This window comes from Coenobita brevimanus, chromosome 27 (genome assembly GCF_032717465.1).
Source record: "Coenobita brevimanus isolate Jiangsu-jjx chromosome 27, ASM3271746v2, whole genome shotgun sequence".
In the NCBI taxonomy this organism is placed as follows: domain Eukaryota; kingdom Metazoa; phylum Arthropoda; class Malacostraca; order Decapoda; family Coenobitidae; genus Coenobita; species Coenobita brevimanus.
The window spans coordinates 10305289-10377377 of record NC_136980.1 but is presented as its reverse complement, the minus strand read 5'-3'; the positions used below and the strand labels follow the sequence as shown (position 1 = coordinate 10377377).

At 43.0% G+C, this 72089-nt stretch overlaps 2 protein-coding genes across 2 annotated transcripts; both read right to left on the bottom strand.

Annotated features, from left to right (window-relative positions):
* Positions 1 to 33095: 33095 nt before the first annotated feature.
* Positions 33096 to 63128, bottom strand: LOC145394437 (alpha-L-fucosidase-like). The gene is made up of 11 exons (XM_080268300.1): positions 63012 to 63128; positions 62063 to 62188; positions 57747 to 57804; positions 52551 to 52709; positions 51942 to 52190; positions 50873 to 51036; positions 45226 to 45427; positions 42026 to 42166; positions 41525 to 41687; positions 41055 to 41187; positions 33096 to 33227 (listed from the first exon to the last, which is right to left on the bottom strand). Exons 1-11 carry the CDS (start codon positions 63126 to 63128, stop codon positions 33096 to 33098), a joined length of 1644 nt encoding a protein of 547 aa, XP_080124426.1.
* Positions 63129 to 70127: 6999 nt separating this feature from the next.
* On the bottom strand, positions 70128 to 70937 carry LOC145394435 (uncharacterized). The gene is made up of 2 exons (XM_080268298.1): positions 70869 to 70937; positions 70128 to 70406 (listed from the first exon to the last, which is right to left on the bottom strand). The coding sequence occupies exons 1-2, from the start codon at positions 70935 to 70937 to the stop codon at positions 70128 to 70130; spliced, it is 348 nt and encodes a 115-aa protein (XP_080124424.1).
* Between the last annotated feature and the right edge of the window lie 1152 nt (positions 70938 to 72089).

Sequence of the window (72089 nt, the reverse complement as noted above, 5' to 3'; positions counted from 1 at the left end):
GTCGGACAGAGAAAGGCTGGGAATGTGCTGCCAGACAGGTGCCTACGCGTTGGCCGTGATGGAGGCATACAGGCAGTTCAGACAAAACAACGACCAGCGACATAGGGATACATACCAATGCAACACATCGAAATGAGAGAGAAGTTGAAGAGAGTCGATGAGAGGAGGAGAGTTAATGAGGCGAAAAGCCTTTGGCTCCACTTTGTTTAGAAAACCTGAATGTGAGGAACCCCCCCAAATATGGGAGTCGTTCTCCACACAGGAGGGAATAAAGCCCCAACACGATATTAACAGCGGTGCAGGGGTAAACAAAACACACAGTCGGCTTAGCACATCCAATCTTGGAAGTGGATTGTGCGGGGCAGGTAATATGATCTTTCCGTCATAGGTCCCTAGAGAAAGAAAGTTCAAGGATATTGAGAGATCATGAAGGTCTGTATTTGTTGCTAAAAATTATGGAATATTCTTGGGAAAGGTTATGACGAGCAAAAAATTGTAGGAACTGAGTTTCTGATGCACTAAAAAAAGAGTAAGCATTGGTCCTGAAGATGACATAATGGGTTGTAATGGGCTACAGGGAGAAAATGGTAATGGGAAGAGACTAAAGGATATGTGTCAGGAGAGTAGGTTGTGCATTTATTTCAAACACAAAGATGCACATAAATATACATGATATAGAGGGAACGGGGATCGTGTTGAAAGAAGCCTGATTGATTACGTGCTCGTAGAGAGGTCGATGCTGGGAATGGTTGCTGATACGATAGCCATGAGAGGACGATGTGGATGTCTGTCAGATCATATGACTGTGGTATGCAGGATCAAGCCGAGAGGAGTGAGGTGGACCAGGAGAGAGAGGAGTAGTCAGGGAGAAAGACTGAAAGTTGAGAAGCTGAGGATCAAAGAAATGGCAGATGATTACAGAACCAAAGTAGAGGAGTTAGAATCAGTGAACTGGAATGAAATGGATCTGGACAGCCTGTGGAATGCATTTAGGGATTGCTTAGTCAGGAATGCTAAAGTGGTGTGTGGTGTGGCAAGAGTAACAACAAAGAAGAAAGGTACGGCATGGTGGGATGAGGAGGTTAAGAGAGCGGTGGAAGAAAAGAAGAAGTGGCTAAAGTGGGTTGAAATAAGAACTGAAAATATTGAGACCAAGAAGCATGTAAAGAGACTAGTGAAGAGGAATAAGAAGGAGGTAAATGATGATCTAGGAAGAAAAATGAATGCGAACTACTCTGAGAACAGGAAGTTATTCTGGAAAGAGGTGCGGAAATGTAGAAGTGAAAGTGGAAAGAAATGTGACGATGTGAAGGATGTAGGTGGTAGATTACTAACCCATGGGGATGAAGTCAGGACCAGATGGAAAGAATATTTTGAAAGCCTGATGAATGGGAATAGAGAGAGCCGAGCGGCTGTAAACATGATTGGTTTGGGGGGTGTGCAGAGAAGGAATGCAGTGCCAGGAGACGTGACACTCACACAGGTGAAGAGTGCTGTGAAGCGGCTGAAAAATGGGAAAGCAGCTGGGGTTGTGGAGGTGTATGCAGAGATGATTAAGTGTAGTGGAGAGAGTGGAATGAAGTGCTTGTTGGAGATATGTAAGAAGGCATGGATGAGTGAAACTGTGCCTGCAGAGTTGAAAAAGGCTGTGATTGTACCCCTGTACAAAAATAAAGGTGGCCGAAGTGAATGCAAGAATTATCGTGGCATAAGTTTATTAAGTGTGGTAGGGGAGGTATATGGTAGAATTATTATGGAGAAAGTAGGAAAGATATCAGAAGTCCTAATGAGTGAAGAACAGGGTGGCTTTAGGAGTGGCAGAGGATGTGTGGATCAAATATGTGCAGTGAGACATAGCAGAGTACTGTAGGCTTGTGAGAAGGGCCATAATGTGTTTATGGCATTCATGGATCTGGAAAAGGCATACGACAAAGTGGACAGGGAAGGATTGTGGAAAGTTTTGCGCATGTACGATGTAGATGGTAAGCTGCTAGGTGCTGTCAAGAATCTTTATTATGGTAGTGAAGCATGTGTCAGGGTTAACGGGCATCTAAGTGAATGGTTCACGATCGGTGTGGGCGTGCGACAAGGTTGTGTGATGTCCCCATGGTTGTTCAATATACATATGGATGGGGTGATAAGAGAAGTAAAAACACGAGTAATGGAGAGAGGGATGGCGTTGGTAATGAATGGTGATGGATAGAATATCTCAAATTTGTTGTATGCTGATGATGCAGAACTGCTTGCAAGTACCGGACAAGAACTTGGTAGGCTAGTGCAGAGTTATGCTGATGTGTGTGAGCGTCGTGCCTTGAAAGTAAATGTAGAACAGAGTAAAGTGATGGTTACTGAGAGAAAAGATGACTCCTAGTGTGACGTTACAATGAATGGAGAAAGACTGGAATTGGTGAGAGAGTTCAAATACGTGGGTACAGTGATAGAAAAGAGAGGAAAATATGCAAAAGAAGTGGTAAGTAGAGTGACCCAAGGAAGAAAAGTAGTTGGTGCAATGAAGGTCTTGATAAGAAACATAGGCTTGAGTGTTGCAGCTGCACAAGGCTTACATGAAAAAGTGTAGTGCCAACTTTAACATATGGATGTGAGACTACGGTGTGGCATGAAAATGAAAAGTCAAGAGTAAAAGCACTGGAGATGGGACTGCTAAGGAATGTATGAGGAGTACAGAGGGTGGACAGGAGTGAGGAAGTCGGTGGACACCAGAATCGAAGGGAGTGTACTGAGATGGTATGGTCATGTGGAGAGTATGGATAACAACAGAGTGGTGAAAAAGGTATATCTGAGCGCATTTGAAGGAGGAAGGAAGCGAGGTAGGCCAAGGAGAAGGCGGAGGGATATGGTGGATGAGTGTGTGAGGAAGAGAGGTTTGGAAGTCAATGAGGCTAGGGAACTGACAAGAGGTCGAGCTGGCTGGATGAATGGTGTGAGGAGAAGTGCATGATCAGGCATTTGGCACCCCTTTTTAACGTAGCAGCGTCCGGATTGACTCAGTCGGATACGTTTATGTGAAGCCACAGAACGCGGTGAATGTTTTTGGCGTATCCGATAGAGCCAGGATTCTGGGGGCTTGAGTGATGAGTACATGGAAGCGTGGCCCATTGGACTGGGTAAATCTGGGCTGTCTGGAAGTTGCTACTCCTCACCTGCTGATGCTGATGATGATGATGATAAAAACAATATTATTTTTTACCCGAATCAGAAATGATGGCCAGATCATAAATTATATGTGCCATAGCCCCATCCTGTGAATGCTTAAGTAACTACTGTGATGGATGCTGAGAGTAGCGGGCGGATATGTGAAGGGTGAAGTCGTCAGCATACGAGTGAATAGGGTTAGGTGTGCAGTTCAGATCATAGACGAATAGAAGGAAGAAGGTTGGTGACAGGACAGAACCCTGAGGACACTGCTGACAGATTTGGAAAAGAAACCGTAGCTGTCTACAACAGCAGCTACAGAACGACCAAAAAGGAAGCTTGAGATTAAGGCGCAGATGGAAGAACAGAAACAGCAAGGGAACAATATGAAAATTAAAAAACTGTGCCAGATGCGGTCGAAAGCTTTTGACGTTACAAGTACAGTGCCAACCGTTTCGCAAGTCCTGAAAGAAGGATAACTAAGAATCAGATGAACAAATAGCTAAGAGAGAGTTCGCCAGTGAAGCGTCCCTGGCGAAACTCGTACTGGCGGTCAGAAAGAAGGTTATGGAAGGAAAACTGCGTCAAAATCTGCCTGTTTAGGATAGATTCAGAGACTTTAGAAACACAAGATATTAAAGCAACTGGAAGAAAGTATGTATGTGCGAGACGGTGCAATGTCCTTCTGCTCCTGACATATCTTTCATTACAAGTTTATTCTGAAACAAATATGAAAATTTATGGGGTATTGTGCTTCCTCTCCTAGAATGTGTAATGAGTGAGGGTTTGCAATGTCCATCTGCTCCTAAAATATATATGGGTGATAGTGTGTCATGTTCAGTTTCTCTTGACATATATTTTGCAGGTTTATTTTTGCACATTAAACTCATATACCCTTTGTGTGCTGTGGATGCAAACTATGTCGATATCAGAAATATTATAAATACCCTACAAGCGAATATGTAGCTGTAAGAAATGTTGAGAAATCTCGTATGTCAACTACAGTATTTTTTATCACGTGGCGGAACTGGACCATGCTTATAACATAAATAGTCGCTGCTGCTGGAAATTCAATGGGCCTTAGGTACGTATGAGTCTCCTTCGTTACTAGTCAAATCAAGACACCAATCTGACGACACCTGACCTTCGAGTTATGGCCTTTTTATCCTTTGTCATTAAGTTATAGATCATAATTTTTTTACTTTAACTAGATTCAGATTTTCGTTCTTTTACAGCCTCTTTCCGGTAGCTCAGTGGCAGAAAAAGACAGTACTACGGCTTGACATCCTTTATATGGCCCTTCTTCGTGACTAGCAGCATATTCTAGTGTTAATCCCTTGTTACAACTTAGCATTCAAGGTGGACAGATGGCAATTTTAGGCCACGTTAGAGTAGAAAGGGTATAGTCGAATCAACCCACCAATCTGACTACATCTGACACGTGACGGTCATTCAATATAGTTATAACCCACGCTATAACAAACACCCCTTAAAGAACTAATAGATCTGTTGCTGTTTGCTTTCCTTTGTGCTCCTTTGTACCGTCGACTCTTAACGTACCTTCCATTGCAGGTACACTCAGAAGGAAGGCACCGTGCACGCTATAGTGCTGACGTGGCCTCCAGGTGATGTGCTGGTGTTGGGATCTGTTCGGCCATCTGCAGTACCCATATTGTTCACGCACATCTCAATGCTGGGATATCAGGGTGCTCTACAGGTATTTGTACTCTCTCTCTCTCTCTCTCTCTCTCTCTCTCTCTCTCTAAAGTCGCTACTGAAGAGGTGTAACGCAATCTTCAGCCACTTGGAATACGACTCTGTGTCCGATTAGGGTTCAGTGTGAAGCCCCAACTCACTGCTTTTATGCGACCTTACCAGAAATGCCTAAAATGAGCAAAATAACCCACTTCCCTTGTGCAGCTTCACCAAAAATGCTTAAAATGAGCTAAGTTACTTGATTTCCTTACATGACTTTACCAAAAAATACCTAAAATAAGCCTAGTTACCCATTTCCCTTATGCGGCCTCACAAAAAATTCTTAAAAATGAGCCGTTCCCTCACTGCCGGGTGACGTCAAGGGATGTGTGGAAGTACTTTTAGGGACACGAATATCAACCCACCTCCTGTCGAAAAACAACGAGGTGAAGAGCAATTACTTTTGAACCTTAATGACTGTACCTTCGAAAAAACAATAAGCTACACGTAATATTGTCTAAGAGTCATAATTGTTCGACCAAAAAGTGGATCGATATTATAGCCCACAGTACCCATGGGCCCAAATGCTGGGTAACGCCGAGAGATGCACGGCATTATTACGTAATGAAACCAGACACCATAGTTTGCTTTTTACTGAGGTTCTTTATTTACCATTCAGTACAAGCCCCAACACTGGGGAACACTGTCGCTGATGGCCAAGCAGGGAGGAGTGAATGAGAGCAAAGTGTTACATTACACATATATGGCAGAAAAGATATAAAAGTAATTAACAGTACAAGCACAGTATTGAACACAGAGATACAATGACACATACATGGTACAAAGTTGTTGTAGTAACTGGCATTACAAGTTTAGGAATGAGCTTTGGGACACAATGACACACACAATTATGTACTCATATTTATGCAGAGAGAGGCACATATGGATACATACATATACGTATATATCTATACAAATATGTATATAATCACGCACATGTAGCCTTAGACATACTGTATGTACAAGATAGGGACGCATGTATAGAGATACGGGTATGTGTACAGATGTGCATACATATACATATGCTACATGCACATATATATGCTATCCATACATACATATACAGGGAGACATATATGTACATATACACTCTAAATGGATACATTCTCGTATACATTGTCACATACACAGGTAGATAGATAAGGAGAAATGATACTCTTTATAAAGTTGCACCTGATGTGTAGGTGTGTGGACAACACACACACACACACACACACACACACACACACACACACACACAGGCTTGCAAATATGTATACCAAAATATACCAGCATTGCCCTAAAGCCAGGGCATTACAATGAAAGGAAGTCGGGGTGAAGGGTGAGAATGTCTTCGAGTACATCGAGGTATGTGATGAAACCAAAAAGCCAGCCAAAAAAAGTTGTGTCTTCGTTCCGAACCCCGTAAATATTCGAACAGATAAGTGGAAGCAGCAGCGGTAGCTTCACAAGTCTGGCAACTGTGTCAGACCAGACGGTGGTGGGGGTGGGTGGACTGGGGGTGGAGGTGGGGTAGTGGAGGGTGTGTGTGCTGTCATGTTTCATATACCATGCATTACCGAAGGGTGGAAAGTGTTGGGAACAACATACTGGGTAATAGGGTTATAGTCAGTTTTTATCACTATTATGTCGCTAAATGTCTACATATGCATAATTCATCGTGAAGTTACATGTAATCAAAATATACTGCAGTTTCATATACATGGGTTTTCATGTCTAATATATCTTTGATATTTGGAATACTTCAGCGGACGGAATAACGGTGGAATACGTGTCATAACGAGTGTTTGGAATTTAATGAAACGTCTTGATTGTGATAATATAAAACAGCGTTTATTAGTGATAACATGAATCTCCCCTCTATTTCCTGTCGCCCAATACAGATAACTGAATGACTGTGAAGATATGACTATGTGCTGGTGGGTGTATATCTTGGTGTCATCACCGTGAGTAACACCTGTGGCTGGGTTTCCCTCACTCCTTTACCAAAATTTTAACCACTTGTGGAAACAAATGCCTTTTGCGTCATTACTGTGAAGGCACCGCATGCCTCTGTGCCACACCACACATAGTATGTAATATATCCTGTCATGCTAAGGTGACCACAGTCACGCTTCTTGGACGTCTGTCCCGCTTTTTTCTTGGTGACAAGAATGTCCAGCTTTTTGAGCAAATTATCTTAAATGTCCCGCTTTTAGAAAACTACTGTTGCATTAGATATTACATGAGCTTCTTCTATGAAATTAGGATGACTTAGAAAAATTATGCATACTTCTAACCAAATGAAACACCGAATTAATATAAAATCTGTAATACTCACTAGCTGGTAACTTTGGCCGGCCCATTCACATTATCGTACGGTCGGTATGTTTGGAGTTCGTATGAGCCGTTAGTGTTTGATTAGCAGCCTCAGGGTGGGGTGCAGCACGGCAGTGGTCTCTGTCACTCATTTAAGTCTCTCTCTCTCTCTCTCTCTCTCTCTCTCTCTCTCTCTCTCTCTCTCTCTCTCTATATATATATATATATATATATATATATATATATATATATATATATATATATATACATAATATCTACACACACACACACACACACACACACACACATATTCACGCGCGCGCGCGAGCTCACGCGTCCAGCTTTTACCTCCAATAAATCTGGTCACCTTATGTCATGCCCAGAAGGTAAACAGACAGTAAAAATACAGCTGTATGTCCTTTATTGCCAAGTTATGTGGGTGGTTGACACCCGACAGAGGGAGTGTGGCAGGAAGGTGGGGAGAGGGCAGGGTAGCACCTCATCATTTCTGCTAACGCCTGTTTGGCTACACGTTGTAGGCATTATTTCAGGTTAACGATTCATTTCACTATTTATAGGTATTAAATCGGGTGTAATATCACCTTGAGCACCTTTACTGTGCTGTGTATTGCTAGACTTCACTGCAAACAAAAATTACAGATTACACTGACAGCAATAATTACAGCACACACACCCTCCACTACCCCACCTCCGTCCCCAATCCACTCACCCCCCCACCGTCTGGTCTGACACAGTTACCAGAGGTGAAGCTATCGCTGCTGCTTCCACTTATCTGTTCAAATATTTACGGTGTTCGGAACGAAGACGCAACTTTTTGGCTGACTACACACAAAGCAGAAAACAAGATCCAGGGGGTCTGAAGGGGGCAATAACTGGACAATTAACGATATGATGGGATAATGCCTCATCCATGGGATTGTGACAGAGTTTACATGGCCTGTTGGCGGCCGGTCGTCCGGTGATTTCCTCTGAGGAGCGATACCCCAGGCGAATGCGGGTGACGGCCACATCACAGATGCGCGTAAGGGTGGGGTGCTTGCCATAGGTGTGTCTCACGCCACGGTGGGTGTCGTAGTGCTGGACGGTGACACTAGTGGGACGTTCAGCATCAGTATACAGGGCTGGGTCCTCCCTGGACTCCTCGAGAAGGATTCTCAGGACAATTGTCGTGGACACAGGGAGGCGGATGGCAGCTAGGGGGAGGCTACAGGCAGCTCGGGCCAGGCGGTCTGCCTGGCATTGGCGGATGTGACCAACATGGGCTGGGATCCAAATAAAAGAAACCCTGAGACCAAGAGCATGAGCCTGATGAAGGCGGGAGTAGAGGGAGGCGAAGCGAGAGTAGGGGCGTCGGGGGGGGGAGGGGTTGTGAAGTAAGGCAAGGGCAGCTTGGGAATCACTGATGATGAGACCTGGTAGGTGATGAGAGAGAACGAAGTCAAGGGCAGAGCGTATAACAGATAGTTCACACTGGGTACTGTTGGCCCAGTTGGGAAGGTGGTGGGAGGTGAAGACGGGGGAAGCAGAGTTGAAGGCAATGCAAGCAGCTCCCACCTGGCCGTTAGTGGGGACAGAACCGTCAGTGTAGACGTGGATAGGATGGGAAGGGTAGGTGCAGGCAACGGAGTTAAGGGTTTCAGTGATGGAGAGCTGTGAAGGGATTGGTAAACGGTCAGAAGCAGTGGCAGAAGGTGTGTAGTGCACAGTAGGAGTCGTACGTGTCCAGGTAGGGGTCAAAGGATCAGTGGGGATGGGAGTGACAAGATCAGCACGGATGCTGGCGGGGTCTCGGCCAGAAAGCTGGAGAGGACAGTTGAGTGCCGAACGAGTTGGTTTGGACCAAGTTGCCAGGCCTGGCACGTGAGAGTCTCCCCTAAAGCTGTGTGAGAGAAAATTGGTTTCATGCCCCACCCCCCACGCCGCCTCCTAATCCTCCTCTGAGTTATCGAACTTATCGGCGTCGCGCGGCTAGTCACCCTATGTACCCCGTGGCGTTGTCGTAAAAATGGTCGTGCTCGATGTTGCCTATCTGTCCCGGCCATCCATCTCTACACCCTAATAATGTAAAGACCAGCAACTCGTAAAAGTAGGTTTTTCCATACTCAAGAATCCAGAAGGTGGCTGGAAACGAGGAAATACGTGAACTAAACACAAACAAGTGGACCTAGAGGAACGAATGAAGTACAAACATGTATACCTATAAAAATAAGTAGTGTTCAGTGTAAGGAAGCAACTAGGAATGTAAATGCTTGCAGGTGTAAGTGCTTCCGTATTGAAAAAAGCGACTGGGAATGTGGAAACGCGTGAATTAAGTAGAAATAGGGTCGCCTAATCATAAAATCTTGCTTATGAAATACCATACAACCGTTCAAAGACAGTTCCGCGTGAAAAGGTGGTGCAGTTACTTGAAATAATGCATGGAGTACGCCGTAATAAGTGTCTTGTGAAGTGAAATGAATGTCTAGTAGTCTTGGTGGTGTGAGGAGGGCTGATGAAAAGAGCAGCTTGAAACCACGACCTTGATGCACGACTCCTTGGCCACCAAAACACCATAAAGTGACACTCATTCCCACGGCCGTATTTCCACTTCAAGGCAGACCCTTGCACGGTGCTTCATACGGCAGCTGGAGGCTAGTGCTTTCTAAAGGTACCAAGTATATTAAGACTAAATGATTGGTATCTGAGTCTTCGAGGATGCGACGCCTATCAAGCTTGAACTTCACCCGTAGGCAAGTGACTGATAAGGTTTCACTAAAATGCCACAAATGAGATGAGTTGCATTTTTTCCTAATGTGGTCTTACTAAAAATGCCAAGAATAAGGAGTAGAGATATGTATTTCCCTGATGTGGTCTGGAGGTACGTACAGGCTTCATTTATGTGGGTTCACACACACACACACACACACACACACAGACACACACACACACACACACACACACACACACACACACACACACACACACACACACACACACACACACACGATCTCAAACCATTCCGCACCTCTTTACTGCACCCGTACCAATATAAGCCGTTATACGTATTTTAAATTCTAAGCTGAAATTAGCTGTTATCCATTTGTCTTATCAAATCTCGCCAAAAACTAACTAATATGGGCCGAGTTACCCACTTCTTAAAGCAGTTGCTACTTACATTAAATTGGGAGACTTATCCATGTCTTAAATACTGGCTCACATAACCATTTTAATTCGAGTGACCCCCTTCTTTCCCCTATATTCTTGCTGCTCATACTTTTTTCTTTTAAAGCTTTGGAAAGGCATGTCGTAGTGTACGACATTTATGAAGGCCGTGTCTAACCTCTTTCATTTCAAAAAGTCTGTGTAAGCTGATTAAATTGGTCGGGAAATAGCAAGAATTACACTAAAAAGACTTCCCCCGGGCTGAGTGGCTAGAATAAGCAGTCTCTTATCTCGTCTCGCCTGATATGAGCAGAGTTACCCACTGCTCTTCTGCGGGTGAGGCGATAGCGTGGCTTCTCATCAGGCTGATTAACAGGCAGTCCAGGGTTCAGTTCCATTTGCTGACAGTGATACAAATCTTTGCTGAGAAATGGCGTGCACAGGTAAGGTTCAAATGGGTTAGAGCCCCTACGGCCTGCTGGTTAAAATGCTCTCTCTCTCTCTCTCTCTCGTAGTAACCAGCAAAGGGAATGGTGCCCTATTTTTTTGAGCCAGGAAGACGAGGTCGATGGTCATTATTTTTGTACGAAATGTATCTGTGTCTGTTTGTCTGTGTCGAAAACTCAAATCTCAGAAAGTATTGATTGTCGAAGGAAAAGTTATTAATAAAAGTTGTTTAGAGTCACAACTTGAGTTCACATGTCACTCAGCCAGCACTGGGAGTCATCCAGGATGGATACATAATAGTGAAGTGTTCATCAAACAGTATTATTACAGTGTGCCTGGCTCACAGATGACGGCCAGTCTTGTAATTAGCTTAATTAATTAACCATATCTTTTTTTTTTCTTTCTTTCTTTTTTCAGTTAAGAGTTCCTGCCTCCCCGAACTGTCTGCTCATGCCACTGTTGCTGAGGCATAAGTTTAACTCGGCGGTGCTCATAAATCGTATCCTTTCATCCCGAGGCCGTTATGTGTTTTAATCTTCTACTACGCGATTTCATTCAGTCTGGGAGAGAATCTTCAAACTGGATGTGTCCGATACAGCTTTCATAACCCACTGAGCATGAGAGCCGTCCTAAATTGAAAACAGTAATTTGGCAGTAGCAAGAATAAGATAACATGACATCTTTATGGAGAAAGGGCTTAACTTCTCATGCTACAGCTCCGCACTTCCATTCGTAGTTCAGGATAGTCTGAAAATATCGTCTTCTAGTAGCAAGAACTAAGCGATACGTGCCCACCCTAAGGATTTGAATGTGCTCCGAAGAGGAACGTCTGGAGTCGAGAGGGTGTACTGTAGATGAAAATGACGTAAATTGCAGGTATTGAAATTCACCTCTCTCCTCTGTATTTGCCTCTCTTGCTGTGGCTGAGGAGATTTTGGTTTCTTTTTGTTGTGTGTTCTGTACAGAAATCATATAGACACGTCGCGACTTATGACCCACAGAAATTGCATTGACACGTCGCGACAATGACTCAAAACAAAGCTTAAATTGGCACACTTTGCAAATGGAAATACGCACAAGACACCAACCAAATTCGGTCATACAAATTATCCCATAAAATCTTTATATCTGAATCAGTTTCCAATACTGAAGTGCCAAAGTCTTTGTATTTAAAGGGTGACTATACCAATGAACTACTTGAAAAAAATAAGTTCTAAGTTGTATGTGTGTGTGTGTGTGTGTGTGTGTGTGTGTGTGTGTGTGTGTGAAAAGCAAGAGTAAAACATCAGACATCCTCGTGGTGGAGATGCTTATAACACTTCATGCTGTCCAGTCACTCTGGTGCAGGAGAGGGATGCCTTCACGTGGTGGCGGGCCCGGTCATACAGACGTCCCTCAACGCCCTCTCTATCCCCTGAGAAACTACTACTACTACTACTACTACGACTATTATATCTATCTGTCTATCTATCCGTCACTCTTTCATCTGCAGTTCAAAGCGGTGAAAAAAGGGCTTCAAGTGGTGTTTCCCCGAATGTCAGAAGTGGACGGACAGTGGGCATGGGTGCTGTCGATGCGAGGGGTCTATCCAGCCACCAATCACATCGATCCTGTCGCGGAGTAACCAAGTGGACCAACACTACCTGGACCAGAAAAACTGTCTTGGATTTTACTATTATCCTTGAAATTAATCCCATGCTTGTTAGAAGAATTTAGCTCCCTGTATACGATTCCATTTGGTCTGTGAGAAGCCCATTCATGACAGGGGTTACTCAAGGCAATAGCCAACTTCTCCACTAAGTCTTTCCTGAAGCAATGGTGAGAAATGTGTTTAAGGGGAAAAGATACGTCCAGGGAGGAAAATGGGTTAATGGAATGAAACGAGGTCAATGGGAGAACATAGGTGGGTGGAGGAGATGATCCCTAGGGAGGTGTAGCTGGAATTGGGCTTATGTGCTAGTACCCTCAAAATAATCTCCCTCTTTAACAATCCCATCCACTGGAATGACACCCTAAAATTCTAGAACTTAATATTGGATACACACATGGCCTTGCCTCAACATCAAGCAGCACTAATGAAAGCAGTCCCGTAAACTCATTTCCCTGAAAATCTTACAGGCACTTTTCACGGACATCACTCTACTTCAGACTAAACAAGGCCCAAGCACGCCCTGCTTCACACAGACCCATAACACTACTTTACTTGCCATCCAAAATATCTGAACGCCTAAGTCTTAAAACAAGTCACACTTCATCATTTTCTCCCATTCTTCCTCAAAACATGGTTTTAAAGCACTAAACTTCACAGACACTATATATACTAATCAACCTAACACAACACACCTGACAGCATTAACTCTGCGAGACCCGCACGATGTGTACACTGCTAACAACAGACATTAAAAAAGTCTTTGCTGCCACCTCCCAACAGAAACCGCCTACAACACAAACATGGAGAACAATACCAAATGTTGTCTTGTCAAAACGCTTCAGGACAAGTCATCACGTACACGAAACTTCCCTAACGGAGTTCCACAGGGGGTCCAATCTTTCACCTACACCCTTCAGCCTATACATGGCTGATATTCATACACCCCAGCCTGCGGCACAACTACCCTAAAACATTTCAGGCACGGGTTGAGGGCAACAGGCTGATAATCGCTCCAGCCATATTTATCACCACACACTCATCACCAGCAGCAATCACGAGCACAGATACACGCCTGGCACCACACTTAACAATGTACAGATGCGGATACACCTCTGCCTGCTAGCGTCAGGGAAGGAATGTCCCTGAGGGAGAGGAAGGAGTTTGCCATACATATTGCTCGAAACTGCCCTGATCTCCAAATACTTATCATTAAATATACACAGTACACGATTATATGAGTACACGTAAAAATAATTCATGTGTGTGCTAAAATTTCATGTTCAGATTTATTATGAAAACTGCTGGTGAATAATGGATAGCCTACCGTATGTATCAAAACAAACCGAAAAAAATCAGTTTACCCTCACACATTCAGGAGAATACTCTCTTAATAGTGATAGGATTCGAATAGCTTTTATAATAATTTCTTCCAAAGCTATCAGTACACCACCAGAAGCATCCTAGTCCTGGGGGGAAGGCAGCCCCCTCCCCCCCCAGACTCTCCGCCTCGTTGGCCTGTGTCTGCCTGACGTTGGGATGTGGCATTTTTTAGGTCTCTGTATCCATTCTCAGCATCAGTTGTAGGTAAATTATAACTAAATTATATGGTAACACCATTATTACGTAATGATTATTCTTGATATGACCGATTATGCATGGAATTTACTGTGTAATGTATGACATTTTGCTTTTTTATAGATAACAGAACAGAGGAAGGAAAAACAAATGAATAAAAAACTCATCCCTACACCAGATTACTGGTGTCCTCCATCCGTAAAAAATCTGTAACAGTTGGATTTGAACAGCCGTTGGTTGAGGTTTGGGGGGAATCAACTCTGGGGAAGCGAGTTCCAAAGAGTTGCATTTCGGGGAAGAAAAGAATTCTGATAGGCAGAAGTTCTGCAATGTGGCGGTGTGACATTCCAGTCATGAGCGCTACCAGATACCGGTGTAGCGCGGGGGAAGGCGTGGAGAGGTGGCACAATGGATGCAACATCGTCTGAGCATTTGCCATAAAAGTATCTGTGAAATAATGCAAGGGAGGCAACATTGCTTCTTACCTGTAGGGGAGGTAGTTTATTTGTAATGGCAGGGTTATTAATAATTCCAACAGCTTTGTTCTGAATTTTGTCCAGTTGTTTTAGTGCAACCTCTCCACATCCATTCCACAAGGGTGAGCAATATTCCACTTGAGAGCGCACATGATTTAAAAGTTATAGCTATCTGCCCGTTAGTGAAGAGGTTACTGATTCTGTACAATAATCCAAGTTTCTCTGAGCCGGTTTTAGCAAGTGATCTAACATGACAGGTCCAACTGAGGGCACTGTTAAGTGAAACACCGAGAATTTCAATATTTAGAGACAGGAATATTAGTAACATTGAAGGTAATATAGGAATCAGGCAATATCTCTGTCCATTAGTAAAATATCTATATTTGGCTTTACCAGCATTAAATGAGACAATGTTTGCTTATGATAAAACGTGTTTAAGTAACCAGTGTTAGTAATATGACGTCGTAAATAAATAACATACAGTAATTCAAGCAGTCTCTGAAGCACTGCTTATTTTTGTTACAAACTATTCCAATTATCTTGAACAATAGGTAATAACTATTTTGTACTATGGCTGCTGTGTGTAAGATGAAATACCGTAATCACTGTTGCACATCATGGTTCTGATGTGTTGGTTAAACACAGCTGTGACGCACGGTTATTATGCTGGGTAAATAAGCCACTGCTGTCATAGTTTTTATGTTGGATAAAATAAGCATACTAATATATATAAATATTATCCTGTGAGTATCTCCAAAAACTAATGGAAAACCGTGTATCATACATTTTTTGAACGGTATGTTGTCTATAAATATACAGTTACTGGTATGCATGTAAACACTGGCGAGATTAACGTTTTGCTGTATTGTGTAATATATATAACACTTTTGATTAAGACGTTATGAATTAGGCTGGTGGTATGGTTCAGAATACAGCACAATACATTCAAACAGTATGACCAACAAAACCGTCATAAAGTAGTTTGCCTTGTCTTCCAGTTTATATCTGTAGTCAGTATTCTGCGGCCAGGTACAACCAATAACCGTAGCAGGAATAATAATGATAATAACTAGCTGAATGGACATCTTCGGAGCTAGTTATGGTGCTACTAACGAATGTGGTCCATAATGCTATTAGCTCTAAGAGTGGGTGTGGTTTACTGATCACCTATTGCCAGCCAAGAGCATCTGACACATCTCTCCATGCCCTAGTTGTATTGAATGTCTGAGCAAGGCACCTGCACTCGTCAGTGGGGCAATACAAGAGTGGCGGAGCACCCCTCTGCAATTATGGCGTCTGTAATAGACAATAGGTCCGACAGCGAAGGCCTGCCTAGTTATAAAGCATTATCACCTTCACATAATTAGCAAGTAAAATATCAATTATGCAGAGTCCATTTGCATGTATATTGCGACTGTTGCTAGCCATTCGCTTAGGAGAGCACGACTTCTCGGAGTCAAAAGAGAACCAGACGATCCACTTAGAAACTGCCTTATCCTCTCTGAGCAAACTAATGCAGTCCTTATTGTTCAAAGTTTAAACCTGTTACTCTATGTGATGACAACCCACAACGTTTTTAAAATGCACCAAGACTGATTCTATGTATGAAAACTGTATATCGCATCATTGTGAACTTTTTTTACCTTGGTGATTTAAGCAGTCAAAGATAGCAGATGAAAAGCCTCTGGAAACAAAGTGTCCTCATATCAAGTTTACCGTTGCATCACAAGATCAGGGTCACTGTCATGTGTACCAGTAACGAGTTGTCTGCGTATACTGTGTTTAGTATTTGAGAAAGGTAGCAACACGTAGCTGAACAAGTTTACAGTTTGCCCTGCATAAGTATGAATTACTTGTTTGCTCTAAGTACGCAGGCTAAACACTGTCGTTTGGTAACTTTAATGACTGTTCTTAATCAGCTCCATATCCGTAGACACACTGTAATCGGATATACAACTCTGCACATTAGTGCTTCCTGGTGAGAATGAGAACACAGCAATACATCATTACTTCCTGGTGAGACTGGGAACACGGCAAACAACAAGAGATCATCATTGCTTCCTGGTGAGGCTGGAAACACATCAGTAACTCATCCTGTTTGGAGGTTGTATTAATGTCTTTACTGAAACCATTTATCTTGTACTGAGGACGGAGCCAGGACATTCCCAGCCGTTATTGTGATGGAGGAACTGATTATGAAACACGACACAAATCATGACACTGTGGACAGGAATGGGAGGGCGACGAATGACGAGTACCACAGGGAGTCCGGCTTGAGTTACCCCTGACTGTTGAGTCCAAAATGGCAATAGACAAGACAGAAAGAGAAACGCAGCCTCTTTAGAAACCTTACTTCCTCCGAGTTTTCTACATCCGCAGGGCAGTCATTCTGGTAGTTTGCTTCAAAATCACCAAGCTCGACTCTACTGCTGATTCACTGGCTGCATTTTAGGTATTATTAACTGTATTTACCCGTATCAACTACTGTCGAAAGTATGTATATATATGTCAGACTCTCAAGCAATATTTATATCTCTAATTCAACAGCCTATCTACAGAAATTCCCCCTCAAACTATATTCATGCCATCACAGCACAGGTTCCCATTAACCTATATTATACAAGTGTCTCGGCATTATCAAACAACGAACAAAAGGACATTGTTATAAAGCACAAAAACAAGAGGGCATCTGGGAGGGGAGGAAATTCAGAGTTCAACGTCCACGATAACATTCCACCAGCTACAGGCGTTGTGTGAGTACAGTGTGGAATGTAGTTGCTTGAGTCTCCCCCTCTTGTTTTTGTAATTAATTCATCTCCTGTTTTGGCCTTTTCCATCCCTACATCTTAATAATAATGGAATAAATTTTGGGGTTTCCAAGTGTCATTTTTATCTCTTCAGTACGACGATCTTATTCTTCCTGACTGTAGATGATTGTTACTCAGTCCAGGAGAGGGGTCAGAAATGTATCTCACCCTAGCCACCAAATCTCTCACCCTAGTCCCCAAATCTCTCACTCTAGTCCCCAAATCTCTCACCCTAGCCCCCGGATCTCTCAACCTAATCCAAATATCTCTCACCCTAGCCCCCCAAATCTCTCACCCTAGCCCCAAAAATCTCTCATGCAAAATATACTTGCATGAAAGAAGCAAGAATGATATATGAAAGAGGTAATCGTACTGAAATGGTTTACTCACAACACTGTTATTATCTTTATTCTTAACTACAATCAGACGAAGTTACGTTGCATAGGAGATAGTTTTCGGGGGTTGGGTATGGTCTCTATTTCTCTCTCTCTCTCTCTCTCTCTCTCTCTCTCTCTCTCTCTCTCTCTCTCCTTAACCCATATAAAATCGCATGGAGATGGCACAAACAAACAGCAAAGAGCCACCAGAATGAAGCAGTTAAAAGTGTGACTGGTACTGCCAAGAGGAATCAGTCAGTCAGTCCCTCATTATCCCCTTCCAGATGCGGTGGCTCAATCGGTAGAGAGGTGGCTTGCGGTCCTACCGGACCCAGGTTCAAATCTCTACTGGTGCAGGGAACAGCTTAAGGATCTGAATTTCATTACGGCAGACTTTACCGATCTACCAGAAGACCCGTCGACATGTAAAAATACCCCCGCTAATACCAATACACCAGTCCTGTATGAGACAGCCCTAGTATGTATTCAGTATGGACGGTGGGTGTTAGCGCCGAAGTGGTGACATGTGGAGGTGTGTGATATGTAGGAGGACTACTGGCCCTTGGGAACAGGCTGAGAAGCCTATGTCCAGAGTCAAGCACATTTAAAAAAAAAACAAATCCCCCTTAGCCCACTCATTCCCTTCAGTAGGATATTTTGCACGTTGTTCTTGTTATGTCCAGAAGAGATTTTTAGATGGAGAGAGGTTAGATGTTTCAGTACGCCTTCACTACTATAGATCCTAAATAAATAGTCTGGGAAGTTTGGAAATTGCAAGAATAAGTTAAAGATAGAAGGGAAACTAAAGACAAAAGGGAAACAGCCAGCCAGCCCCTTATCATCACCTTTCAGCTATATCTCAACGCTAGTCACCAGCACGCCACAAGTCGCGTAGCAAATACATATGCAGCACATCGTGGTTAGGGACAGTACAAAATTATCTACAGTAAATACGTAAAAACAATCCCTAGTACAATTGTTTCTATCCTCAACGGGAAGAGTTTGAAGAAAAATACTCATAACCTTCTCGTCACCGCTATGAATTTAATCGGGGACGCTTTAGCGGGAATCCTTTCATATCAATTGCTTGTCATCCTCATCTTGGGATTTCAAGTAAAGTTACTGCTCTATACAGTGAAAGGCCTTCGACTGGGTCTGGTACATATCTTTATTTCTCAAGCTGCCCTCCTACAGCTTCTTTTCCTCTTCCTACGACTTTCTCTCAAGTTTGCTCTCGCAGGATTTGTTGTAGAAGCAACTCTTCCTTCAAAGCTATCAGCAGTGGCAATCTTCCCTGTTCTGTCCTGACACCAGATGTCTTTCTCGTGTTCATCAAGGACGCTCCACCAGTTACAGTCAGCACTTTCAGTCTCGTCTCAGTGAATGTCAACCCTGAGTTGGTTGACTCACGTTTCAAGCCAGCAGTGGTGAGGGAGAAAGAGCAGTTAGGGGAATTTTAGGGAGATGCAGACGGTGGGAGGTAGGAAGGCTGGCGGTTTGGTGCTTAAGGATAGTAAATACTCGTGGACCAGTTGGATAGGAAAAACGAAGTACAGTAGGTTCGCACAGTGCACGTCATCACAGTGCGCAATTCACATTGTGCGCGAGTGACCAAAAATCATAACCAAAAACCCTTGAATGCGCGAGTTTACCGCACGGAACGCGAGGCAGAGGCAAGGAGTGGCTCAAAAATGACATTTTCTATTAGTGCGTGACCACCCCTCACACAGCGCGTCACGTGTCGTCATGTTGATGCCCAGAAATTCCCGGGCATTCTACTGTTGAGGATGAAGAGGATGCAATGTCAGAAGTGTCAGCAATGGAATTTGAAGGGTTTGTGGCCGAAGTGAGTAACTTTGATGCTCCTGGGGAAGGTGCTCAAGAGGAGTCTGTGGAGGGAAGTGTTGGTGCGGTGGGAGGTGTGGTGGGGAGTGCGGCGCTGTAAGTGTTGCCGCGCCTTGGAACCCCTGTTATTTAAGGTCATCAGGCCTGTTGTCTACTGTTGTTAAGGTGACTACCCATATTTTTGTTATTGTAGCTATAGCTTTAGTACAATGTCTGAAAAATATGACCTTTTTTATGTCTCTAAGGGACAAAAAATGTCCAGGTATGAGGGGGTACCGCCCATATGTAATTATTCCCATAAGATTATGTATTCCCAGTACGCGAATTCCCAGTGCGCGAGGTCGTGGACCACCCAATCTCCCGCGCACTGTGCGAGCCTACTTTACTGGCCTACACCAAATACTTAGTACACCAGGAAAACTTAAGAAAATGTATGTGGTAAAACATAGTCATAATTTATTTTACCACTTAACAATTGAAGTAGTTAATCCAGCACAACATAAACTCTGCTTACACACACACACACACACACACACACACACACACACACACACATCTTAGTGCAGGCACACACACACACTCATATATATATATATATACAGAGAGAGAGATAAACAAAACTGATATACAGACAATTGCTGGTGTTGATTCATGGTCGTTGCTGGGCTACGATACTGCTGGAAAGTGACACTTGCCTGCAGTGATATTTTAGCTGATAGAATGAAACTTTACATCAAGTGCCTTTCAGTGTAATTATCGTCATTTCAATCAAGGTACCTTTTTTGACAGTGTTTGCGCTGGATGAAATAAGTAACAGTGCTCTTGTCAACCACATGACCTGCATCGCGACGTGGAAGAGTCAATAGGAGTAAAGAAAAGGGAGTGTTGAGCAAGAGAATGGCACCTGCAAAGAGGTAGGCAGTGAGACTGAGGCCAATATAGGATCTTCCAACGTGGATGTTGTTGAAGCAGTGGTCTGAGTGCACTGATGGTCAAATAATTACATCCTCGACGAATCAATGGGTGTGGGAGGGCTTAAAGAAATGGATGTGGGAAAAATAATTCGTGGGGTGATATGGGGTAGTGGTGGTGGGTGAGACTGTCATGAAGGCATAGTCTACACTGTGAATAATGGTGCTCTGTGATGAATGGCTTTAGGGTAGTGAAGGATTATTCAAAAGTTATTTCCACCAACAACGACAACAAGACTGATATAATCTCGTGTTGCTTATTGTACATGATGGATTAAGATGCAGATAATAGTGTAACATATTTCACCACATAAGGCAAAATAGAGTTTGAAAAAAAAGTCAGTTCAATAAAATTCCCTTCTTTGAGTTGAAATTTAGTGTAGGCTACAGCAGCGTCGAACAATCAAGAGGTGACTGACTAACGCTTCTGGTAACATACAGATCAGCCTCCCGTTACTCGTACAGGAAATGAACACTTGATCATTAGGTACCGTCCTATTCCAGTGCTCTACAGTTAATCCCCAAAGCACATTGGCCTATTTATATATAAATTTATTTCTCTTTTATTGCAATAATTTCCCTACAAAAGATTCTACAGTACTGAATCACGACAACATAAGTCCTTCAGAAAAAGTATTTGTTATGTGGCTATCGGAATTATACGACATCGCCAAGTTCCAAGTGGCATTTAGAGCAGTGGAGGATTATCACAGTATACACTGGGATGGGCAGGAAAAGCCTTGATAATGGTGTCCTGTATCCATACACCAAGTCATGTTTTTCTCATCATTCCCTCTGTTCAACGCCTTACACTCATGAGGACACGCACGCACACATGCACAAACAGATGCACATACATAAACACACAGGCATACAAACTGTGGCATCACTATGTAAAAATTTGTATGCTGGTAATTGTTCCACGGAACTGAACAACAGTCTAGATGACAATGCACACTAGTAATATTTAATATCAGTTCAGTTTCATTCATAAACGATGCATCTCTAACATCCCGTTGTGTGATTTCTTTGGACTAGAAATCCAGATCAACTTCACCAAGTCTGGCAATATCAGCCAGTTTCTACATCATACTCCTCGCCCAAGGTAACATTTAGAATTTAGAATTTAGAGTAGACCGACCTCAACACTAGTACTGTTATACTCTACATCCTCCCATCATTGCTCCTCACCCACACCCGACACCTTCTGTCCCTTTTCCCTCGCCTACATCCTTCCACTGTGACGTGTAAATAATAAGACATAGTTAATTCCCGACGACCGGGGAAAGAGTAGAGTTGGGTTGTATTAATGATAACCATTTGATTTTCTTGAAATATATAGGAAATTTAATGGTTTTACTTCAGTTAGTAATTACCTCTGCCAACGAAGTTGCAGGAGGCTATGTATTCACCTGTTTGTCTGCCTGTCTGTTTGTCCAGACGATAAGTCCAAAAGTTCTAAGAGAATATCAATGAAATTTGGTGAAAGGGTGGGCCATGGGCCAAGAAAGAACTGATTACATTTTGGGGCGGATCCGAATCCGGATCTGTCTCCAGAAATTCTCAGTGAATTTCAATAAAACTTTTGGGAAGAGTGGGCCGTGGGTCAAGGAACAATTGGTTAAAATTTCGGGCAGATCCGGATCCTACGTATTCCACACAATATCTCCACGGATCCGCATCAGGATCCAGATATTTCAAATGGCAATGGCATTGACGGAGGTATGCGCTCTCTGAGTGCTTTCTAGTTTTTTCTTTGGTTACTCCATTGTGATATGTAGGCCCCTAGATATACCATCAGGAATTCAGATTATTCTTAAAGACTCCGTATTACTACTGGATACTTTACTGGGAGAGAGTTGTGTTACACTCTTGAAGTCTTGTTCTCCGTCTCTCCTAAAATCATTTGGGGAAAGGTAAGAGTTTCCTTTGTGTGTTACCCAATGCCATGACTACACTGAATAAGGAATTGTCAGTTGTGTACACGTAAAACAGTCTTCTCAATAGACTTGGCAAGAGGCAGCGGCCATTGCCAATTCATGACATTCTGGCAGCGTCCGAGTCATGACGACTATGCGACAAACATCCACTTGCATACAGTTGTCTCCCGCCGGGTAAATAAGATGTCCCTGGACATGTTGTGCAGTCTTTTACGTGTCATGTTTGGGAGGTCTGGCTTCACCCTTTTGTCTCTGTAAGACACCAGTGAAAGTCAAGATTTGGCAGTTACGAATGCGTCTGCCAGTTATATTTCTAACCGGGTGTACCGTACTGTACCATTTACATAACAGTTAAGAATGTTTCTATTCACTGCAGTCCATATCTTTAAACTGAACAGTAAATTCAATGTATACGATATATTTGTGTAACCTTATCAACGTATTTTAACTTATTGCCAGTCCTTATGTATTTCATCACCAAATTTTTCGTCGGGATTATTCTGTAGTAATCCTAATAAACATTCATGCGCTTCTGGTGCAATTTTACTGCCACTGAATATCATGGATTATGGATGTTAAGGACAAGTATTTTAATTATGGTATTGAAAAACACATACAGCAATCTTCACATATCGCGACTGATTTAGCTATTAGTGACAGCAGTGTATTGGTGCATGAAGGATCGGTACTGGCACACCTAACAACATCTGATAACACCCTAACACCCTCTTTTCCAGTAGTCAGAGGCCACAGCTGCTTGCTGCACCACCACTTTTCAGTCTGATCGAGCACACACACACACACACACACACACACACACACACACACACACACACACATACAGAGAGAGAGAGAGAGAGAGAGAGAGAGAGAAACAATTATACCCATCTTCCAGGCACATGAAGTGATAAGTTTCTTGACCACCGTTGTTGGCACTATGGTGTTATTTGCGTTTTTTTTTTTTTTTTTGGGAGGGAGAGAGAATGAAATTAAAACTAAATGGTCATACTATAGTAGGATTAGTGTGCCGCAGACTGCAAGGTGGTGGTAGGGTGACAAGGTGAGGTGACGTTGGAACTCTGGAATGTGTGGGATTAGGTGTTATCAGGTGGCACTACGTCAAACAGTACCAGCCTCTATACACTGCTGGCATAAGGCGGTATCTTGTAGACGGCCAACACCTCGGTCTGTAGAGTGTTGCCAGGTCGTAATTTACCAATATCTCATATAATAATAAATGAATTAGACGGAAACAACTTATAATTAAAATATAACAGTATGCATTATTTTCAATCATAAACTTTTATCCTGACCCAAGAAACACGTTAGAAATAGAACTGTTGGTGCTGAATGGTTCACAATACTAAAATGCCACGTGAGGGAGGAGGAGTTTCCGACACGCTATTACTGCTCCAGCGATGGTTTGACACGAATTACATACACTTAAAAAGTAAACTGAAAATCATTCATAGTTCTCTTCATTTACTTGCCTAGAAAACACAATCAAGATTCATACACAAAAATATGACAACCATTCATTACCACAGGATTTGGATTGCCGTTTGTGTCACCCAACCTGCATCCAGCAACAACGGATCTGTATAGTCTTCGTCTAGTAAGGTGTTGTATAAAGTTTTAATTTTAAGAAATAATCTAGAAGCCCACACATACAATCATTTGGCAATCACGCCGATAATGATAAGCATCACAGTAGAGTGAAGGGGAAGAGTCAGGAATGATTCGGTTGGCTGAAACTAATAATAACAAAAATATCGTGTTTAAGTTATAGCTTGGGTTCGAGATTAAGCTTTAAGTATCATATTGGGAAAATTATAATAATTATTTACAGGATAATGAATTACTCTTACGAAAAATTTGGTGGAGAAATAACATATATAAATCATGTTGACCGCCGTTAATGCTTTGGTTTCAGTAATGAGATAACACTCAAGTAGCAGTAGTAGATCTGTTCAAGTAGATCCATCAACCGTAGACAAGTAGCTGCCCCTTCAGGGACGGCCAGTGCAGTGAACCATTGCTGCCTTGCTGTGGACGGGTCATTGCAGTGGCGAGGCGCGGGCAAGAGTGTGGAGGTTTGGCTCTTGGATGGACGCAGCATTTGTCTGTCCACCCAGGTAACAGTGGCACGGTATTAGGCTCCCCAGCACCCCGTTATTGGCTTATATGTTACCAACCGGCATTGTAAATGGTTTCTTTGGTTACAGGAAAACCATTACGCTTTTCACTCAGTGAATACTTTCCAAATGGAAGAAGTAGGCAGTACAGCATCAAATGAGTGTATGATGATCCCTACCACAGACCACTTAGCTTAATGTTGTTCAGTAACCTTGGTCTGTCTGGCCGATCAGAGCCATCATCCGCAGGCAAACATCCGCCCTGCAGGGCCATCCCACGCAGCAAGTGTATGTTCCCTCGCAGTGGGAAGACGCGGGGAATAGCGTGGAGGTTTGATTCCCGGATGGACACCACATTTGCTTCTCAACAAGCAGTTAACAGGGGAGTCATAGCTCGTGTGCTAAGGTGTGTGTGTGTGTGTGTGTGTGTGTGTGTGTGTGTGTGTGTGTGTGTGTGTGCGTGTGCGTGTGTGTGTGTGTGTGTGTGTGTGTGTATACTAGGGTGCGTGTGAACTTTGTGTGTGTGTGTGTGTGTGTGTGTATACTAGGGTGCGTGTGAACTTTGTGTGTGTGTGTGTGGGTGGGTGGGTGTGACAAATTACCTGGTAGAAAACTGCTTTTTTACTTGTGGAAATATGGTTTTCAGTACCCATGGCAACAGACCCAGCCCCATTCATGGCAAATCTATACTTATATAGTTATGAATTCAAGTGGATGGAACGAATGTCAAAAGTTCAATATTCAGTAGCGAAGAAATTTAACAAAACTAGACGATTCATTGATGATGTAATATCCTTAAACAATGATGGAGAAATGAATGAAAGGACAAAAGAAATATATCCAGAAGCACTAGTATTAAATAAAAAAAAAAACACCGACCACTGCCAAGCAAGCTTTTTGGAAATTAATATCAAAATAGAAAGCAAAGTTATATCAACAAAACGCTATGATAAAAGTGATGATTATAATTTTGAAATTGTATCTTACTCAGATTTGTTGGGAAACATACCTACAGTTCCAGCGTGCGGTGTATACATGTCTCAGTTGCTGCGGGTGGCAAAGGCAAGTACAAACTGGACAACTTTACTGCAAGAATCAAACAGATCACAAGAAAATTCCTCAGTCAAGGATTTTTCAAAAAAGAATTACGTAAGACATCAAAGAAAACGTACCACCGTCACTATAACTCCTTCAAACACCTGAAAGGAGATATAAATAGTCTTACAAGAAAAATATTTGATTCTGCCACGGATACAATAGTATCCCAGGGCCGTCGACGGGCAGAGAGTGCTCACGGGATCCGCCCTGGCTCTGTAGCAGCTTAAGACTAACAACCAAAACCAATTATACCTACCAACTTGGACTCCAGTGGATGCTACTCAGTCGACCATAACAACAACAAACTATTCCTGTCAATTACAACGACCAGTTACACCTACTGGTACCAACTGACACACAGCTGGATGCCACTTCATCAACGATGACAACAACAAACCAGTACTACCACACTGAACTCCACTGGAAATGGCATATTTGTCCTATCTTTTCATATATATATATATATATATATATATATATATATATATATATATATATATATATATATATTTCAGCGTGGTGGACTGAAGAGGTGAAACAGGCTGTGGCACAAAAGAAGAAAGCATACAATGAATGGATGAGAAATAGGGGCGTGGAAGAAGTTGAGAGGCGGAAGAGAGAGTTATATGTGGAAAGGAAGAGAGAGGCGAAAAGATTAGTAAGAGAGAGTAAGAAGAGAGTGGATGAGGAATTTGGAAGGAATTTGAGTGTAAAGTGGAGGGACTGTAAGAAAATGTTCTGGAGAGAAGTGAAAAGAGTAAGACAGGGTGGAAGTGAAGTTAGCAGGGGAGTGAAAGATAAAAATGGTAGATTACTAGTGGAGAAGGGAGAAAAAGTGAGCAGATGGAGAGAACACTTTAAGGAATTGTTGAACGTAGAGGATGGAAGTAATGCGAGTATAAGTGGCTGGGGAATGGCTGGGAGAAGGAGGGAGGTGAGAAGACAGGAAGAAATCAGTAGGATAGAAGTTGTGGAAGCAATGAAGAAAGTTAAATCGGGGAAAGCCCCAGGAACTGATGGAGTGTGTGGTGAAATGCTGAAGCATGGGGGAGAGATAGTAGTAGAATGGATGTGGAAGATGTGCACATTGGCCTGGGAGGAAGGTAGAGTCCCGGAGGATTGGAAGTCAGGTATAATTATTCCCTTGTACAAAGGAAAAGGGGAAAAAGAAGTGTGCGGTAATCATAGGGGCATTTGTCTTCTTAGTATAATAGGAAAAGTGTATGGCAGGATACTTATAGACAGAGTTAGAGAAAGAACAGAGGAATTAGTTGGAGAAGAACAGGGAGGCTTTAGGAAGGGAAGAGGTTGTGTAGATCAGATATTCATTCTTAGATCTTTAGTGGAAAAGTTTCTAGAGAAGGGAAAGAAGTTGTATGCGGCTTTCATGGATTTGGAGAAAGCATATGACAGGGTGGATAGACAAGCATTGTGGAAAGTTTTAAGAATATATGGAGTAGATGGGAAGTTGTTGAATGCTGTGAAGAGTATGTACGATGGTGCGAAGGCTGCAATGCGTGTGGATGGTGAACTAAGTGAATTTTTCTCTTTGAAGGTTGGGTTGAAACAGGGATGTGTCATGTCTCCATGGTTGTTCAATCTGTACATGGATGGGGTAATAAAAGAGGTACAAGGTAGGGTAGTGGATGTTGGAGTGGCCCTGGTGAGAGAGGATAGTGTTTGGAAACTCCCTGTACTGTTGTTTGCAGATGATACCGTGTTGTTGAGTGAAGACGAAGGGGAGCTGCAAGGCTTGGTGGATGAGTTTGAGAAAGTGTGTAAGAAACGGAACCTAAAGGTGAATGTAGGGAAGAGTAAAGTGATGGTCTTTGAGAGAGGTGAAGTTAGTGAATGTACAGCGAGGTTAGATGGTGAGGAATTGGAAAATGTGAGTACGTTTAAGTATTTGGGTAGTGTGATGAGTAAGGATGGAGGCTTGGAGGGTGAAGTGCTTGAAAGGGTACAGCAGGGAAGAAAGGTTGCTGGTTCCTTGAAAGCAGTGATAAGAAACAGGGAAGTGAGCATGGAAGTGAAAAAGTTACTACATGACAGTATTGTGATACCAACCCTAACGTACGGAAGTGAAGCTTGGACATTGTTGGAAGGACACAAGTCAAGAGTGAGAGCAGTGGAAATGAGTTATTTAAGAGGAGCCTGTGGAGTCACGTGGAGAGACAGGCTGACGAATGAGGATATAAAGGAGCGTTGTGGTGTGGATGTGGATGTGATAGGAAGCGTTATGAGGAACACACTGAGGTGGTTTGGCCATGTGGAGAGGATGGAGGGTGAAAGACTGACGAAGAGAGTGTATGTGAGTGAGGTGGAGGGAGGGAAGAGGGAGGGGGAGGCCGAGGATGAGATGGAGGGATGGGGTGGAGAGGTATATGAGAGAGGGGGGTGTGAGTTGGGAGCAGGGCAGTGAAATGGCGGGGGACAGGGCGACTTGGAGGCGATTTGTTTGTGGCCACCCCAAACGGGATTGAGGCGTCTGGCAATAGATAGAATAGATATATATATGTGTGTGTGTGTGTGTGTGTGTGTGTGTGTGTGTGTGTGTGTGTGTGTGTGTGTGTGTGAGCAGAATTAATACGGTGCCGGATTAATCTACTCTGTTGTTAAATGGTTTTGTAAAATTAATTTTGCCTGTTATACCAAATATTTCTTCGTAAGTTTTCCTGGGTGTATTAAGTATGTTGGTGTAGGTCAGTCCTTCGTTTTTACTATCCAACTGGTCTATTTACTCTCTTCGAGCACCAAACCCCGTCATCCTCCCTACCTCTCATCGTTCTAAAATTTCCCTGACTGCCCCTGCCCCTTCTCCCTCACTCGGTTCGAAACGTGGGTCGACCAACTCAGGACATGCGTCCACGGAGAGATGGGACTGACAAAGCAGACTGTAACAGGTGGAAGTGCGGTAGGGTGTGCCTAGCCCTCCTTACCCATATTCTAATGATTCCACGCCTTACCTCCTGCATCTCTCAGTGTCTCTCATAACAGTAAGTACAACAAGTTTTCCAGGCTCTACACTTTTATTTTAAAGTATACAATAAAAACTACAACCATACTTAATGATCTGCAGATAAGGAAGTTATAGTATTATTCTTGGGCCCAAAATCTTAAAACTTGTTCTGGCAAAAAGTAACAAATATCTAAAACCTATGTCGGGACAGTCAAACACTGGATGATGATACAGATCCCGACCCTGCCGAAGCCAACTTTTTTGGCGCAGTTTATTACGATGCCAGTAAACACAGGGGCCAGGTTTCCTGTGCCCCAAGCCTACATGATCCACCCATCAGTCTTGGCATAGGGCCTGAATTGGAACAAAAAAAAAAAAAAAAAAAAAAAAAAAAAAAAAAAAAAACGGGAAATGAAGAAGAGAAGACAACTACTACATAAAGAGAGTGTCGGAGGTTACCTAAGGTGGCACACAAAACTGTTCAAAGTAAGCATCATAAGGAGATTTGAACAAAAGCACAGGAGACATGAGAAGCTGCAGAGAAGACCTAGAGACTGCGGGAGATGAAGAAAGAAAACTGCAGGAAAAGGAGGAAGTAAGGAGTGGAAATAAGAAAGGACAATATACATGCAAGGGTATTTGATTCGTTTGACGCAGGCCAGACATCGGTGGGGCTGGAGTGATAAACGAGGGTCATGAGAGAAAGCATCATTAATTTTGGTCGAGAAAATTACATCTAAAGCATCATTAATTTTAGTAAAAGGGCACAAGGGAGTGCTGATGAGTACATCATTAGTATTAATGATTCAAGTATGGGACAAGACTGTGCTGCAGGAAGTGTATCTGAGGACAGTCATGAGGGTGATCAGGCAAAAGATAATTAGGTGGCTGGCTGAGGGGACAGACTTGAGGGGTGTTTCAGGGTGACAGCTTTTCTGCTGAGAGAAGCAGACTGTCACACGACCATGGACGACAAAACGTAGTTGGTGAATAGAAGCTGGTGAGAATTAGGGGAGACATGTGAGTGTACAAGACAAGTGAATTTCACATGCCCTAAGCATCAATTAAAAGCCAGTTAACATCTGCTCAGTATCCAGCGATAATGTAAACGTTAGCGCTAGTTCCTGGTCGTGGGGATAACTAATAGTGATTATTCTTGTAGTAAGTGATAATTCATGTGAAAATACAATATTAAAAGTGAGTCGCTATGCTATAATTTTTGTATTTGTAATTACATGTGATTTAGTTCAATCTCCATGTACTGTGTGACCTGCTTCCACTGGTGTTGATAAAGTAATGTTATTGTCTCGTACAAAGTTAGTAATAGTAATGCAGAAAATTTATCTGTGTTTTGGAACTTCAGTGTGTGGAATAGTTTTTCTTTGTAGTCCGTGAGGGAACTGGGTCAGAAACGAATATAGTGACTCATTGTTCTAACTTTAATTTTACAGATTCTCTCTGGACTTGTCTCTCCACTCCCTACTGCTATTGTTCTCACGCTGCCAATCCCTGTTAATATTAATCTGATATCGTGCCCATTAAAGATGAGTGGAAGCATGCAAATGATTAAAACACACACACACACACACACACACACACACACACACACACACACACACACACACACACACACACACACACACACATACACAAGAAGCGGCGGCTGTCTTTGGAGCTGCTGATTGGGAGGCCCTCAGGCAGTACTTTTTTTTTTTTCCCTTCAATGATCATTGCTTCCATGGCCAAGAGCCATCTGGGTGTGCCTCGTGCATTACAGTTATCCTCTTGGGAGTGGAAGTATACATTTTCTGCTGTCCTATGGCTAATGAAAAATAAAATTTAATCACACTTGTTACAATGCTGTCCACAACAGAGAGAAGGCCTACAAAAAGTCCTGGAACCAACCTACTCCGGAATCTCATCCCTCTGATCGGAACTGTGCTAAGTCTTCTTTGCTTTGCTATGAATAATTTCATTCGTACTATATATTCTGAACTCTGACTCAGATTCTTCCCACTCCTTGCGCCACCTTGCCAAAATCCTCCCTAATAGCTGTATTGCATCATCCTTCCCTCATCTTTTCCGCTTTGATGGCTATGTAGCTGTTTCTTCTACTGAAAATCACAACTCTTTGCTCAGACTTTCTCCTCCAGTTCCACCTGAGACGATTCCGGTGCTGCTTCTCCATCACCCCCCCCCCCCGACTTCCCCATTACTGACATTAGAATTTCTTCAGTTGATGTATTTTCTGCCATCACTGGCCTCAGTACTAGCAAGGTATATGGACCTGATGGAGTTCTTCCTGTTGTCCTCAAGAACTGTGCTTCTGTGCCTACACCCTGCCTAGGTAAATTCAGCTTGTACCTTTCCTTCTTGCTGGAAGTTTGCTCTCATTCAGCCTGTCCCAGATAAGGTGACCATTCCCAGCCCTCTAACTATCGCCCAATTACTTTAACATCCTGCATTGCTAAAGTTTTTAAATCTTTTTTTAGCAAACACCTTCCCTATCAGAATCTTCTTTCCGATCGCCAATATGAGTTCTGTCAGGGACGCTAAGCTGGCAATCTTCTCACCTTCCTTTCAGACTCCTGATCATCCTTCTTTCAGAACTTTGGTGAAAGCTTTGCCATTGCACTTGACATCTCAAAGGCTTTCAGTCGAGTCTGCCCTCTTACGGTTTCTGTCCTTCTATCTGTGCCTTCATTTCTAGCTTCCTTTCTGGTCGTTCTATAGCTGCTGTTGTATACTACCACCGTTGTTCTAGAACTAACATTAGTGGTGCTCCTCAGGCTCTGTCCTATCACCGACTCCCTTCATCAACGGCCTTCTAAGCTAAGCTGTACATCTGACCCTATCCATTCATACGCTGATGACTCCACCCTTCATCTTTCCATTCGCTTCTCGCACTGTCCATCTCAGCAGTTACTTATACAAACAAGAGATGAGGGTATGGCACACCTAATGTCTGACTTGCCTCAGTTCTCTGATTGGGGTAAAAGAAGTCTTGTTTTTAATGCATCGAAAACTCAGTTCTTACATCTTTCGACCTATCGAAATTTTCTTGAATAGCATCCTCTAATTTTTAACTATATCCAACTTAATCTTGAATTATCTTTGAACATACTTGGGGTTTCATTCTTTCAGGATTCACCTTGAAAAGATCATGTTACCTCTCTCGTAAAATCTGCTTCCAAAAGATTAAGTGTGCTAAACCGACTCCATGCCGTCTTTACACCTGTACACGTTATTTTTTTTTTTTTTTGTACCCTGTGTAGAGCTCTCATGTGTGAGGAGGCTCCTCAACAAGGTGGAGTCAAATGCTTTTAGTCTTTCTAACTCTCCTTCTCTTACTGACTCCCTTCAATCTTTATCTCTTTGTCGAACTGTTGCATCTTTATCTCTTTTCTATCCCCACTCCAGTGGTCACTGCTTCTCTGAACTGTCTGCTTGCATTCCTCTACCACTACGCCGGGCGCGTAGCACCCGTCAAGCTGCAAACTCTCATCTCTATTCTGTCCAGCTCATTAATGCAACAGTTAACAGTTACTCCAGTCCTTCGTGTATGCAACAGGCCAACTCTGGAACTATCTTCCTCTGCCTGTACTTTCTACTGCCTATGACCTACAGTCTTTTAAATGCAGTGTGTACATGCTCTCGAAATGAACGGATCTAGAATTTGGCTGTTATTGTTTTTATTTTCTCTTAGAAGGAACAGTTTTGTGGGCTTCTGGCGTTTGGTTCCTTCTTCCTTGTATAAAAGACAGACAGACAGAGAGACAGACAGACAGACACACACACACACACACACACACACACACACACACACACACACACACACACACCCCGCTCGCTGGTGCAGTGGTAACGTTCTCGCTTGCCGACTGTTGGACGGGAGTTCGCGCCTCGCTCAGGTTGCGAAAAGTTTCGCTGACGAAGTGGGTGGTTACTGTCCCCCTTGAGCAAGGGGACGGGTGTGTGCGTGTGTGAAGGTCACAGCCTTGCCCTTAGATCGGACTATATGAGCTCTCAGCTCCCTTCCGGGAGGGTAAAAGCTGACGATCACGACCATCAAGTGATCCTGACCGACCCGGTGAATTACACACACACCAAAGAATTCTACAACCATCTTTCCAACCTCTCAAGAAACAGTAGTAGAAATGAACACAGAATCTTCCCATCCATGTTACGTTAGTGGACTCTGCCGCAGGAGTGATGTGGCTGGTGGTTGAATGGACTCCTTGCATTTCATTCTTCCCATTTCATACAAACTTCAGACTGGAAAGGTTAGATTTTATAGACCACATTTGTTGAATATAGCTTCCTAGAAAAAAGATAAAAAAAATAGTCTATGGGAGCAAAAAAATAGCAAGGAAAAACTGCAATTGGATTCAAGAGTTTAATAGAGGAAGACAATAATTTCCAGCCATGCAGCGTGGGTCCACTCGGCTACTCCTCGTCGGGAATGATGCGATTGGTGACTGGCTGGACCCCTTGCATCGACAGCACCCATGCCCACTTTCCATCCACCTCTGACATGCTTGGAAACGCCACTTGAAGTCCACTTTTCACTGGCTTGAACTGCAGATGGAAAAATGAGATGGTATGGGTTGGTCTTTATTTTATTTTCTAGTTTAATCTTGTTCCTGCCTGACAAATTTTTATACAGATTGACCTGAACTGTTATCATGAAAAGCAAGAGGTTAGACGGGATGGTGCTGGGCTGTCAGCTGCCACGACAGACATTTTCAACCTGCTTAGAATGAAGCGTTGATGTGTTGTTTTCAGTGTGTGTGTGTGTGTGTGTGTGTGTGTGTGTGTGTGTGTGTGTGTGTGTGTGTTAATGTGGCAACAAAATACTAAAAAAGCTTTTAAACGATTGAAATCAAACTTGGAAGAGTTGAAGACTTTCCCGGGAACTGATTTCAGATTTGTTTATTTGCTTGTATTTTTTTTAAGAAAAACAGGACATAGGACAAATCTGACGGAAAGGTCAACTTGAAAGCCTCTGAACAGATTTAGACCTAATTTGATGATAGTGTTGAGAGTATGGCTAAAATGAAGTGGCTCGATTTGTCAAAATCAGACAAAAATCAATGTCATAGGTTAATGTCTGTTGTTTGACGATATAACTCGAGTAGTTTTGGTTTAGTTTACACAACGTAACAGAAGCACCGAGGGTGACACAACGTAACAGAAGCACCGAGGGGGACACAACGTAACAGAAGCACCGAGGGGGACAAAACGTAACAGAAGCACCGAGGGGGACACAACGTAACAGAAGCACCGAGGGGGACACAACGTAACAGAAGCACCGAGGGGGACACAACGTAACAGAAGCACCGAGGGGGACACAACGTAACAGAAGCACCGAGGGGGACACAACGTAACAGAAGCACCGAAGGGGACACGACGTAACAGAAGCACCGAGGGTGACACGACGTAACAGAAGCACCGAGGGGGACACAACGTAACAGAAGCACCAAGGGGGACACGACGTAACAGAAGCACCGAGGGGGACACAACGTAACAGAAGCACCAAGGGGGACACGACGTAACAGAAGCACCGAGGGGGACACAACGTAACAGAAGCACAAGGGTCAGCCGAGGACTTGGAACTTTGATTGAGGTCACGGTCACTGGAAAAGGCCAGGCTGAAGAGTTGTGATCTGATCTGGACCACTCCTATTGGCAAGGATGAAGTTCTGGCAAAGATGAAGGAAATAAATTCTTTAGAACAACCGGTCCAAAGACCAGACCGCAAGGCAAAGTCAAATGTTCGACCCTTTGAAAAACTGCAGGGCGTGGGTGAGCTAGCCTACTCTCCGAGTGCTTCTGGTTAATTTTGCTGTATTTAGTATATGGGAACACTCGTTCGTTTAAAGATATCCTTAACCTGTAGTGAAGATCGGGCCATACATTAGCCCGGTAGGGAACACTCTGCCGACTTAAAAATATATTATCATGCTGCTGAGTTTTTAACTTTCTTATTGGGATGAATAGATCAGTCTGACATTAGGCATCTGACACAATGAAATTCATTCACTGGTAACCTTTCTGCTGATAAAAACTTTTGACAGTTCTTTCATCTGTTACCTGGTGGCAAAAATTCTGTTATTATGTGGGCGATTTTATACCCGCTGTCCCGACTGAAGTGCATGCAACAGATGCATCATCGGCTGGCCTAGAGAGAAGGTTTCTACATCACCCCTACTACTGAAGTTACAGTGCTGGGTGATTTTAATGTCCATAATGCAGAACAGTCATTTCATGATGCCAGAACTGACGGTACTAGTCAAGAATACGATCTGTTTGCAGACTCGTTCAATCTCACGCAACTGGTAAAACAACCAACCAGAATACCAGATAATGCTGATCGTAGTGCCCGTCTCATGGATCTGTTCCTCACAAAATAATAACCTAGATCGATACAGGATTGAGGTACTCTCATTACTTGGGTCCTCCTACCACAGTCTCATTAAAACATCATTCGTCATCTGCCCCGAACCTTCCCGTTCTGAACCAGTCAGGGTGGCAAGATGGCATTTTGGCAGTGCAAACTGGGAAGGACTTATAAAAATAATAATCTAGTTGCTATTCCATGGCAGTCCTACTCCTCCACTGACATCAGTCCCATATAAGTCCCATATAAGAGACTGAACACAAGTTGGTGTGGAATTCATCCTGCCCTGTCAACAATTTACTAAAAGATCGGACTCCCCAAATGACTCGACTGCAATTGTAGCAGAGTAACGGCCCAAAAGTTTTAGCATATAACTGTTACTTTGATTTTAAAAAAAACACACCTAATCCCTTGATTACTTTAAAACTGCTCGAAGCCACGCAAAAGCAGTCATAAATCTTGCTAAATCAAACTTTCTTCACAACCAAGCGTCCAAGCTATTAAGTAATCTTAATGACAGACTATTTTGGACAACTCTCAGTTCTCTCAATAGTAACTTTCAGAAGTCTATCACCCATTCCTCCACTAAAATCTTCAGAAGTAAACACTGTACGAGTAAATGACTCTCATGGAAAAGCCAACATTCTTGCCTGTACGTTTGCCAAAACTCTATTTTAGAGGAAATCTGTCAGAACGCTCGTGCACTAGAACTTGACTTTCCCTAAATTGCTTCACTAAAGATACATACTAGATACTTAAACACTATCCTGAATATTCTGTCAACCAACGTAGCTCCAGGTCCAGATGGAATTTCCTCAATAGTTTTGAAAAAGTATTCGCCAGAACTTGCCCCTGTTCTAGCTAAATTATTCCGGCAATGTTTACGTACTTTTAATTCACTGTTTATTGGAAAGAATCAACCCAAATCCAAAGAAAGGAAGTTCCTCTGATTACAGACCCATAGTTATCACATCTTCTCTTAGTAAAGTAGTGGAGATTGTCATTAATAGGGACACTGTAAAACATCTTGAATCCAATAACTTAATTAGTGACAAACAGTATGATTTTCGCCGAGAAAGATCCACTGTTGATATACTCAGTCTCATTACTCATACAGTCCATCAGCCAACTGACCAGCATGGAGAAACTCATGCAGTAGCCCTTGATATCTCGAAAGCTTTTGGAAGTGTAGCACCGTTCCCTGTTATCCAAACTCCCTTGCTACGGCCTATCATCATTGTTTTCATCTGATAGCCTCATATCTTAGCAACAGAAAGATCAGAGTAAAGGCATATGATATATATTCCAATTTCCATTCAGTTAATGCCGGTGTGCCACAAAGATCAGTCCTGGCTTCAACCCTGTTCCTCATCTATACGAGTATTAATGATTTCTTGTCTGTCACCCACAATCTCATTCACTCATACAGATAACTCAAAGCGTCACAGTTCGTTTACAATTTACCGCTCATTCACAGACACTGACATCTCTAACTTCTAACTCAGCACAGCAGTCTCCACAAATCAAGACTTATCTAAAATCACTGACTGAGGACAAAATAACTTTGTCTCATTTAATCCTAGAAAAAACAAACATATCCAATTTACATGACATATAGGTTTTCCCTGCTTCCTGTATTACCTTCAGTGCAGTGAATATTCCCATCTCTTAAAGTATTGAAATTCTCTGTGTTTCGCTTAACAATAATGTCAGCTACACCTCTCACATCTGATCACCTGTAAAAACCACCTCAAAGAAACTTGAATTAAATTGTAGGGTGTCCGTAACTTCTTGACTGACAGGCAGTTGACTGTAATTTACTAGTCTTTTGTGCTCTCAGCTGGAGTATTGCTCATCCCTGTGGAGTGAATGTGGACAGGTTGCACTAAAACAAACGGATAAAATTGAGAACAAAGCTATAAGAATAATGAATAATCTTGCAATTACAAATGAACTACCTCTGTTACATGTAAGACAGAATGTTGCCTCCCATTCATTATTTTACAGATACTTTTATGACATATGCCCAGACAAAGTTGCATCCTTACCCCGCGCTGCTTGGGCATCTGGTAGCGCTCATGACTGGACTGTCACACTGCCATACTGCAGAACTTCTGCCTATCAGAATTCCTTTATTCTCTGAACTGCTTCTTTTTGAAACTCGCTTCCCCAGATTATTCCTCCCCCCCCCCCCAAACTTCCACCAACGGCAGTTTAAGTCCAACTGTTACCGATCGTTCACAGAACGGGTCACCTGTAATTTGGTGGATGGATTTTTTTTATTTAACTTGTTTTCCTTCATTAGTTCATTTTCTGTTAAAAAAGGACTTGTGCATTAAAAAATTAGAAACAGTCAAGGAAAAGGAAATGCCTTGCCACTGCTTACGACCTGTAACTGCTACAAATAAAACTAGACAGCACTCAGCGCATACCTCTGCCAATCCCATTGCAGGATCCCGATCCGGTTCCGGATCCGCCACAAAATTCAACTAATTCTTTCTTGGCTCATGGCCCACCCTTCCACAAAATTTTATCGAAATTCATATAGAACTTTTGGAGATATCGTGTGGACAAACACACAAAAAATTCCTGGATCCGGCTGATGATCTAGATCACCACCAAAATCTTACGGACTGTTCCTTGGGCCATACCTTACCCCTCAAAAAAAAAAAAAAAAAAAAACAGCCAAATCTGTTGATAACTTTTTGAGTAATCCTGGTGGCAGACAGACAAACAAACCAACACTGGCAAAAACCTAACCTCCTTGGCGGAGGTAATAACCTAACTGGCAACCAGAGCCAGTAATAAAAAATAAGGTACATTGTAAACATCTTTGTGATTTTCATACCCATTTCTGCGCAATTTTCAGCGTCATAAAGAATGAGTATTCAGTGTTAAATAATACATGAAAAGCAAAAAACATGCAGAATATAAAGAGCATGTTTACAAAAGATTTTAAAATATTTATTGTTTTAGCCGTTAATGGCATGTGTTTGGAAAACTATTAATCTATTTCAACTATCAGAAGACTAACTAAAGGTTCTACAATACTTCTATTTTGGTAATTAATAATATGTAATACTTGTATTTTGGTAATTAATGATATGTAATACTTGTATTTTGGTAATTAATAATATGTAATATTTGTATTTTGGTAATTATTGATATGTAATACTTGTATTTTGGTAATTAATAATATGTAATACTTGTATTTTGGTAATTATTGATATGTAATACTTGTATTTTGGTAATTAATAATATGTAATACTTGTATTTTGGTAATTAATAATATGTAATACTTGTATTTTGGTAATTAATGATATGTAATACTTGTATTTTGGTAATTAATAATATGTAATACTTGTATTTTGGTAATTAATGATATGTAATACTTGTATTTTGGTAATTAATAATATGTAATACTTGTATTTTGGTAATTAATAATATGTAATACTTGTATTTTGGTAATTAATGATATGTAATACTTGTATTTTGGTAATTAATAATATGTAATACTTGTATTTTGGTAATTAATAATATGTAATACTTGTATTTTGGTAATTAATAATATGTAATACTTGTATTTTGGTAATTAATGATATGTAATACTTGAATTTTGGTAATTAATGATGTAATATTTCAATTTTGGTAATTAATGATATGTAATACTTGTATTTTGGTAACTAATGATATGTAACAAAAAGTAGTGGTAGGTGGTGGCGACCATCATCCACTCACTTGATGTAGTGCTGCCTACTCCTTCCTTAGCCTTTATCATTCTTTTTCTGTGCCTGCCCTCCGCTCTTCCTGTTTCTCTCATCTTTCCTGTCACTTCTTATTGCTTTTCTTTCCTTTACAGGTGGCTTTACATTGAGTGACAAGTCAAATGATTTCCTGAAAGCCAAGAAACCATTTACAACGCTGGGTGGTAACCATTTAACCAAACCACACGTGCTCCCTACGTGTCAACAAGTGGGTTGGTGGAGGGTTAGTGCCCCTCCCCGTAAAACAAATAACTCAGAGTCAAATGGCCACCCCTTGCGGGATTATGGCGTCTGGCAATACAGTAGACAGATAGAACAAAAAGTTGTTTTTTTTATTTACTTGAAAATTGACTAAATGCATTTCTCCAATTATCTGGATGTTCTCAAGACAAAAGTTTTATACTGGCAAGGAGAAGGCTTTTCTCTGAGGCTGTGACTGCTGTATAGCCACTGCTCACTGGCCTTAGTATGACCAAGAGTCGTTTTGTTGTGGTTAGTTCCCTTGTGAAATAAGAATCTGAAGCTTCGGATTCGAAATTCCATATTTATGTATGGTAGTTTGGAAAGGGTTGATATGTTTGAAACTTCAGGTTCAAACTGGTGTCAGTGATTCATAGGTCTGTGTTCAATTGTGGTGTGAATTTGTTTATGAAGCACCTTTCTCTGGTCTTTCTTAATGGGGAATCATCCTTCTGTACTGTACCTACAGAAGGGCATTATGTTAAATGTATTGTTTCTGTCTGCGAATTTTCTTAAGTGGATGTTTACATATGAACCTTCATTGTGATTAATATGATCTCTTAGGAAGGCTGATGCGGTGCCACAGATTTGAAGTCTCCGCTATAGAATTATCTTTCCATCCACTACAGCCAATCACATCAATGCAATGTTGCGTTTCGAAGCTAATTTTAAATATATAATTTGAATAAATGGATAAAAATTTACAGCCTTCTATCGTTACAGTGCAAGATTTTGAAAATCCAGATAACTGGCGAAATGTGTTTAGTCAATCTTAAACACACACACACACACACACACACACACACACACACACACACACACACACACACACACACACTTTTCATGACAAATATCAGTAATTGCCAAAACAGAAATATTTAAGAAGCTGTAGTCAATCTTCAAGAATTAATTTAAGAATAACAATTTATAAATGAAATATACCATTAATCAGTACAGATAAACATTAAACAATATTTTTATTCACGTGTTCCTTCTCCTGTATGTATGTATGTTGTATGCCGCTCGTGTAGTATACACAACACTGTGTACAACATCAATACTGCCCTATACAAATATCTCCCAAGGAAAAAAAATAATCTTTTACTGGACTGTATGAATGTATATACAATAAATAAATAAATAAATAATTAAATAAATAACTGTACATATGTGTGCATGTGTGTGTGTGTGTGTGTGTGTGTGTGTGTGTGTGTGTGTGTAACCCGCCTTCACTATGCACGGCTACGGCATTCAAGGTTTGGTGCCGAATATTTGCATGAGGATGTCTCTGCCTGAAAGCAAGATCATCAACACACTATGGGCAACACGCACCTGAAAAGATCTCCTCCCAGTTCTTCATTTTAAAGTAGAAAATAAAGAAAAACGAAATTATCATGGCCGTAGACGCAGAAAGGCTAAAGAAACTAACTGGTAACACAGAAACAATGTGGGTTCGGGGGAATTGAAACAGCCTCCTATCCCTAATCCCGATCGGCAAGAAAATATCCACATTTTTCTACGAACGGAATTTTGTATGGGTTATATCTACAGACATGCTCAAAATTTATCTTAGAATTCCTTAAGGACAAGAGGGACGTGGGACAGGAGTCATATTCCCTTTTTAATCAGGAAATTCAGTGCAAACTTCGAAAAACGCCCAAAACATCCCACGGAATATACCTGGCCTGACAACCCGATCATGTGAATTTATATTAGATCTCAGGAAGTTGATCTTTTTGTCCCCAGAAGCTGCCTATATTATTCTCATGTGCTGGTTTTATCAGCGCAATTAATGGCGTTTGGTAACAGATACAAAGAAAGACACGAAGACAAACGCAAACGAAGATAGTAATAATAATGTAAACAATGACAGAGGGAGAGGGCAAGGTATTGAGCTGCGACAGAGAGGTACTGATGTATGTGTGTCGTGATTATACTTACACACACACACACACACACACACACACACACACACACACACACACAGAGGCCAGCAAATACCTGTAGTGCACCCTGATATCCCAGCATTGAGATGTGTGTGGATGGTGTGGGTAGAACAGATCCCAGCACCAGCACATCACCTGGAGGCCACGTCAGCACTATACCGTACACAGTGCCTTCCTTCTGAGTGTACCTGCAGTGGAAGAGACAAGAGTAGATGGACACTGCAGATTCTCACTTATTCACACTCTACTCTCTCTCTCTCTCTCTCTCTCTCTCTCTCTCTCTCTCTCTCTCTCTGTCCCTTTCTCTTAACATGACAAATATTTCCAAACTCTTTCAGTCAGTAATGCTCATAGTCAATTCCTCCCCAAACAACCGAAAGCATCCTTTTTTCTCATACTCTTTTGTTGTGTGTTTCTCATTACTGTCACATAAAATACTTCCCGTAACACCTTCCATTGAGTCAGCCAACCGAGAAGGGATAGCAAAATTCTCCTTATGGTAGTCCATACATGTGGTGCACGTACCATACACCTGGCGTGAGGGAATCATTCTGGTGCGTCCACGGCTTCGACTCATACACCGCCTGGCCGTTCACCCCCAGCCACCACCCAAGTTGTCTCAGCCGCTCCTCCATGATGGCGGGAATACGGCCGTCGTGTGTGGGACCAGCGTTGATCAGAATATTACCTGCAATAAATATCTGTATAAAAAGAAGAAGAAACACTCGCAGAATGGAACACCTACTCTCATCTCTACAGGACCCAGATCCGAGGCTTTCTGGATGCCTGCCAGGGGAAGAACAGATGGTGTGGGATCCCTCATTCACATCACCCTTTCCCATTTCGCCATTTAAGAATGCAGGGAATACAGGGACATTTTTTCTCTTCTACCCCATGGATTAGTTATATGATTACCACCTGGCATAACAAGTAATTTCTGGGAAATTTGAAATCCATTGGCTTGTCACTCAATGTCCACTCACATAACTGAAATATTATATTTACATTGAGACTAAGCATGTTTACCTCCACAGCTAATAGTCGAAGCCAGCTCTGAGATGACTACATTTATAGTGAGGTAGTCAGTTACCGGTGCGTTGCGTCGATACCCCCACGACCGTTTGTCCAGCGTCATGCAGTTCTCCCACTTGTGTGGCTGTAACACTCCTGCAACACACACAGGAAATACATCACTAGAATGGTGGGTCAGTGGTTGTAGTGTTTATCTCCTGACGATACTGTATGTTGTGGTGCTGTGAACCCTGGGTGGAGCAAAGCAGCTGCTGTGCCCACCTGGAAGCCATGTCTCCTCATATTTCCTTGTACCTGGTCATGGAGAAGGACCCTGGTCAGACCCGAGTGAGGTACAGTCTGCCACAAGATGGTGCCATTTCCCTACACGGTGTATGTTTGTACTGGATGGTACCACAGAAGCAGTTGCTTACCTGTGGCCGACCAGACAGACCGGGGTTAAACAACAGCCTCCTGATCTCAAGTACCCATATTCAGGGTTCGAGTCTAACTATGGTAAATTTGCTTTTGTTGTCTTTAATTGTCAGAAGTCAATCAGATTAAATTTTATAAGATTTGTAGCAGCGAAAGTGTTAAATTTCATTCTCGCAGCATGTCCATTCATTTGGTCGTTGTCACCCTTGTGGGTATTGTTGATGACTTAAACAGACTCTGACACACACACACACACACACACACACACACACACACACACACACACACAAAACAGCCAATGCAATACTTCAGCTGTCACTGGCACTGTCATTACTACAGAAATTCCTTCCAGATAGTACCTGGACAGTGTGAGATGTAGACCAGTAGTTATACCATTAGGAATTCAGGTAATTCTTAGAGACTCTGTACAACTACTGGATACTTTACTGGGAGGGAGCTGTGTTACGCTCTGGGAGTCTAGTAGTTCTGTCTCCCTTTCATTCCGTAGAAAGGCAAGTGAATTTCTGCTCAACTATCATGACGTTACGCTGCGTTAAGGAATTCTCGGCTGTGTACACATAAAACAATCTTCTCGGCGTTCCCTTCCTGAGCCTGCAGTTTGGCCAGAGGAAGAGATCAGCACTAATTCATTGCATTCAGGCAGCTTTTGAATCGTGACGACTAAGCAACAAACACCCTTTCAGAGCAGCATATGCGAGGAGAAATTCCAGCTATCACTCTTCCTCTTAGGACAAGGTCTGGTCCTGCAGGAAACCTTATACGGATTGATACGGATACTCAAAAGAAGGATGGAACTGTCAACATAACATGCTAAGCTCAGTAAATCAATAGGAGCAACAAAGCTGGTGATAGAACCGTGATTATCATGGCTCATAGCTCGCAAGGAAGAACAGTGACCGCCTTTAACAGCTATGTGGCGACTGGAAAGGAAAAGTAAGACGAAAGCACAGGAAAGGAGATAGGAAATGTAGGGGGGCAGTTTGGAAATTAAAAACATATGCCCGACGAAAAGAAGAATAGCAAGTATTGAACTGAAATCCTAGAAAGAAAGTGAGAGGGAATTGTGTGGAATGTAAGATCACCAGTGTAGCGTCCCTGATGGAATCAGTATTGGCAGCCAGAAAGATTATAAGAAGAAATGTATTTCAAATCTTACAGTTCATGGTGGGCTGAAAGGCTTAAGAAGCACAACAAATTAAATCAACTGGGAGAGAGAAGACCGAGTCTGGTCACCCTTCTTCAGTACCGACTAAGTGAGGGTAAGCTTCCAGCCAGATGGAAAAAAGCCACTTGACAAGGGCGAAAGAGTCAGCCTAGGATGGGTTTCAGCATGGAAGCACAGTGTTTGAAAACATCAGAACCAACACCCACTGACCACTACTGTTTTCCTGCCTGGATTACGAGTACAGTGCTCCTTGCCGGTGTAGGGGGATCAGAGATAGTAAGCTATATTGAGACCCCACCTATTCTCGCCAGGAATACAATGGCCTTTACAGATGAGGAAGCGCCCATGGCGACCTATTATTGGCTAACATATATCGCCCATCATTCTCACCTGGATTATAGAGCTCTTTACAGGTGCATATAGATCCAAAATAATAAGCTACAGCACGAGGCATTCCACCTATCACTGACCACCATCTGTTATTCTTACTTGGATTATAGCACCCCCACCTATCAGTGACCGCCTATAATGTACCCTCACCAGTTTCTCACCTGAATTATGACATTTTGTACAGGTGAAGAAAGAGTAATGGTGACATATAATGTCAAGTTCTCATCTATCATTGATCACCGGTGGTTCAGTCGGTAGAGAGGTGGCTTGTAGTCCTAACGGACCCGGGTTCAAATCCCACTGGGGCAGGGAACAATTTAAGGATTTGAATTTCATAAAAATCAGGCTTTACTGATCTACCAGAAGACCCGTCGACATGTCGTAAAAATACCCCCGCTAATACCAATACACCAGTCCTGTATGAGACAGCCCTAGCATGTATTCAGTATGGACGGTGGGTGTTAGCGCCGAAGTGGTGACATGTAGAGGTGTGCGGTACGTAGGAGGGCTACTGGGCCTTGAAAGCAGGCTGTGAAGCCTATGCCCAGAGTCGGACACATAAAAAAAAAAAAAAAAATCTATAACTGACCTACACCTACAATTGGTACCATTTATAATTATCCATCAGATATCATTCTCACCTGGATTACAGCGGTCCTTACAGGTGTGGAAGGATCCATGACGATAGTGTCACCCCCATCATGCACCATCATCTGTCATTTGCACTCAGATTACACTGAATTTCCGATAATCCGGCATCCGATGGTTTGGAAAACCCGATGGTTCGGAATTTTCAGCCCAGGGTCATTTTTAGCTTTTTTAGGTAAAAAACTGAGAGCAATCGGGAAAAAATGAAAAATATAGAAAAATAGCTGAAAGTGGTGCGCCGAACTATCCAATTCCGCACCCATGCCGACATTCAGGAGGTCCCAGATGTTATTTTTTTGGGTGTGTTTTGAACATTTTCAGGTACCTGTCTGATAGTCCGGAAAATCTGATAATCCGGAAGGCCCATGGGCTACTGTATTCCGGATCAAAGAACTTTTACTGTATATTGGTCTATACACATATAGAAGGGATTATGGTTATCCGTTATTGATCACACCTACTACTGACCATCATCAATCGTTGCCATCAGCATAAATGTTTATACAGATGCAGAAATTCCTTAAAATTACCCATTGTTCACCCTAGTTAGTCTCACCTGGATTATAGCGATCCTTACAGGTGTAGAAGGACCCATGATGACAGCTTGTGCCAAGGCCCCACCTGTCATTGACCACCACTGTGTCCTTGACGGGGGACTCGTTGAACAGCCACGCCAGGAACACGGTGGAGTTCCAGTACCAATCTGCTGCGTCAGCAGCCCCATCAGACCACACCACCTCGGGATGGTAGTTGTTTACCTGTGGCACACATTTATTATATACCGTCAGGGTAAATGTACAGTTGGTAGTCATTACTGCATACTGATTTATTCATTGTGTTATCATTATACACCTATTTCTTGCTCAACGCAGCCATGCTTGCTCGCGTGTGTGAGTGATAACCCTTACAGTTTTAATCCAGTTGTATCCAAATTTAGCATAATGAGAGAGAAATAGTCAAGGGGTTGACCTACTGTTTTTCGAAACATATCAAAGGTCAAGGTCGCATGGCTAGGTCAAAATTTAACCTAGTAAGATCAACTTAAGGTTTTTGACCGTTTCAGACCAAACTGGGTGCAAGAGTTGAGGCTAATGAAAAAAAAAAGTGTTTGATTTTAAGAATGATCAGTCAAAGATCAAGGTCACACAACAAAGTCAGATTTCAACCAGAGTGTCTGTGTGAACAAAATAACTAAAAAACAGGTTTAATCTGATATGGCGCAAACTTGATGGAAGGCTTAAGGATCAGCGACGGAGCTGACCAACTGCTTTAGAGAACAATAGGTTAAAGGACCAGGCCAAGTGACTAGGTCAACTTAACAGCTTCAGTCGTCTTCACAAATTTCAAGGAAGGGTTTAAAGGTCGGCATGATGAAGACATGCGATTTTAAGAGCAGTCAGTCAAAGATCAAGATAAAAGGGAAAGGTCAGAATTCCAGGCCACAGGAAGAGGTTCAGGTAGAATTTTTGACGTGATTTGGACCAAAAGTGGTGAAAGGGTTCAGTGTAAGACAGAAATGAAGCAATTCGATTTTGAAGCATTTGATCGAAAGTGAAGATCACAGGGCAAAGTTAAATTTTTAGCCCTTAAGGCCCTCTCCCACTTCGGCGTAAATAGGCACGATGAAGCCACGATGAAAATCGTGGCTGAAGTCGGTGATGTGTCGACGATTCTGACCAAGAATCGTGGTGTCGGCGTAATACCGGCGACACCAGTACGACAAAACGCCGAAACCTCGGCGGAGTATACGATATAACTGGCGACTAGTAGCCGACATATCGCTGATATGTCGGCATAATGCACAAGCATTATTCTAAATTCAAATTTTAACGTTTTTTTTATGGCGATTCAATGGCGATAAAGGTACAACGGCGGCGTGCTGTCGACGATGTATCGTCGATGTGTCGGCGAATGCATCGCATGCACCTCGCAGACAAAAGCCGAGGCCATCGCAGGTGCCTCGCCGTCATCGGCGTATTTAAGGCGATTAATCGACGGTTCATCCGCGAAATGTCGGCGATATATCACCGACATTCATAAGATGAAATATTACTGTTGCACAACCCGGTACATATCGTACGGTTTACGTAGGCTATGTCGTATTAACCTCACCGATGCATCGCCGATACATTGCCGACGCTTCGCCATATGACCGTATGACATCTCAACATTTTTTTTCACCGCCGACGCCTCGCCGATGTCAGCGATCATACGCGGTTTATATGCAGGGTAATCGCCGACGTCGCCGAGGCGTCGCCTTGTTGTTTACGACTAATCTGCGAAATTTTACAAAATCGTGGAGGGCCACGACGTTTTCATGCAGCATGAAAACGTCGTGGTCCCCCACGACAAATTTCCACCTCGTGCGACGTATCGGCGCCATGCCACGAATGGACAAGATTTTGATGACGAATACCCACGATTAGGGATTTTTGACACATTGTGACTTTATCTTCCACACTTTCGCCGAAGTGGGAGAGGGCCTTTAGATTAGTTCATGGGCGTGGATGCTGCACTGTCTGTTTCTCCTTGTTAATAAAAAATAATATTATTATTAGTTATCATCATCATCATCATCTTTATTATTAGTTATCATTATTATTATTATTATTGTTATTATTATTATTATTATTACTAGTCTCCACATATTACATAAGTGGAGACCATTGTTTTCGCTGGTATTATTATTCCTGCCTCAGAGTCTCATAATGATTCCAGAAGAACAGGAGACCATGCGAGGAATCTGAAGGGCCCAGGTTGTGTGTCATGGCACGGGCCATTGTTGATAGAAAAAAGAAAAAATCCAGATCCTTTACCCACAGTGAAAGGACATGTCAGAAAGAGTCATATCAGTAATGTGTTGTGAACGAGATGAATTGGTCGTGCCTACTGAAGATTTCAACACGACCTGCGCAAGGCATCTGAATGGCCCAGGTTATGTGTCCTGGTGTGGGCCATTGCTGAGAGAAAAAAAAAATCCAAATCTCCCTAATGGGGTCAAGGTCATTGTAAGAAGGAGTAGCTAGGTGGAGTCTAGTGACTGTCTGCAGGACAGTTTCAGAGTTCTAGTTATAATAATAATAATAATAATTATTATTATTATTATTATTATTATTATTACTGTAGCTGGAGGGGCGCCCATCATCGACTCAGTCGATGTTGTGCTGTCTACAGGTGACTACTGTACACTGACTGACAACCAATTGGGTTTCTGTAACCCAGGAAACCATTTACTACTCTGAGTTGTAACCATATAACCAAATGACGACTGGTGGTCTGGTGGGTTAAAATGCTGCAGCTGGATGGCGCCTGTAATGGTTTCCGTCTGAGGAATGGGTGGGGTTTATTGCTCACGTGACGCCACACAGGGTCGAGTGAGCTTGGTCACCCTGACCTTCAGTGTTGGGACCGAATACCCTAACCCGGAGCCCCTAAGCTCCTGATGGGGAAGAAAAGGAATGGCTGCTGCTGCTGCTGCTGCTGCTGCTGCCGTTGCTGTTGCTGCTGCTGCTGCTGCTGATGATGATGATGATCATGATCCTTTCAGCTGAAAGACGTCATTTGTATTAACCTGTACTCTAATCTTGATTTGGCCAGAAAGGGTTAACAGTATTTGGCTTACAGCATACACACAGACACGCAGACCACACAAACTGTCTGACTTACAGGGGAGTGACGTAGGAAGAAAAAGGAAAAGAAATTCTGATTGAACCCTTCCAGCCAATGGACAATTTTCAGTTTATCCCGCTGCTGCTGACCAGTGTTATTCACATTTATAGGGCATTTATGTGAAGGAGTTAACGAAGGCTATATCCATCCAGGTGAAGCGGTTAATAAAGACCGTATGTAAACCTCGGCCACTTTCGCCTGGAGGCTGTATGACTAGAGTGAAAAGGACGCCTTCGAGGTTGTGTAATCATCATCATCTTGACCTCTTTTGCCACCTATGGCTTTGGTGAGGTATGAACACATACAAAGGAAATACACTAGTAGAAGAGCCATCAAGAGCATGCCCCGTGAAATGGCCACACTATCATTCACACATCATTCAAGCCCTCGCAATCCTGGCGCCATCTCACAAGCATAACAATCTGCTCAAACTGTTTGTGTATTTTTGAGGTTAGTTACACACACACACACACACACACACACACACACACACACACACACACACACACACACACACACACACACACACACACACACACACACACACACACACACACACACACACACACACACACACACACACACACACACACACACACACACACACACACACATACACACTTGCCAGACAGAGTATTTCCTTTGACAATTGAGTTACAGGAGAGATGTGTCAAACCCTTACCATGTACTGTCTGCTCCAGGAGTCGTGTTACCCCCTGCCACCCCGCTCTTACTGATGTGGCAACGGCGTACTGCTCGCATGGGTAGGAGGCAGACAGCAGATTTTTTTTTTTATATATAGTCTAATACAGTAAATCGACATATCAAGACGCGGTTGAATGTTCCACGGAGGATATAATACAGAATGGAATCACTGTGAGGGTATGTGGTGCTACTTACAATGAATAATGCTGCCTCTGATGAAGAAAGTGGTGGCGAGGTGGAAGAGGTAGGGTAATGGAGGGGGTGAGGTAAGGGAAAGGAGAAAGGGGGGGGGAAGTCAGGAGAATGGGAATGTGAACCGAAGTGGTGGTGAAGCATCGAAGCACCGTGAATGGGAGACGAAGGGAGGAAGGGAAGGGGAATGAAGCTGTCCCACGTTTCCACTGGGTTATAATGGGTAATAGTGATACTGTCCTAGCTCCCTTCCGTCATTGTCTTACATGCCTCTAGGGGGAGAAGAGTAGGAGGTTATGGGGACATCCAGGCCCTAAAAACTCACAAGGCCTTAGTAATCGTAAACTGTGAGGTGTTCGTAACCTTGCAGTTCACAAGTTGTTTTGCCGCTTCATTCTCTCTTCGGCATTCCTGTTCTCCTGACCTGCCTCCCTCCCCCCTCTCCCCTCCCTTACTGTGGGTAACACCACATCACCTTACAGAGATTCCACATTATATTATATCCCCGGTGGGTCATTCGACTGCATGTTAATATGTCGATGTACTGTATCACAATACTTAATACGAAAAATCTCTGCTGTCTGCCTCCCACCCACACGACTAGTACGCCGCTGCCACATGAGTGAGAGCGGGATGGCAAAGGGTAACATGGTCCCCGAAGCCGACTGTACTCCTCCGTAAATACTTCATCCAGCAAAATCCCTGTAAACTCTACCTTCACTGACCTTCATATCTTGTTTTCTCACACATTTATCTTATCTATCCAGCTTCTTCGTGGCTTACCATATTTCCAAACACCTCCGAACTCACTCACATAGACCCTATTCTTCTCATTTCTTGGTTCTGGAGAGAGACGCCTTCATGTGGTGGCACTGATATAACTACGTATCAACTACATGGTTATACACAAGCCCCTCAACTAACTCCCCATCCCCTGGAAGGAGGATGGTGGACTGGGCTGTGACAACTTAAGCCTGCAGTCACTGGGTTCACTTTTCAGATGAGCCTGGTGCAATAACAACAACAACAACGACAACAACAACCCTACCTATATCTCTCTTCATGTGACCATACTATCAAAGCTCGCTCCTCTACACTATTATCAACAGGCTCCTTACTCCACATCTTTAGCGAATCGCGTTATATCTCATCCCCTTCTTTCTATGCATTCCACACACATTCCCCAATAGTCCCAGATCCACTGCTATTACTTTCTCATTCTGTCATGCATAGTCCCACTTCCACTGCCTTTACTTTCTACTTCGTGCATTCATACCATTACAAAGTCTGACACTGATACGTTAATGTGGGTACTAACACACTTTCATGCCATCCTCTTGCAGCCTCCACACCCAGTCCTCTGTTTTATATCAAGACATTCATTGCACCAACTACATTTCCCTCTGCTCTCCTGATTAACTCTAGGACTAACGTAGCTCAGTCAAGTCGTCTGTCAGTAGCTGGAATATGAGTCTAGAGTTGTCCCGACCATGACATGACTAAAGGAAAAGGAATGAAAAATCTCAGGTTCCCATGCGTCTCACTCTCAGCTGAATAAAATGGCCTGGTGTTAGTTGAATAAAATACCAGGGCTGCTCCGATTATGAGAGGGTTAAAGAAAAAGCTGTCTGACTTACCAGCTCATACAACTCTGGCATGGTTTTCCTGGTCACAAACTCGTGTGTTTGGAAGCTGATCTCTTTGTCCTGCAGGAATAAGGGGTTGAACCATTCGAATAGGGAGTGGTACAGCCCGAAGTGGATGTGTGGGGCCTTGGACCTGACAGCAGCAGCAAGATCACCTGAAACAGAACCTTGTGATACATATTGGTTACCTTTTTAGACGTTGGGAGCTTGGGAATAGATAGGAAAAGCCAGATCACCTCCAACAGAACGTTTTGATAATGGTTTGTTACTTTTTTAGATGTCAAAAGCCAGAGAAAGGATAGCAGATGCAGAAGATCAGGGTGTTTCTTCTTTAGGATGTGACAGTCTGGCAAAGGATAGCAGATGCCGAAGATCACAAGTGTTTACTGTTTTAGATACAGTGAGTCTGGCAATAGTTAGCAGCCGCCATATCACCTGAAACAAAAGATTATAGTCAGTGTTTGCTCCCTAGGACATTTTTTCATTATACTCTTGCCGTCTCCAAGTTGTTTTATTCGGGTTACGAGTGTTACAGCCTGAAGTGGATATGTGCAGCTTGGAAACGGAAAGCAGCTGCAAGATTACCTTAAACAGACGGCCATTATAGAGATTTTACTCCTTTAGATATGGTAAGTCCGGCCAAGTGGAGAAGGGGGAGAATGAGAACTAACTAGAAGAGTGTATGTGAGTGAGTGAGGTGAAGGGCAGAGGGGAGGGGGAGATCAAGGATAAGATGGAGGGATGGAGTGAAGGAAGGGCAAGCGAACGACAGAGGACAGGGCGACATGGAGACTACTTGTTTGTGGTTACCCCTTACCGGATGAAGGCGTTTTTTTTTTTTTTTTTTTTTTATGTGACCGACTCTGGGCATAGGCTTCACAGCCTGCTTTCAAGGCCCAGTAGTCCTCCTACGTACCGCCTGGGAGAGGATATAAGGCCACATCACCAGCAACAGAAGAAAGGAAGTGTTAATATGTCCTAAAAGGCTAAAACTATGGTGCAGTGTTGCTATGAAGGACATGCTATGGAAGGAACAACAGAGAAAAACCAATGCACTCACCCACAAGGTCTCTCTTCGGCCCAACATCCATAGCGTTCCAGCCCCATGATCCTTTAGAAGGCCAGAGAGTAAACCCTTCGTGGTGTTTACTGGTCAGCACAACATAACGCGCACCAGAAGCATCCAGAATCCGGGCCCACTCCTCAGGATCATAAAACTCAGCGGTGAAATCCCGGGCGAAGTCTTGGTAGGTGAAATCAGGCCGATAGTTGTTCTTCATGAAATTCACGTACGCCTGGTTTTTGTCACCTGTGGAATGGCAGGATAAAATTACAGGTTGACAGATGTAATGTCTGAGTTATAGATTTTAGTTACTTCGAGGCTTGACTATGGTGCTTTTTTGGTTGTGTGGAATAGTAACTAAGACTAAATGGCTTGACTCGTTTCCAGCAGCCGCGGAATGACGGTTTAGGCTTAGAGGCTTGACGTGTGGGATGATTTACACTTACGCTATATTATAACTGTTTTTAAAGTAATTACTGATGCCGGCTAGAACGCTATGCCATGGTCCCAGTGTCTAACATTTTCAGCATTATTTTACTCATACGGCTGTAGGACTCTTCAGTAAATTTCTTGATTATTTGCTGGGTACAGATACAATCACCTTACCTTGCCAGAACTCCCAGAACCACTCCGAACCAAAGGACGGGACGGAGAACACGCCCCAGTGGAGGAAGATGCCGACTTTTGCCTCGTCATACCAGCTGGGCAGAGGGCGGGAATCCAGTGACGCCCAGTTCGGTTGGTACTCGGCTCTCACAGCACACACTGAGTGCAAAGTGAAAGGCTGATATATAGGGAGTGGTCCACGTAGTACGCATCTCAAGTCTCGTGTGTTGCGGGGATGCTTCGGTCTGCTGGTGTAAGGGACGTTGATATTTTGGGTGTAATACAGAAATACTAATCAGCCATGCAGTCAGTGGACGTAAACACCAGTCGCTACAGAAATGTGGTTCTTATCCTTTTTCGGTATTCGTACCGTTGGAGTTTTCATAATACTCTCCTGCACTCCTTAACAAAAACTGACTTTAAAGTAAAATATATGAGATTCAGAAAGCTATTTACTTCTCCATCCCCCCCCCAAAAAAAAAAGTGGATCAATAGCATATATATACATCTAAGAAATGTAAATCATTTAATTACCATATTGAGTCAAAACTGGATATTTTTGCTGAAACGTCATTTACCTGGTTACAGTTCAGTAACAGTTGTATTACAGCACCCATCCTACACAGAAAACACCGGCATCTTATATTTTTATTTTTATTTATATTTTTTTTTAGGCGATGACAGGGTGGGAACCAGTTTCTTTCTTTTTCTTCCTTTTTCTTTTTTTTTTTTTCGTTGAAAGAGGCACACACTCATCATTGCTTGCACCCAAATGGTTTCTTGCCTTGTTTTCATGTGTAAGCACAATGAAAAACCTACCTCACAAATGTATGTGATGGCAAACGGTGCGAGAACAATCAGAACTCTCTCTGCCAACTGTGGGAATGATCTCAGTTAAGCATACCAAAGCTTATGTGGTTGCGCTGATTCAAATTCCACTCGGACATTATTGTTTTATCTTCAGCCCAACAAAATCCTATTTCATCTGATCGCTGTCACTTATGGAATCCAGGTTGAAAAGCAAACTGATCACTTATCCGTCTCTCTGACACTGAAACCTCTCAATGGTGGCACAAAGTTACTGAAAATCTGTCTATTTATCTACCGTATCTATGGCATATATATTTTCAGTATCAACATAAGTATAACGTTGCATTTGTCGGTGTGTCTAGTACCCCTGGCTTTAAGGTTTCGTATTCCTTAGGGGCACACGTACCCCTGATTAAAATCCAATCGCTACAAATTATGGCAAAGGTTATGGGTAGTACAGAATGAGGTCTGTTGCGAGTATCATTTTTGCTATCACCGGAAGACTGTACTCAGCTTATCGGAGATATCTCACAGGAAAACTGGTTCGCAGAGTTTGTATGTTGCCTTCACTACCATGCGTCTACCCTATTCGGTATAAACTCCTCTGGTGGCGCAGTAGGTAAAATATATATGTCCAGGTGCTGAAGAGGTACCGTTAACATGGACACAGAATGGATAAATAACATATAAATATAAAACCCTCTCATGCCTGTATCAGTATTCTCCTCCAGCTAAAACCAAGCAATTTTAATTCATCTGAGAGCGAGTCAAAGGAGTCTGGGAGTGCTAATACCATCACAATCGTCCATCTCATGAACTGGACGATTTTAGTACTGTAGTCCATCTAACTTCAGAGACTCTTCTTCTTCTTCTTCTTCTTCGTTTCGTCTTCTTCTTCTTCTTCTCTCTCTCTCTCTCTCTCTCTCTCTCTCTCTCTCTCTTTCTCTCTCTCTCTCTCTCTCTCTCTCTCTCTCTCTCTCTCTCTCTCTCTCTCTCTCAGCGTTAAAAGTCGCACAGGAGGCTTCATCGCGCCTCTCCTTAAGCTATTTATTTTGTACAGTACACCTAAACAGTCTCGTCTGAGCTGTTTACATTGTTTTTATACCTGTCATATTTCTCATCAGTGATATACAAGAAGTGCTGGAGGATAAGGTGAGAAATAAATCGCTAAGTAAAGGGTGCAACGAAGCCTCCACCCCCAGTTAGAAGCCCTGAGTCATACGGGTTTGTGAAAGTTAATGTGACAGAGAAATAAACTGATAAAGACTGATAAGGAAGAGATACCAGAGTCTATACCCTATTCACTCTAACTTGGCCTAAAATTATTACCTCTCCAGCTTGATTACTGAGTTATTGCGAGAGATTAACACTAGAATATAATGCTAGTCATGAAGAAGTGGTATGGGAAGGATTTAGAGCCGTAGTATTGTCTTTTTCTGCCACTGAGCTACGTGGAATAATACCTGAAGAATGGCGAATATCTGGGCGAAGCTAAAACGAAGAGGAAAGTGATGGTGAGGTGTGGTGGTGGTGTAGTGTGTTAGTGGTCGTGTAGTGTGGTAGTGGTTGTGGCGTGCTGTGGTAGTGGTGGTGTGGTGTGTGGCAGTGGTGGTGTGGTGGTAATGATGTGGTAGTGTGGTAGTGTGAGGTGGGGATAAAATCATACTAAGGGGGTGATCTGTGTCGATGTTCTCGTTTCCTCACTATTGGACCCAGCATAGTCACCACTTAACATTAGTAAAAGAAAACGGGGTCGGACAAATTTGCCGCGTCTGTATATTAACACTGTGACAGGCGGAGGACTGGCGTCTGTGTGTGTGTGTGTGTTATTTTTTGGAGGATCTAGTATAATATATTGCGTTGCTGATCTAGTGTTGGTCGACTATAGATAGCTGTAGATTTTGATGGTATGTCATTTAATAAGATATAGGATTTGTTTCCTGTGAAATATGAATGGCCATCCAAACCCGCGACCTGTTAGAGGAATTCATTAAAAATATAGTGTGGGTGTGGGCTGTTTCGTCTTATTATTATTATTATAAGTTTGCAGCTCCAGGCTCATATGAATGTGAACCCACTAGACTGCAGGCTGAAATTGTCTTTCTTCTTGCAGTCCACCATTCGCCTTTCAGAGGATGACAGACCTGAGGGACCTTTGTGTAGCCAGGCAGATCCACCGCCCAGTTACGAATATCAATGCCACCAAGTGAAGGCGTCCCTCTGCGGCCCTATAGTCGCGGCGCGCGACTCTGAGGCTGTCATTATCGTACCCTGACAACCTACTATTCAAAAGTGCGTCCGATTTCGTATCATATTATACACGAATCATGTATAAATATATTATACACGAATATTATTATACACAACATGTTATACACGAATCACATGCGTCTCATATTATACACGAAATCAGACGCACTTTTGAATGGTAGGTTGGCAGAGCACGATAATAACAACCTCAGAGTGGCGCGCCGCGACTATAGTACTGTATGGCACACAGGTTTATTATACTGTACCGTCTACCCATACAAAAAGAAAAATTTAAATGAGCTAAAAAAAGCGAAAAACAAACTACAGAGTATCTGGCAACATCTACGATACTACAAAACAACTCTCTCTCTCTCTCTCTCTCTCTCTCTCCCCACTTACCACTGTTCAGGACAAAAAGATGTCTCTTAGGGCAAGTTAAAGATGATACAAACACTAATAATAATAATAATAATAATAATAATAATAATAATAATAATAAAGCCACATCTCTTTAAGGAAATACTCGTACCGGTATGAAACTTAAAGGGGGAGGGGGAAATGACTTGGCACCAAATTCTAACTTGTTATACCTAATATATCAAATTTGAAAAGAGCAACTTCAGCCTGCAGTCCACCAAATTCGCGTTACAAATGAACCTGGGGCTACAACTACTACTACTACTACTATTACGACACCACCACCACCAACAACAACTACTACTACTACTACTACTACTACTAGGGTACTACTACTACTACTGTTTTCATTTCACACATAAAGCGTTGCCAAAATGCCGAACAATACACGCCCACTGTCAGTACAGATCGTTTATAAGGAGGGGTAGAAAAAAAAAATATATATATAAAACCAACTTGGCACTGGTTAGGGACGCCTTCACGCGATGGCAGCGATATGACCCGGCGGTGGAGCTGCCTGGTTATACAAACGTCCCTGTCCCCTCCCTACCCCCTAAAGCAGGATAGTGGGATGGGGAAGGAGGGCAATTTCAGTCTGCAGTCTTCCGGGTTTGTGTTGTAGATAAACATGGGCCTACAACAACAACAACAACAACAACAACTACTACTACTACCACTACTACTACTACAACCAGCTTTATTCATCAGGTATTTTATGATGCTCGTGGAGATCAGCCAAACCCCTTTCTTGATTTTTGGCGAATATTTTCCTCCAGAGAAGTACGATTTGTCGCCACCTCAACCTACTTTGGCGTGGTAGGGATGGTAGTATGGCTTGTGGTATAGTGTGGTAGTGTGTGCTGGAGTGGTAGTGGTGGTGTGGTAGTGGTGGTGTAATGGTGGTGGCGTGATGTGGTGGTGTGGTGTGATGTGGTAGAGTGGTCATGGTGTGATAGTTGTGGTGTGGTAGTTGTGGTGAGGTAATGTAGGATGATAACGTGGTGTGGTGGTAGAGGTAGTGTGGTATGGTAAGCTGTGGTGGTAGTATGGTGTGGTGTGATGCATTACTAGTGTGGTGTTGTAAAGAGGTGTGATAGTGTGGTGTGGTGTGGTGGTGTGGTGCGATAGTGTTGAGAGGAAGAGTGGTACGGTAGTGTGGTGTGGTAGTGTGTTCTAGTGGCGTGGTGTAGTATGGTGTGCTAGTATGGTGTTGGTAAGGCAGTGTGGTAGTCATGGTGGTGGTTATGTGGTGGTAGCGGTAGTGTGGTGTGGTAGGTTAGGTTGGTGGTGGAACGGTATTACTGGCAATGTGGTAGGACAATGTGATGGTAGTGGCTGAAGTGTGGTGGGTAAGGGTGGTGGTAGTGGTGGTGTTTGTCCTTTGTCTGGTAGCTGATAGTCTCCCCCTTCTCCCCCACCCTCGTTCAGTTCACCAGCACTACCACATACACTGCTGTTTGCTTTATTTACTAAGGTTTCAGTGCCTCGTAAACATGTCTCCCTCTTGTTTACTTAAATCCACTTAAATCTCAGTTTTTTATATGCATCTGTTGTTGCTATTATGGCTCCAGGATAATCCGGAAGTGTATGCGGTGGACTACAGGCTGAAACTGTCCCTCCTCTAGTTTACCATCCTCCTTTCGGAAGATGGAGTAGTGACTGCTTCAAATATCAATAGAACTACGATGCCCAATTTTCACAGGTTATACTTCAACATACCCGACAGCTCACCATCATCCCAGTTCATCCAGTATACTTCCCTGCCTAACACATGTCTCTGAAACAAATAAATAAAAAAATAAATAAAAATGAATGAATAAATACTTAAATACATAAGGAGCAGCCAAGGTACTGAATTTTGGTGCAGTACTCCGTTCACATAATCTGGAATGATCTGTACATATTTGGCTCGATGTAATGGATTTAAAAGAATGAGAAAGGACCTGAAAGACTTGAAAATCTAACACACACACACACACACACACACACACACACACACTGAGATTTCTTTTGGCATATGACTTCCCTGATGAACCTGGAACGACTTGAAAGGATAAAATATTTTGACTGATTTGCCTCTGAATTAATCTACTTGTGTCTGAACATTGCTTTAATAAATTATACTCATTCTAAGCCCCTCTTGTTCGGTTTTTCTAGGGAAGGGCAATTTCTATGTGGGATGTCAGCCAATGATTTTCTTTTTGGAATATAAAAGCTGACCTGCATGACGTGAAAGAGGTTAAGTTAACGTGGGTTGGAAGGAGAAACACTAACATTAAATATGACAACGAAATCAGGACTAAGATGCTGCTTATACAAAATGCACTGCCCGTGGAAGGAACAGAATGATGCAGAGTCGATGATTTAGCACTAAATACGTGATGTAAACAACTGCCGTGGATCTAAAGCGCTTAACTTTTTCGTTTTCTCACTTTAACATATTTCCAGGACATTTGTTTATATTCGTGCGATCTCCAATAAACGTTTTTCAGCTTAATAGAGTCTTCGAACTGGCAACCATATATATATATATATATATATATATATATATATCATTATATATATATATTATATATATATATATATATATATATATATATATATATCATTATTTCGTTATCTTCGCTATGAAACATTCCCTCTCGGATGGATGATATGGTCTGGCGATCTCAGAAATAAGTCAATAATATTATCATGGATTTAAAGGTAATAATTTTACCTACAAAATAACTACAGTGCTGACTCCGGTAAACATCTGATGAAATAAGGTACAGTCGATCAAAATATTTAGAGAGAGAGAGAGAGAGAGAGAGCACACTTCACGCGAGTGTGACACCCCACGTTCATAAATTTCGTTGCTATAAATTGCTTGCTGTAGAATTCCTGGTTAGCACTCTTAACATATGCATATTCGGACAATGGAGTAACTCGGAATATCACACGCAGTACGGGTCATTTAGGATATCACCGGACCCTTCCAGCGCGATAGTTTTTGATCGACTGTACGATTAACAGGTAAATAACGACGGGAATACCAGTAACACAATAGCCGAAATACCACGATAATTCCTACTATGCGAGTGATGACAAGTAACGTTAATGAAGAGAATCAGTCATTACCAAATGTTGGATATTATCTTTATCTCCCATTTCAATTTCCACTCACTAAACACAGCATGTGAGTCTGAAAGAGGCTTCGCTACACATTACATGAAGCACGAAGCGGTGCCAAGGCACAGCAATCCCGTCCCCGGCAGTCATTTTAGTGCCAACGTATAAACACAACAGGATGCCTAGTCAAAGATGCCACATATCAAATTTGGAATAAATCGGGTGAAAACTGACGATTTTATGCCCATTTGAAAATTTAGGCCCGACCCACCTTACACTGAACCTCCTATCGCTGACTGGGGGGTGACCCCCCTGATGTAATGAGGCATGTTACAGGATGCAGATTTGAAAGATGCACCTTAGGTTTTGGTTTCATGTCGATATGACGAGTTTGAAAGGAGTTATGGCAAAAAAAAAAAAAAATCCCTCCCCCCCCTTTTTTTTTTAATCTTTATTTGGCCTACTTCCTGGGCCTTGGCCCAATTTGGATCAAAAATTAATCGGGCGATCATAAGGTTATAGCCCTTCATCCCTGACATTTTTTAGTCAAAATCGCACCAGTAGTTTTCACGTAAAGGTGTTAACAAACACATACAAACAAACAAACAAACAAACCGAGTGGAAACAACACCCGTCCCCTAGCCACGCCGGGGCGGGGACGGGTAATGAGGAAAAATTGATTGGCTAAAGAAGGCATAATATTGAGAGGAAAAAAAAACAAAAACAAAAACAGCGTAAGTCTTGACGAGAATGGTGACGAGTTGACACTGAGCCGAAATCAAATGCAAACACGGGCTGGAGACAAGTGGATCTTACGCAGATTATTTTTTCTCAATTTCTCATTTCACTTAACACCTACCAAATAAAATTAGGGCTAGGATGCTTCATTATACACTGGGAAAATTTACGGACATTGATCTGACTTGTGACACTAGGAAATAAACAACACGGATACCAGCACTGGACTGACCGAGGAAGCAAGAGATGAAGAAGAAGCACCTCGACATCCTGGGCAGCACTCAAGTGAGGCTGGCGACTATGACCAATCCATCTCTCATGTGACTCCCTTCCCCCATCCCTCCCCACGCTGCGCAGACTCACACTCATGCTTGTATTCACGGCGCAGACACACAGTACGTAGAATTTAGTGTGATTACGGATGTACGGTACTTAACATACCTCTCTAGCCCGAAGTTCCGTCTAAGCTGAATAAAATCGTCTGGGGGACACAAGAATAAAGATAAAAGTAGAGAAGGGGTGAATGAATGCTGTTTAATCTCTCTAGTTAGAACACTTCTTCCTAAACATAATAAAATGGTCTGGATATAATAATAATAATAATAATAATAATGAAAATTATAACGATAATAACGATGATGCTGATGAGTTATAAATAGTAATGATATAAGTAGTAGTAGTAATAGTAGTAGTAGTGGTAGTATTAGTAGTAGTAGTAGTAGTAGTAATAATAATAATAATAATAATAATAATAATAATAATAATAATAACAACAACAACAACAACAACAACAATAATAATACATCATCAAAGTGAATGGCTCAACCTCTTCAATTCAGTGACATTTTATCATTTTATTCCTGCCACCATCGACCGCCTTTCACTCATGCCAACATCTGAGAGAGACGCCTTCATGTAGTGGCACCGATACGACTGGCCGGCCCCACTGCCTGGCAAAACACACGTCCCTCAGCTGCATTCCTCTGACCAGAAAAGAAGATGGTCGACTGCAGGAGGCAACTTCAGCCTGTAGTCCACTGGGTTCACATGCTCAGATGAACCTACGACGACAACGATAACAAAAATAACAACAACGAAACATCAAAACAGACAACAAACAAAACAACCACAAACATCAAAGCAACAAGAACAGTAGAGACAGAAAAAAAAAAAAGACAACCATAACAAAAACAAAGCCACCACCAACACCAATAACAAACAGCCACTACTGCTACTACTACTACTACTACTACTACTACTTCCTCCGCCACAGTGACTTATTTTCCATGTTATTCTCACTACTGGTACTTTTTTTTATTGTGAAGAGCAAAATCAATCTTCATAATGCAGCTCACCATTTGGAGTTGCAATGCGAAGGTTAACTATCTATCTATCTATAGCCCGACGCCCTAATCCCGCAAAGGGTGGCCGCAGACAAAACGCCTCCAAGTCACTCTGTCACCCACCATTTGACTCCCCTCCCCCCAACTCACCCCCCCCTCCCTCATATACCTCTCAACTCCATCCCTCCACTAACCTTAATATTACAATCCGCTGGTCCCAAACACACCAACGGCTGTGTTTACCAACCATATACCACTACTTTTGTTACTTAATTTTTTCCCTTAACATTACAATGCTAATAAAGATATTAATCTGTTGGAGTCGCTGGTCCATGCTACTCTCCACCGCAGAAGCTTCGTAATCCATCCCAGCCAGAGTGACAGGCCTGAGGGCTGATGATTTTGTGCCCTTGAGTGCAGACCTCACGAGGGAGAATGACAGTCGACATCTCATCCAGGACATAACAGAACTCCGGGGTTGACGCTTCTTCTCAGAAAGAACCTCTGCCAGTCTCGAGTAGAATCTCACCGCCTTTAGACCCATCCCACCTGATATTGTGGACACATGGGGGGTGAATCGGCCGTGGTCGACATGTTGGATCCTTTCTTGATAAATATATTTTGTGTTCATTCCCTTTGTGTGCAGCCTCGAGAGACACTTTGCGGTGACGGGCTGCCATTGGATCAAATATCCTAATGTCGAAGAAAGCCCTCTGCCCACGTGTCCAGAAATCACGAACACTGACATCCACTCTTGCATTATTTGATGTGTTTGCTGCTCTGTGGATGAAGTGCTCACCGCCTAGAGGGAGCAGAGCTGGCTCAGTGATGACATCATCATACATCCTGTAGCATTTTTGCAGTGAGGTCACTTATTTCATGTCGAATGCTCACAAAGCCTCGCTTCTTGCAAACCACTGCATGGTTTGCATCAGACAGTGCCACAGGCACACTGTTGAGGTGGGCTATCTATTGGCCACACATATCTCAAGGCTATGACGTCAATAAATTCTTGTTTGTTGAAGTGGAAGCCGTTTGCCTTGAGAGGCAGGGTTGTCAACCAGTTTGATTCCCTAGCCTCCTGTGCCATTTCAACTCTTCTGCACTGGTCTGATGTACGATGCTCGGTTATGTGCTGTAGCTGGTCCTTTTGTCTTGCTTTTCACTCTTTGCTTATGTGTGTCTTTATATCTTTATGCCGTTGTTGGTAGATTTCATTCTCTCAACCTGGGCACAAATTTTCCATGAGAAGGATTCGGTGAGCTTAAGTGAATTTCTGTGTTCATAGCCTGCCGTGGCTGCTGGATTTATGATGCCAAGGCCACCCATCCTGGGTGGCAGTGCAAGGAGATCCCTCTCTTCTGGTGTGGGGATGTGGCCATTGGTCAGTGCTCAGAGGAATGATTCCGTGATAGCATCCTCCAGTGGTTGTAGCAGCAACTTTGTGTCTGGCATGGTCCGCATCACGAAGGTCCATTTGTGCTTTATACCATACGTAAATGCTGTGTATGCTGCATGAAGCTCTGTTTTTACGTGGCTGGATAGTAAATGTATTTCTTCTACCCATGTCTTTAACAAATCACTCACATATTTGCCACTGAATTCTTTAGTTCCAATCACTGCACCTAGATGCCTCAAACCTTCTTTTGTCACTATCACCTTTGTATGTCTGAAGGCTTCCTGTGCATCTTGATGGTATGCTGGTTTCACAGTCAAGATGGACTTACTTGCATTAGGGTGATGACCAATTTCAGAGCGATGAAGATGTTACAAGGTCCCACCATTTCCTCACATCTTCCACCTTGCCAGCACCTGTGAGATCGTCTGCATGGGCTACTTGTTTTACATTGGTGGCCTCGTATTTGATCTGTCGTTGCAGTACTGTCATTGCCAGGGCGTACATAGCCATGGCAACTGATTCCCCCTGGGTAGTTCCTTCTGTGGACTGGATAACACTGACATCATGAGCAGCTGTCTTACCCACAATGTAATGGTTTGCTGGTTCTTTGTAGGTGTTTTCCACAAACTGGGAGAATGCTGGCCATTTGACCTTTATGTTGTGCAACATTCCCTCTCGATTGTTGGAATTAAATGTGTCTGAGGTGTCAACGAGTAATACTGCATGTCAATCCTCTTCTTCAGATATTTTCCTCATGGAGTGAACTGCTGCCTCACCTCCTGCCTGCTGGCCTGCACACACTTAGAGGTTGCCAACTGCCTGCTTAACATCATCTTTCACCACCTTCATGATGCATTTTCCTATAAGCCGACTCAGGACTTCACCCGCCCCGATGGGCCTACACCCTGGATTCTTATCAAGGGGGTTTAGTCTGCAAGCCGTCAGTGCTTCCATGTTGTTGCACTGACTTGAAGCCAGCTTCCTCGCCAGTGAGGCAATGGTGTTGCACAGGTCTGTTGCTGCCTCCCCAAACTTGATGTTACTGAAGGTTACTCGCCAAGAGTTTGCATCCAGGCCTAACGGTCCTGCCCCTCCCTATGTGTGCATTGCCTCCCGCCACACCATATCTCCAATTATCCTGTCATATATGATGGGATTGGGAGGAGTGTAGTTGCCGTCAAGCTTTGACTGGGCACTACTACTACTACTGCTGCTGCTGCTGCTGCTGCTGCTACTACTACTACTATTACTACTACTACTACTGCTGCTGCTGCTGCTGCTGCTGCTGCTACTACTACTACTACTACTTCCTCCGCCACAAGCAACTTATTTTCCTTGTTATTCTCGCTATTACTACTACTACAGTACTGCTACTACTACTACTACTACTACTAACCCTTTCAGCACAATACTCCGTGTTATCCGTGCTATCTCCAGACGATTTTATTCAGCATTAGGGCAGGCCTTTAGCGATAGGGCAAGTGAAGCCCACATCCAACCCCTCCAAATCGAACCGTCTCTCTGAGCTGAATAAAATCATCTGAGGCAGGAAGAATAAACTACAAAAAAACGAAATTTTGGGTGAAGGGAAATCTCTCGTTGTGAAGGGGTTGATGAAGTCAAGGTCTAATCCCTCCAGTGCGAAAAGCGTCTCCTGAACCGAGGAAAATCGTCTAGGATAGGAAGAATAAGACCAGACTGCTGTATGGAAGGGCTTAATGCAGGATATACAAGGAGGTCGGTAAACAACATTCCACTACACTCTCCTTCCTCTGAACTTGGCTTAAAATTGAACTCTCCCCATCTTGAATGCCGACTTGTATCAGTATATTCGTTGTATAATGAGGCTAGTCATGAAGAAGTGCTATGGAAGGCATGTAGATCTGTAGCATTGTCTTTTTCTGCCACTGGGCTCTGTGAAATAAGCTGCAGAAGACAATAATATAGGCCAGGTTATGGTGAAAAGAGTATAGTAATTCACGTGGTGGTATCCCATGTATTACGTGGGCGGCTCAGTCTGCTGGTGTGGGCTGGAAGTGACAGTGGGAGCAGGAAGTGAAAGCATGATTCAGGATACATATTTGCTAACGTTAACTAAGCTGTGCCCTCAACACACAATATATCGCCTGGCCGTGTGGAAGAGCAGCGATAGATATGGCTTGCCCTGTAGATATCCCCTTCTGGTTCAAATTGCCTCCGGAGCTGAATAAAATCGTCTGGAGGTAGAAAGATTAGAATATAATCCATTATTAAGCATCTTGAGTGTTATTGGAGGGGGACGCCTTCTCGTGGTGGCACCGACATGACCAGGTGGTGGAGCTGCCTGGCTATACAAACGTCCCTCAGCAGCCTCCCTGTCCCCCAGATGAAGATGGTGGACAGCAGGAGGCGAGCGGCTTCAGCCTGCATTTCAGTGGGTTCACATCCAGATGAACCTGGGACTACAACTACTACTACTACTACTACTACTACTACTACCACTACCACTACTACTACCACTACTACTACTACTACTACCACTACCACTACTACTACTACTACTACTACTACTACTACTACTGCTACCACTACCACTACTACTACTACTACTACTACTACTACTACTACTACTACTACTACTACTACTACTACCACTACCACTACTACTACTACTACTACTACTGCTGCTACCACTACCACTACTACTACTACTACTACTACTACTACTACTACTACTACTACTACTACCACTACCACTACTACTACTACTACTACTACCACTACTACTACTACTACTACTACTACTACTACTACCACTACCACTACTACTACTACTACTACCATTACTGCTGCTGCAACAACAACAACAACAACTACTACTACTACTACTATTAGTACTACTACTACTACTAGGCTACTGTTACTACTAACCCCTTCAGTATTATGCCATCTTTTATCATTTCCCTTTGCTACCTGCAGGTGATTTTATTCATCTTTGGAGAGACTCTTTGGCAGTGGATGGGTTTGTGTGTAACTGATAGAATGTAGTTCAGATCAGACTGAAAAACATCACATATAATAATGGTAAGATGGAAGAGCAAATTACCACAACATTAAATCCCAATTAAGTATCACAGTTCTGATGCGTCACCATGTTCGGCCATCAGCACAGTCAGTATTACCAAGACAAACATGGGCTATACAGTAGCCTATATACAGTAGCCTATATACAGTAGCCTATATACAGCAGCCTATATACAGTAGCCTATATACAGTAGCCTATATACAGTAGCCTATATACAGCAGCCTATATACAAGGTGAAAATAACAACACTTGCGGCGCAACTGCCAGGGTCATATGCCTCCAGACACAGATTAAAACATAACAGTGAGGAGAATAAAAGCAAACAATAGATAACATACAATAATTCACAGACAAAACTTGGAACAGTGTAGCCCGGCTGCCTGCACAAGTTCCCTGGCTCATACAACACGCACCTCTCACAAGTACCGACGATAGACGGTACAGTTGGTCACTCGCCAGGTGCTTGGAGAAGTACCAACGGCACAAATCCCTAAGACTAGGCCACTCCAACAACTGCTGAACAGTCAAGGGGACCAAGGATTTCACAGAGAAACGTAAGGGAACACAATCTGCCTATCTATTGTCAGACACTTTAATCCCGTAAGGGGTGGCCACAAACAAATCGCCTCCATGTCACCCGGTCCCCGGCCATTTCACTGCCCTGCTCCCATCTCACACCCCTTTCTCTCATATACCTCTCCACTCCATCCTTCCATCTCAGCCTTGGCCTCTCCCTCCCTCTCCCCCCCCTCCACCTCACTCACATACACCCTCCTCGTTAGTCTTTCACTCTCCATCCTCTCCATATGGCCAAACCACCTCAGTGTATTTCTCCTGACGTTTCCTATCACATTCACATCCACACCACAACGCTCCTTCACTTCCTCATTTGTCAGTCTGTCTCTCCACGTAACTCTACATGCTCCTCTTAAATAACTCATTTTCACTGCTCTCACTCTTGACTTGTGTCCTTCTAACACGGTCCAAGCTTTACTACCATACGTTAGAGTTGGTATCACAATACTGTCATGCACCGACTTTTTTGCTTCCATGCACACTTCCCAGTTTCTTATCACTGTTTTCAAAGAACCAGCAGCCTTTCTTCCTTATTGTATCCTATCAAGCACTTCACCTTCCAAACATCCATCCTTACTCATCACTCTACCCAGGTACTTAAATGTACTCGCATTTTCCATTTTCCCTTCATCCAACTTCACTGTACGTCCAGTGATTTCACTTCTCTCTCGACCATGACTTTACTCTTCCCTACATTCACATTTAGATTCCGTTGCTTATACATACTTCCAAACTCATTCATCAAGCCATGCACTTCAAGGGGGGGGGGGAAACACCCTCTCCATTAAAAATCAATGAGAGAACCTGGTGTGGCCAATGTGGAGGCCAGCTCCAGTAACTGAAGGAGCCCAGCTTGTCACAGATGGTACTTATCTCGTTAGTCCACACCGCTTCCCAGCGTTCTTGCCAACAACACTGAACTTGTCCAACAATAATAAGGTAAAAATGTAATGCAGGCAGCCAACGCTGAAAAGGCTGGGATCACAGAGTAGATGGTGGGCGAGCCGATACTGCCTTAGCCAGCTCATTCCCTGATACTCCCATATGGGCTGGAACCCAACTCAACCCCACACGACAGCCACAACGTTTTCGGAGGTAATGCCACTCTAAATTGGATAAAGCCTGTGGACAGAACGAGTAATGCCACTCTAATTTGGATAAAACCTACGGACAGAACGAGTAATGCCACTCTAATTTGGATAAAACCTATGGACAGAACGAGTAATGCCACTCTAATTTGGATAAAACCTATGGACAGAACGAGTAATGCCACTCTAATTTGGATAAAGCCTGTGGACAGAACGAATAAAAGGGTTAGTGCAAAGAGAGCTCAACAGAAGTCACTAAAAATCACTAAAGTTGTCTGGGGAAGAAATAATGGGAGCAAATAAAATCGCAGTTACTTCCACTGTAATAAAAAAAAAAAAATGAAAGCTACCGCCCCGACAAAAGGAAGGGAACACAATGCCAAAGTTCACCACAGCATGTCTTGGATCCATTTTTGTTTTTCAGAAATGGATGAACAGAACGTCATATGAGGGAGAAACCAACAACCGACCCTCGGGATGCGATGGGTCGAACCAGCAGGGAAGAGACAGACAAAGCAGACATTATAAACCGAACCCTGTAAAAAATTATTTCTGGTAAGCTTGGGTGAGTGGCAAAAAAGACTTGGAGTCCTGAGAGATGGTAGCATTGGATGTTAAGTCTGGAAGACAGTGTGCATATGGCAGGAAAAAATGGTAATGTGTGGTTGGTTATACGAGGTTCTATCCAAAATTTTCTGGACTGGGATCGTGATGCCTGAATGGGTTGTAGTAGCGCGATGCAGCTCTATGTGGCGGTACTAACATGCACTGTCAGTCAGTCAGTGTGTAGTGAGTCAGTCTGTGTGCCACGCGGCGCGGAGCTAGCCAGACCTGGGGATTAGTGATGTTCCATTGTTTGCTGTCCTGCACGTGTCGTGAAGCGATTTTCGAGATGGATATAAAATGGAACAGCGAATTTGAATTAAATTTTGTGTGAATCTCAGAAAAAAATGCAACAGAGACCCAGGCAATGATTCAACAAGTGATTGGGAGCAATCAGTTGGTTGGACACAGGTGTTTCAGTGGCATCTGCAGTTCAGGGCTGGTCAACCATCAGCCAGACAGATGAAAAGCAATGTCAAGAGCATGCTGATCTTTTTTTTTTTTTTTTTTTTACATCGGGGGTGTTGTGCACAAAGAATTTGTCCAGGCTGGCCGGACTGTCAAATCTAGCTTCTACTGTGATGTTTTGCGGCAACTGTGTCAAGATGTAAGAAGGCGACGCCCAGCCTGACCTTTGGCAGGACAACTGGCTGCTTCACCATTACAACGTCCCGGCTCACAATGCGCTCAACGTTCGGCAGTTTTGGCCAAGAACAACATGGCTATCGTCTCCCACCCTCCTTACTCGCCGGATTTGGCCCCGAGACTACTTTCTGTTCCCAAAAATGAAGATCAAACCGAAAGGGCGTCGTTTTGATACCACTGAGGACATCCAGAAGGAACAGCAGGTGGTGCTGGACATTCTCGTTGAAAAGGACTTCCAGGGAGCATTCCAGCACTGGAGGAAGTGCTGGAACTGGGGTATCAATGAGCAAAGGAACTGCTTCAAGGGTGATGGCAGCCAATAGGAGCTATGGTGCGTTTTCTTTTGTATAGAATTAGTCCAGAAAATTTTGGATAGCACCTCGTAGAACATATGGCATCTTTAATTAAGGTACTGTGTGAAGTGGATGATTTATTTATACAATCTAAGTATATATTACTGTCGGCAGTAATCTAATACTGAACAATATTGCATAAATATTGTATTATGGAAGTGTATGCAATTAAGACGAATTGAGAAGTGTCAATTCGTGGTGAACTCTAGAGGGAGAGTATGACGACTGTGCGGTTGTCACGCTAGTGACGGTTTTTATTTATTTATAATTTGTCTGTAGATTGTGGGAACACCTGGAATATGAGAAAACGATGCGTTAGCTGACCTAATGTGTGTATTGTATCCCCTGGTAAGCTGAGCCAGGAAGCCCACCCAGATTCAAACGATTTCTTTTCTTTCTTTCTTTTTTTTTTTCTTTTTCTTTTTTACGTGTCCGAGTCTGGGCAAAGGCTTCAGGACCTATTCCCAAGTCCCAGTAGTCCTCCTTGGGGTCCAGTAGTCCTCCTACATCTCCACATGTCACCATTTCGGTGCTAACACCCACCATCCATATTGCATACATGCTATAGTGCTGTCTCATACAGGACTGGTGTACTGGTATTTGCGGGGGTACTTTTATGACATGTCGGCGGGTCATCTGGTAAATCAGAAGAGCCTGTTTTTTTTTTTTTTTTTTTTTTTTAAGAAATTCAAATCCTTAAACCGTTCCCTGCCTCAGCCGGGATTCGAACCTGGGTCCATTAGGACTGCAGGCCGCCTCTCTACCGATTCTGCCACCGCCTCCCCCAGAGGAACTGGAATGCTTATAGCTTCAGGTATCATATACCTAATACAGTATACTGCATCGAATATTTGTTTATGGAAATATATTTCTGACTGATTGATAACTCTGTAAGAGGTTAAAACAAAAGAAGATAGCGGGTCAGAGGCTGTTTGCTCGTATAGCCCTCAGCCCCTTTCAGTGTGACAAACACACAGTAGTTCACGACTGTGTACTGTAAATGTTACACGTAGCCTTGTGTGTATGTGTTTAAATATAACTATTTCTACTTCCTTTTATATATTTTCTTTAGAAATGAAATGTCATTATAGAGTGAACTATTCTCTGTTTTATTTTCCTCCTTCATAACACTATCTTGGAGGGTGCAGGCCCCCTCGGGCCCGGACTCCAGGGACTGTCCTCAGTTACCCCTCCCCCCTTTTTCACAGTCCTGCTTGTGTCCCTTTTTCATGAATTGGTGTAGTGACGGTGCAATGGTGGCAAAGTCCTTTACAAACTGGTGATGGTAGAGGCACAAACTCAGGAAAATCTGCAGCTCCGTTACACTGGTTGGCACTGGCCAGTTTCTTACAGCAGCTACCTTCTGTGGGTCAGTGCACCCTCCTGATTCACTCATGATGTGTCCAAGATACTGGAATTCCTTGCAGAACAGGCAACATTTCTTGGGACTAAGCTTAACCTGCCATGCGCCAGCAGACTTTGGACCCTCATGGAACTGTGGTGCCGACCAATTGTCGACTTTTTTTGCTAGATAGGTTAGAAATGATGAGAAAACATGGAGAACAACCATAAAAGTACTCACAGAAGCCATTTAGGTCGATTTTGAGGTCGATTCTCCCGAGCAGGTGGATGAAAACTTCGGAGTAACGCCCATAGACTTTATCGGGCGCCGTCAACACCCATTGAGTTGAGGTAGGAGAACTTCGTTTTCTTCATCGGTAACTATGCTATTCGAGCCAAGGACACTCTTGCTGGATATATAGATGATATAGGAAGTGGGCACAGATGCAGGAAGGGTGCATGAGTGTTCATGCCAGTCATCTCCACCCAAACACGAAAATTAGTGTGCTGACGCCGGTTGAAATTACAGACTGTACAGGTACGGCTCCAACACTGTCCTCAGACACAGGCACGGCCGTACCTGTACGGCTCCGGCACTTGGCGGGTTAAGGTGTGCAGTTTTGAATCGATCAAAGACATCAGACAGCATCTCCAATCCTTCTTGATGGTCTTGCCAAAAATTATCACAACATCCAGGTAGATCAGGGTTATCTTCCAATGTAGTCCTTCCATTACCCTTTCCACCAGACGCTCGAAGGTCACTGGAGCATTACACAACCTGGAGGGCTCGACTTTAGCCTGCCAGTCCCTGGCCATATGAGAAAGCCATCATCTCCCTATATGCGTCTGCCATCTTGACCTGATTGTTCTCAGACTTCAGGTTCTGCATTGAGAACCAATTCGCTCCCACCAGGGCATCAAGTGTGCTGTCCATCCTTGGCAGAGGGTAGGAGCCCTTGATGATGACATTTATGAGGGCCTGGTAGTCCTCACAGCACCTCTGGGAACCATCCATATTCTTCACCAGGACGACTCCAGATGCCAATGGACTGTTGCATCCTTCAGTTAGACCTTGTTGGTGTACATTTTCCATCACCTTCTCCCTATCCAGATGGCAGCCTGGAGCTATCCTTTGAGGGGTTTGCTTTATCGGTTGCTGATCCCCCATGTTGATGTGGTGTTCCACCAGGTCATTGCATTCCAGGTCCAGATCTCCTGTGGAAAATACATCAGCGTAATTCACCATGATCCTTTTCAGTTGCTCCATCAGTAGCTTCTCCAGACACTGGGCACTCCTGGAAAACAGATCCCACAAGTGGTAAAATATTTTTTTGAGAGGGCTTAACCCGTGGATTGCGAGCCACAGCTCAGGCTGGGTAGCATTTCATTGCGAGCCATAACTCAGGCTGTGCTGGCCGTGCATCACCGCTAACTACTCCACCCCTACTCAAACTTATGCATGGCGCTACACAAAGAAGGAGAGAGAGAGAGAGATTTTTTCTTTTCATCAGATGATGCCCGAGATGTTTATCTTCAAGTGTATAATAGACAAAAACAAAAACAATTTTTTTTTTTTCATTTTTTCACTACTCCCTTACATAAACTTATGCATGACCCTACGCAAAGACGGAGAGAGATTATCATTTTTTTTTCACCAGATGATACCCTGGATCTTTATCTTCTAGTTTACAATAAAAAAGAAAAAAAATCTTCATTTCTTGCACACCACGGGGTGGGATAAAAAAAAAAAAAAATAACTGCGCAATCCACGGGTTAACCGTGCTCCTCTTGCATGCACTGC

What these genes read in the sequence shown, in the direction of transcription:
- LOC145394437 (XM_080268300.1), bottom strand. Translation starts at nt 63,128, where the DNA reads ATGGCTATGTACGCCCTGGCAATGACAGTACTGCAACGACAGATCAAA. An exon ending in GTTCTGGGAGTTCTGGCAAG is followed by an intron (nt 52,191 to 52,550) that starts GTAAGGTGATTG and finishes GCCATTCCACAG; the next exon opens with GTGACAAAAACCAGGCGTAC. An exon ending in TCCCTCACGCCAGGTGTATG is followed by an intron (nt 41,188 to 41,524) that starts GTACGTGCACCA and finishes CTTCCACTGCAG; the next exon opens with GTACACTCAGAAGGAAGGCA.
- LOC145394435 (XM_080268298.1), bottom strand. Translation starts at nt 70,937, where the DNA reads ATGCTGTCTGATGTCTTTGATCGATTCAAAACTGCACACCTTAACCCG. An exon ending in CAAGTGCCGGAGCCGTACAG is followed by an intron (nt 70,407 to 70,868) that starts GTACGGCCGTGC and finishes GGCGCATGGCAG; the next exon opens with GTTAAGCTTAGTCCCAAGAA.